General features: G+C 37.0%; 3 protein-coding genes and 1 long non-coding RNA gene across 6 annotated transcripts; 1 reads left to right on the forward strand and 3 right to left on the reverse strand.

Moving 5' to 3' along the window:
- Positions 1–9,345: 9,345 nt before the first annotated feature.
- Positions 9,346–12,732, reverse strand: LOC113357556 (DNA topoisomerase 3-alpha-like). The gene is made up of 2 exons (XM_026600996.1): positions 11,526–12,732; positions 9,346–11,436 (listed from the first exon to the last, which is right to left on the reverse strand). The coding sequence occupies exon 2, from the start codon at positions 10,973–10,975 to the stop codon at positions 10,109–10,111; it is 867 nt and encodes a 288-aa protein (XP_026456781.1). The 5' UTR covers positions 10,976–11,436; positions 11,526–12,732; the 3' UTR covers positions 9,346–10,108.
- A 6,080-nt stretch (positions 12,733–18,812) lies between these two features.
- Positions 18,813–29,224, reverse strand: LOC113357557. 2 transcript variants are annotated; one of them, XM_026600998.1, is made up of 27 exons: positions 28,833–29,224; positions 28,511–28,685; positions 28,281–28,405; positions 27,636–27,752; positions 27,342–27,488; positions 26,526–27,193; positions 25,789–25,910; positions 25,574–25,665; positions 25,129–25,348; positions 24,919–24,985; positions 24,392–24,540; positions 24,220–24,290; positions 23,954–24,127; positions 23,776–23,847; positions 22,898–22,999; positions 22,716–22,805; positions 22,558–22,633; positions 22,359–22,455; positions 22,182–22,251; positions 21,887–22,066; positions 21,640–21,762; positions 21,473–21,556; positions 21,124–21,308; positions 20,899–21,037; positions 20,747–20,806; positions 20,503–20,607; positions 18,813–19,343 (listed from the first exon to the last, which is right to left on the reverse strand). In XM_026600998.1, exons 1-27 carry the CDS (start codon positions 28,941–28,943, stop codon positions 19,230–19,232), a joined length of 3,735 nt encoding a protein of 1,244 aa, XP_026456783.1. In that variant the 5' UTR covers positions 28,944–29,224; the 3' UTR covers positions 18,813–19,229. The 2 variants fall into 2 exon arrangements, with proteins under 2 accessions (XP_026456783.1, XP_026456782.1); XM_026600997.1 differs by having other exon boundaries at positions 28,511–28,709.
- Positions 29,225–35,952: 6,728 nt separating this feature from the next.
- Positions 35,953–38,769, reverse strand: LOC113357559. 2 transcript variants are annotated; one of them, XR_003363690.1, is made up of 3 exons: positions 37,416–38,769; positions 36,633–36,715; positions 35,953–36,136 (listed from the first exon to the last, which is right to left on the reverse strand). It is a non-coding gene; the product is annotated as an uncharacterized LOC113357559 (long non-coding RNA). The 2 variants fall into 2 exon arrangements; XR_003363689.1 differs by having other exon boundaries at positions 35,953–36,715; positions 37,416–38,768.
- Positions 38,770–46,490: 7,721 nt separating this feature from the next.
- LOC113357560 (isoleucine--tRNA ligase, chloroplastic/mitochondrial-like) lies at positions 46,491–55,411 on the forward strand. The gene is made up of 22 exons (XM_026600999.1): positions 46,491–46,698; positions 47,160–47,358; positions 47,519–47,673; positions 47,752–47,853; positions 47,934–48,003; positions 48,523–48,635; positions 48,883–48,951; positions 49,495–49,602; positions 50,107–50,242; positions 50,417–50,651; positions 50,867–51,153; positions 51,250–51,386; positions 51,772–51,919; positions 52,294–52,425; positions 52,633–52,761; positions 52,952–53,079; positions 53,157–53,321; positions 53,414–53,539; positions 53,637–53,710; positions 54,027–54,276; positions 54,469–54,648; positions 54,898–55,411. The coding sequence occupies exons 1-22, from the start codon at positions 46,672–46,674 to the stop codon at positions 55,141–55,143; spliced, it is 3,216 nt and encodes a 1,071-aa protein (XP_026456784.1). The 5' UTR covers positions 46,491–46,671; the 3' UTR covers positions 55,144–55,411.
- The last annotated feature ends 7,766 nt before the right edge of the window (positions 55,412–63,177 follow it).

Consider the following 63,177-nt stretch of genomic DNA (forward strand, 5'->3'; position numbering starts at 1 on the left):
CTTGCTTGTGCCTTCGGGGAATTTATTTTGTTCTCGCCGTTTTGCACATCCATCTTATAACAGTATTTTGCCTCGCCAGAGTCTCCAACGATTTCTGCCACTCCGTCAGGTGTTAGAAATCTTAGCCTTTGATGATATGTGGAGGCCACTCCTTTGATTCCGCGTATCCAGGACCGTCCGATAATGGCTGTGTAGGGTGACAGTACGTCTACCACACAGAAAGTGGTTAGGGTAAGGATTCTTCCCACCCGGATTTCTAATGTTATTTCCCCTCTTGGGCGAGTTGATGACCCGTTAAATCCAAATATGTTGTATGTAGATGGTATGAGGCACTCGTCTTTGAGGCCCATTTGCTTGAATGTTTCATAAAACAATATCTCCGCAGAGCTGCCACCGTCAATTATAATTTTGGGAATTGCCCAGGGTAGTGCTTTGTTTTTTGTTTCCTCGCCCTCATGTTCCGGGAGTGCGATGGCCATCGTGACCACAAGAGGATCGTTGTGACTGTGCCCTCCTTCTGGTGCCTCCGAGGCTGAAAAGCTTATGGGGAGTCTCATCCACTCCTCCATTGGTGGCTCTCTAGCCACACTGAAAACTTCATATCCTTTGAAGTTGTGCTTGTGAATCCGCCCTGTGACGTTTCCCTCTCTTACAGGGGTAGTAATCGCCGAGTGCGATATTGTGTTACAGCCTAGGTAATGTGCTTCACGAGGAATTTCCACACGATGTATGGGTGCCCCAGTTGTTGGTGGAGCTGTTGGTTGTGCAACATACTGTTGCAGTTTGCCTTCATTGATCATGTCTTGCAATATCTTCTTTAGGTCCCTACACGAGTCTGTCGTGTGACTGTGGAATTGATGGAATTCACAGAAGTCAGTCCGGTTTTTAGTTCGTTCTGGCTGCTGACCTCTATTCCATGAGTAGGGGATTGTATGATTCCGTCAATCTTCTTCAGGATCTCGGAAATTGGGGTGTTCATCTTTGTATAGACAAGGTCTACAAACTTCCCCTTATTCTGCTGGGATTGATCTCTCCCTTTCCATCCTCCAGTCTGATGCTTATCGAACTAGGTTGACCCAACATTGGATCGCCCGGCTCCTTGGGATGGGAGGTTCTGTGGTTCTACCACATTGTCTCCTCTGCTGGTTCCTTTTATCATTTTGTCATAAGTTCCATCTTAGAGTTCTTCCAAGGCAACATAGTCTTCTTGGACTTCCCTTATATTACCCAGGCTCTTTGGCATGGCTTCATACATACGGAAAAAGAGAGGGTCCGTCTTTCTAAGACTATTTTTAAAGCTTAAGATTGCATAGTCCTAAAGGACCGTCCCAATCTCGGCATACAGATTTCTCCACCGTGTTACTAGGGAACGGAGTGACTCGTTTGGCCCTCTTGAAATTTGGAATAACGCGTCAACTTCAGGTCGGATTCGACTGTTGTGAATGTACGTCTCTAAAAATAGCTCGGATAGATGATCAAATGATGTAACCGAGCCCTTAGGTAAATTATTATACCATAACAAGGCTTCATCCCTTAAACTGGCAGGGAAGAACTTGCACAACACCACGTCATAGTGATCCCACTGGGTAAGCGTCATGCGACAGATCCTTAAATGCTCGATTGCGTCTCCCATTCCGGTGAACGGGGTCGTAAACGTCGGCATTGAGCATTTTTTCAGGAATGGCAATCTCAGTAGATTTTCAGACAGAGGAGATTGTCCTGCTTCCTGCAAGACTATTACCAGTTTCTTATTCTCCTATTTTCCTGTCGTTTATCTGTACATCGCTTCGAGCAGGTTGACTCGTGCTTGAAGCTCGTCGTCATTTCGTCTCATCTCAGCCTTCTTTCTTCTGCCCGACGCTCTCTCGGGCGAGAAGGATGGTTCATGGTGGCGATACTTTTTTCGCCCTGAATCATCGTCTGATTGCTCTACATATGACACAATTTTAGAGCGAGTTGACCTCGAGCTTTCCCCTCGCCTAGGGTTTGTAGCTGTGAGGCTCTCGGGATCGTAATTGATTTGATTTTTTTCTCACATGTGTTTAGGGTCGACATATGATGATCCCTCGGATGGTTCATCCTCGTGGTCAAGTATACCTCTGCTTCCATTGAGAAAACGATCCTCTGTTTCCTCGTTTGAGGTATCAGGGATGTCAATTCGTTCATCAACTTGTAATTGTTCAAAGGGGTTTTCCTCCTCTGGTATTTCGTCAATAGTAGCAAGTGGCGCCTTCTTCTTTGATTTACGTTTCAGTCTGCAGTTCCTTCGTTCTAGATTTTTGTTTCGCCTTTCAAGTTTCACCATTCTTTCGTCCCGAGCCTCTTGGGCTTTCAGGATGGCTGTTATTGCAACATTAGCTTCGGCGAGGTCAGAAGGATTACTCTTCTTGGCCTCAGAGCTAGATACTCGTCTTGGCAAGTGGCTCAACCCTCCTGGTTGAGTAAGATGGATATCATCGCTCTTCTCGAAGGGGTTTCCCTCGCTTTCTGAACTAGAATTATCAGTTAGTCCTTCCCGATACTGGTCATCGGGTTGTCCCTCGCCTGGGACCAGAGCTTCTCCTGGCTCTAGATCGTCGAGTCCTTTTGCTCGGGCTCCATCATTTTCACCTTGGCTCGTACGAGCAGATCGTCTCGTAACCATTACCTTCCCTGCAACATATGCAATAATACTTAATTTATCTTTTCTATGGAAAAGTGGGACCCTAAGTTTGCAGGTCACGTGCAATTACTAAGCCATAGTTCAGACTAGACAATTTAGTACAAGAAGACTTTGCAGTAAATTTTGGAGACATATGAAAATGTCAAAACATTCCTTTCATGCGTGAGGTATTGATGACGGAGGGAAAGATGTTTTTCCAGTTCTCTCTTTTCGAGAAAATAACTCCTTCAACGCATCACGCCTTTTTTAGAAAAAGAATCTAATAATGACGATTGAGTACGTATTCCTATTCTAGGAAACATATCTTATCATCTTTTGACTCTTGATTTCAAACAAACTTGAAGTTTGATGAATGATTATGTACTCGTTAACTCCTCCCCTTGACTTAAACTTGGACTGTTAAGAAGGAGATTGAAGATTATGTCGAGATTGATGATGAACATCATAAAGAGTTTGCCTTTTCAACTCTCATAAGGTGATTTCTTCCTTATGTAGTTTACTGACTAGGCGCAGCTTCCCAACTCTTTCACGGAGGAGATCGTTTGAGTACCGAAGCGTCTGTGAAACTTCATATTTACTCCGATATACTACTCTCCTGAGTTACTTGAGGAAGACTTGAAAAATCTTGAAAATAACAAGAAATCTTAAAGAAAAATAACGAAAAATTGTAGATCATGCTGGCACCTAGCTTAACCCCCATTTTGAAATTCAAGCCGGCATAGTATTCAACCCAAAAACTATACTGGTACAAAAGTTGTTTTTCACTACCGCTATCCAGGGGGTCCGAGGGGTGTAGCCCCTCCCTGCTGTGTTCGATTATTTCTGGTTTTGATTTTCAAAACCTATTCCGCTTTGGTTTTTTTTTCTTCTGTTTTTTAGTCCACTACCGGTACAGTCAGTTAATTCTCGAGCATGTCGGTACTGCTACCGGCATGGCATGTTGCTCAAATTTCTTTGCCGGCAAATGATGTAAAGTATCCAGAAAATTGAATTTTTTTCCACTTGACTACCGGCATTGATAGATTTCTATCGAGCATGCCGCACTTAGTTACGGCATTGAATGTTAGTTACCAAGCATGCCTTCACAATTTTCCGGCATGGTCTTAATCAATTCCTGCATGGTCTTCATCACTTCCGGCGATGTAAAAAATTATTTCTGACATGGTCTCCATCACTACCGGCATGGTCTTCATCACGTCCTGCATGGTCTTCATCATTTTCGGCATGATCTTCATCACTTCTGAATGTAAAAAAAAATCGTTTTCAAAGTGAGGAGCCGGCAGAGAAGGAGAAGAGAATTTGAAAGCGAGTGGGAAAAATTTAGAATTTGAAAGGGAGTGGGGAATATTTAGGTTTCAAATCCCTAACCCTAAAAGAGATTTATAAGAGGTGAAGATGAAAATGGGGGATATGATTTTGTTTTTTGATTTTAAGTTTTTTGATTTTTATTTTGAGGGAAGGGTATTTTAGTATTTTCATACCCAAAAATCACCCCTTAACAGACACTATTGGTTGGCGGAAGTAATTTATATCCCCCAATTAGTTTCAATGCCCCCCAATCGTGGGCTCTAAAATAAATAGTGTTCCATGAGAGGCTACTGGTAGTGCTCCAATTGAGTGTACGAAAACACCATTCACATTCTCAAAATTAATATCTCAACTCTTGGGGATGATGATGAGATCATAACGCCCGTGGGCGCTGGTACCGGTAAATTTTGAATTTTGAATTTTTCAAAATCTACATATACTTGAGAATTGTGTGGGATGTAAACAATAATGATTGTCGAATATTCATTTAAAATAGCTACCAAAATAAATGATGGTAGTCTTGAACCCCTCTGCAGAGGAATATCGACATATGTGATTGGTTGGCAATAATCCAAATTATGTTTGATCAATTTCTTGATTGATGCAATTTTGGATCCAAACTTAACACCTTAAAAATGCCAAGTCTATTAGTTACAGGTTGTGTAGTCATATTGCGTCGTTATACGAAAAATGTATTCGTTGTAAGAACGATTTGAGAGTTTATTTTATTAGACCTCGGGATTGATTCAATAATTGCTCTCCTAATATATTGGCATGGTAGTCCTTGAAGGACTTGTATATGGTCGGAGAACATTTTCAAATTTGTGATCCCTAGAGGATTCAAATTACATTCACGCAACCACTTGACTCGACTATGTTAGGTTTAACGATCTTTATGTATTTTTTGAAATTTAGTACAAAACCAAAAATCCGGATTAATTTGTTGAATATACGAACTTTATTGGTCTCTGAAAGAGTCCTTAAAACACACAAAAATCCACGCTTTAGCAGCGTATATTCTATTTTTCGTCTTTCTTTCTTAAATCTGCAATTAGAATTATGCTAGTTTAAACTCGTCTTTGAGATAAACTAGAATTATTATTTTGATCCTTATTTTTTATAATACTCATATAGTTAAGTTAGCATCCATATTTATGTCAAAAATTGTACTTATTTTTTTCATCGTAAATCCATTATTATATCAAGAATTCAAGGTCAAAAATCAAACCCATCAAGCCATCAATGATTTCAAGCTACTGGGGTAGATTATAGAGGATTAAAGAATCAAAACTTTGAATACATTAACAACGACGATTTCACAAGTCCACACATGACCCAAATTCCCACGAGCTTTTAGCCCACCATCGATAGTCCTGATGTTTGGCTTCTCACCATCTCCAAGCATTTCTCTAAAACAATTCAACCCTTTCTCAAATTCATCATTTTGAACATACCCATTAATAAGAACAGTCTAAGAAACAACGTCCCTCACAGTTATTGAACGATTTTTTGGGACCATGGTATTTTTGGGGACCATGATTTTATTTTTGGTAAAGACATTAGAAGTAAATCTAGGTCACCCCTTATCTAAATATTTATATTAATACCTAAATTACCCTCCTGATTAATTTTGGGTGATGATTAGTTAGTGTTAATAATAGTTAGTGTAATGATTAGTGAGATGATTAAGTTAAAAATAATTAGTGAGATTAAAAAATCAGATGGTTTTTTTTTTTAAAGAAGTAGAATTATTGAGAGAGTAAAGTTAGAGAAGATGAAGAAGGAAAACATGAAAAACGATGGATTTTACCAACCACAACTGGAGGAAGGGTATTTGGGTACCCAGGTAGGCTTCAAACTTAGATAATGTTGGTTGAATTGCTCCAAACTTTCAAAAAAATGAAACTTTTTATGTAGATTTTGGCCAGTTCGGTTACCATATGTCAAGAACATGTAACCGAACACACCTGAAAGTGTAGTTCAGATACGTTTTCCAAACATGCAGGTTACCGAACTCGCTCGTTAATGGAGGTTTTGGTCGTACAGTGTAATGTTCGGTTACCTAGGATAAAATGGTAGGTAACCGAACTTTGAACTTAACAATTTATTTGGGTACATCTTGTGTGTTCGGTTAGTTCGCAAACTTCAATGCAACCAAGTTCCCAACTGAACTGCAGGTTAAAAGTAACCTAGTGTTAGAAGTTCGGTTGGTTCGCAAACTTCAACATATTTTGCGAATCAACCGAACTGGGCTTATATATGCATATATGCAATTAGGCGAACGTTCGGTTACTACGAAATTTATTTCTTGGCGAATTAGGTAGAGTTCGGTTACAAAGTTTCAAAGGTAGAGTTCGGTTACAAAGAAAACTTAACATTTTTGCGAACGAACCGAACTTGTGGACTTCTCATTATTTTCGTAAACTAAAGTTCGGTGATATCCTTATTTTGCGAAGGAACCGATCTTCAACTTCCATTTTCAACTCATTTTAATGATTACTTCTCATTTATTCAACCAAAAACGAATGACAAGTAATGGGTTTGTGAGAATATCTTTGTTAATGTTTTAAATTAAGCTATATATGTATATAGTGGTGGTGGTGGTTGGTGGTGGTGGTAATCGGATGTGGTGGTGGTAATCGGTGGTTGGTGGTGGTGATAATCGTAGGTGGTGGTGGTGGTGGTGGTGATCGGCGGTGGTGGGATGTGGTGGTGGTGGTAATCGGTGGTTGGTGGTGGTGATAATCGGAGATGGTGGTGGTGGTGGTAATCAGCGATGGTGGGAGGAGGTGGTGGTGGTGGTGGTAATCGGTGATGGTGGGAGGAGGTGGTGGTTATATATATAGGTGGTTATTGGGTTGGTTTTAAATTAAATTAGGTTAAGGATAGGTTAGTCATTTCAATGTTTTAGGACACCCCTTATAACTATTGGGAAGGTGGCCTAATAAAACCATGGTCCCTGAAAAATCGTTCCAGTTATTTCATCAAACATGCATCCCCAACTCAGTACACTTGCAATATACATATAAACAAAGGAAGATCCAGTTGCAACATAACCTCTTAAAAGCCCAAATTTCAAACCAAACAACGAATAATTCGGCCATACTCAATATCTGAAGGAAAATTTGTTGATTGGTCCAAAACCCATATAGTTGTTTATAGTAAGGTCCAACCAGAATTTTCTTTCATCCGGAGGTCCAAAATTAATTAAAATATAGAAATGACCATAATACCCTCTACTACCAAACGTGTGTGTCTACACTGCTTATAAATTTGAGTAAATATCTGGTACACTGCTCACAAATTCGAGTACATATCTGCTAACAAATTTGAGTATATATATGCCACACTGCTTACAAATATGAGTACATATCTGTCGCACTGCTTACAAATTCGAGTATATATCCGCTGCTTACAATTCGAGTACATATATGCTGCACCGCTTCCGGGTAAAGTACATATCTGTTAGAATCAATTATAAATAAATTAGAAAACGTATTACATCACATACATTGTAGGATCATACAAATTAATCTATAATATTTCTTCAATACAGTATTAAATCATAGAAGAAAAATAGAAAAACCTACAAATCCACAATAAACACAGAAAAAGCTATACAAAACTAGCACATATTTCAGTATTGCGCATACGTACTCATGGATCGAACCCAAAAAAAGTGGTAAAACTCCAAATAAAACAGAATCAGAAGAAGTTTATATCAGTACGCCATATACGTACTGCATATTCGTGAACTAAAAAGTCAACTGTATGTCAAGAAGAAGTGATGAATCCATGAATATAACCGAATCAAATCACATACTTCAGTATTACACATGTGTACTAATGGATCAAACCAAAAAATAAAAATGGCAAAACTCTGAACAAACAGAATCAAAAGAATTTTATATTAGTACACCAAATATGTACTGTCAATTCATACACAAAAACAAACTCTAAACAAACAAAATCAAAAGAATTTTACACAAAAACAAACTCAGTACACCATATATGTACTGTCAATTCATAAACATATTTCAGTATTACCCATATGTACTAATGGATCAAACCAAAAAAAAGTGGCAAAACACTGAACAGAATCAAAAGAATTTTATATCAGTACACCAGATATGTACTGTCAATTCATATACAAAAACAAACTGTAACAAACCTAAAAACATAAAAACGTCATAAAAATCAATTTCATCTTCAGAAAACAATCAAAAGAAGAAAAACGAAAAAAAACAATCAAAGAAGATGATTAGAAAACATACCTGGAAACACAACCAATCTTCTTGTCGTAAGTCATAACGATGCATCTTCTTCTTCTTCTTCATTCAAAATAAGGTAGGTTTCTGTCAGTACAGGATATACGTACTGTTGTTTCATACAAAAAAACAAATCTAAAAACAACAAAATGGAACTAGTATGATCAAATCTAATAACGAAATGAACCAAAAACGTGATTGTTCATCTAGATCTAGTAAATAATCAAGAAATCAAACATGGAGATCAAAATCTTAATCAAACACAACAACGATTAGACCGTGAAAACCCTAAAATAAACATTACAAAAGAACACTCTTCATTTTAATCGGTAGAAACCAAAAAAATTGAAGAAAAATTTCCATCTGAATCTGCAGCAGCGGTGAGAGGAAAGAGAAGAAAAAACAGATCTGAAATATAAATAAAATTTCTCGTGCTTATAACCTGTTAAATAGGAAAGGTTATTTTTGGTATTTTCAAATTACGTATACCTGATTTCGCACATGTACATGACCTGCGCTTAAAAACTTTGGTCCATTTTCATGTTTTCTTTTAATTATGGACCTCTGATTAGTGGGCTTTAATGGATGGACCTGCTACTAACTAAGAACACTATAATGGTACCTATTGGTAATTCCTACATATCTGAAAGCTCGGCAGAAGCTGTAACTATCATTGGTATTGTAAAAGGGTCAGAAGGATTGATGAAAAATGCTCCAGTGTTTTTCTTTATGTAATCTCCATTGGAGAAATGAGATTTAACAATTGAGTTCCATAAGAATGTGTTTTTGTATCCACTAAAAGAATTGAAAACTTGACTTGATACATTTGGTTTGCTTAAAGATGAGTGAAGAGAGATTAGTTTTGATGTTATGAAAATATTATTGCGATGACCACTTGTGATTATAATTGAAAATGATACTTGACAAGTGTTTTAATATCTTAATTGGGTTTGATGAGGAGGTGATGAATGGAAATGTAGTGGTGGAATTGAGAATGAGAGTCTTTTATAAAGGGCGGTTCACGGTAGTGAGACCCATTCCTGGTGATGGACAACATTCTAAAGAAAAGTAGCTTTCAAAATACTACATATTTTAAGCGACATAATGTCAGAGAAATTAACTTTCCTTATAACAAGAAAACTGTTTTCCGTAGATGAGTACTATAAGTATAAATCCATATTACAAAATGCAACTAAATCGAATTGAGCAAATCCAAAAAACAATGCAAAAAAATTTTCCACACGGATCATAGACAAAACAAACAGAGGATGAAAGCCTTCTAGTTGAGCTTGAACCAGTCGCCAGATCTCATATTCCATACAACACTTATTGCCAGATCACTTAGTTTACCATTTACCAATATGATAAACCAGTAGCCCTTTGAAATACTGAAAATTAGCTGCGACTGTGAACATCATAACGTCTTGCTGAACAAGTAACACTCCTGTGCGAGGACGTCTCCAGATGACCACAATTCACACATCTTCCATTAGGAGATGACCTAGTAAATTGGCTGTATGCCCCTTCTCCACAAACTACTGTCAAACTTCTGAATGTAGTACTGCAACGAACACATCCCAGATGGTTGTCCCGGTAAATGCGTGGTATCTTTTCCTCATCAAACTTGGCGCTAACCAAATTAACCACCAGTCCTTCTCGACCTTCTCGACTCTGAAAACAGTCGGTACACGTCGTATCTGAAACGGTTGCTTCAATTGTGCAATTCGGAAGCCACTCATGCCCGTCACAGTATTTATCATTTAAGCATTTAACTATGAAGTTACCGTGTCTATGAGTCTGCCTTAGTACCCTAAACGTTTCTCTGCATAAATGACAACGGTAAACGCATTTCGATGTACCATAATATCTTTCAAAAGCACCCAAAAGTAACTTGAAAACAAGTTGTCAGAATACCCTTATGGCGCTGCAAAACTTCATCTTTATTCTCCGTCCCTTCCTCTATAAGTTTAAGATCATTTTCTAAGTTTTGTCTATACTGGGGTTTCCACAAAGGCTCGACCTCGGCTCCCATTTCTATATATCCAGTAATTAAGGCTTTGCCTAGGTACGTGGGAGTGAAATTCATGTTTCGATCCCTAAGAACGTAACCAAGAGTCAGTAACTTACCGAGTAGCTCGTGCCTAGTTGCATTAGTACCAATGTTTTCCTTCTCCATGACATCTAGCAAATCACCCTCGCTTAATGGCGGTGGTTTTGAGGCAACAATTCTCAAGTCAAGCTTAACCGGTTGCTGCATAAAAAATCCTGGGTGATCTTTTTCATAGATCCTTAAAAAAACCAAAAAATTAGGCGTAATCACCTTCATTGTAGTTCCATTGAATATATCATTTCCAAGTCTAATTCTGGTGTAAGCTTGTTGTACCTCGGCTGGCTTAGATACTGAAGCGAGGAAGTGGCGGACTATTAGCTCATACACTAATCTTTGGTCAGCAGTCCAATAAGCTTCTTCTCTAGCAGTGGGAACCTTCATAGTAGGATAAATAGGTGAATGTGCCGGATCAGTATGTCCACCATTATTCATATTCAAACCTGTCTCAAGACTCAGATGTGTTAATACATCAGCGCCCCACTTACGGTGATTCCGTTGCTGCTGAACAATCTCATGCAAATAAGTTCGCATACAAGGAGCAATAGTATCAGATGAGGTACGAGGGTACGTGATGAAACCGGATTGATGCAGAAACTGCACAGCCTCCATAGTCCGATTGCAGTCCATCAGGAGGTACTTAGATGCTAGCTTTTGAAGTTCAATTGTGTTCAAGAACGGTGGAGGACTCTTAATTCTGTTCGAAGAATATCTTACAAAGTCTACCTTTGCAGTCCGATCATAACACCGTCTATAGACGTTTTCAGCAATGGTATAATCAAACCCGTTATCTGCACCAGGACTCAGACACTCCCAGTAAAAAGTACAAGAACTACCATGGGTGGTAATATAAGTTCCTTCCACCTTGCATAATCCACTGTCATTCAATCTAATCGAATTATCATGCTGAACTACAAATCCTAGGGCAGGAAACAGACATGGACCATAAATAATCTGCTGGCCCTTCAAACAAGGGAATGCTTCTGGTAACAGTAGTGTCTGAGCCCTAGAAAGCGCAGCTCCAATTCGAAATCAAGTTCCTTCCTAACATCCACCGCAAAGGAAACCGACTCCTCAGGTACAACCATGTGCTGCCATGCATTCATGATTTCTTTCCGGGTGAGATCAGAACCAGGGGTGAGATCAGAACCAGAAATCATTATACGTTTTATATCCTTACCAGTTATAAGGGGATTTGAATCTTTACACACCTTAATCGCATCAAAAGTTATATTCTCACCTTGCGGATCGCGGTCCAGCCACAATACAAGCTCATCAGTATTTGATGCTTCTTCTTCCAACGTACTTACAACAGCGACCGAGCCAAACAAAATTTTGAGAGGGGTCATAGGAAAATCCCTATCAAAACTTTATGTATTTGATGACGAACAAAAATTTCATAATTCCATCAAATTTCCCCCCATAATAGAGCAAAATTTCTAAAAATCTACTCCCTCTGTCCCACTATTAAGTGATCTAGTTTAAATTTGCACAATTTTTAAGACAAGCAAGGAAAAGAGTACTTTTAAGCATTTTTTACAATTATACCCTTATGGATAATAACCAGTGAAATTTAGAAATGATTTATCTCTCAAACTACTCCACGGATGGTCGCAAACTTCGTATCATTGAAAATCATTTTATAACACCTATCAAATTATGCATATTTCATATATTTTTTATAATTAACTAAAAGGATAATTTTAGAAATACCTCCTTGTTTAGTGATATAGCTCACTTATTAGTGGGACAAAATATAAAATCAAATAGGTCACTTAATAGTGGGTCGGAGGGAGTAACCGATTCTGCACCGAAGTTGAGAAACAAGTGGGGGCTTGAGACCCCATTTGTCTCTGTGCCTCCGTCACAGCATCGTGTTTGCCTGCAGCAGTAACCTTGTGAACTGGAGCTTCAGTCAGAAGAGCAATAGATTTACACTGCTTCCAATCATGGTTGGTATACTGATCCCCCAAAAATTCATACTCCTTAAAAGTGGCCTGAAACTGAAACAACAGACATATGCCACGGCCCCATTGGAAATTTGTATACACCTCCTTCTGTTGGTATGCTAGGGATTTGAGAAAAGGTTTCTACAATAGCTCTGGCTATCAAGGGTTTCTCAGCAATATTGAGAACCCGCAGAGCCATTGAAGAAGAATGGGGTTTCTGATCTTTCAAGGAGAAAAAATTAAGAGGTTGCTTGTGACGAAGAATGGGGTTTCTGATCTTTCAAGGAGAAAAAATTAAGAGTTGCTTGTGGTCTTTGAAGCAAAGTTAGACGGTGGATGTGATAGTAGTGATGGAGGTCACATATGTTTCATGAACGGCGGCGCATCTCAGAGGTAAAAGCAGATAAGGTAAAGACTCGGTGCAAGGAGGCAGAATTTAAAGAGTTAGGTTTTCTTCTTGTAGGAATTACAGATCGGTACTATATGTATGGGCCTGCTTAGTGGCAGGTCCATCCACTGAAGCTAGTTTAGTGGATGGATTTTGAACCTATTGTAGGGTGAGTATTTTATTTGTAATCCGCGGATTTAACAGGGACCAACCGTATTCGTGTGGATGGATGAACCGACCATTCGTTTATGGGTTGGATGTGGACGGAATTTTTGAAATCTAACAAACTATCCTGGATGCAACCTTAAAAATCCGTTGGACATCTATACCCGTTAGATTAAGGACATTTATATAGTTTCTAAAAAAATATATGGAAAGTTTTAGAATTTTTAGGTGTTCGATAGGAGTGTTGTCCATGACACTTCTATATTCATATACATATATAAAATCATGGCTAAATTGAGGCCTATCCCAATTAATTTGGGCCTACACTACAGGACAAAAAAAGATTATTAAGAGATGGAACTACCAACTTACCCTTCATCAAATACTAATATTACAAATATGTCCCCATTAAATTCTAATAATAAAACTAAAAACTAAAATCATAAAATTAAAAACTAAAATCAAAATCAAAATCATAAAAATTAAAAATTAAAATCAAAATGAAATTCATTTTCATTTCCACTTCAACTAATTCTTCTTCTTTTCTTCTCAACCCAATCCTCTAAACTAGGTTTTACTAACAAGCAATCGCTCAAAAATTAAAAAAATTGAAATCAAATTTTTCCGGGTTTGCCATAATCGGTTAACGTTAATGTATATGTGATTCGATTGCAAATAGAAACGATTTATGTTCATGCCCACAAAGACCGATTGTCCTTGGTATGTTTTCTGGTTCGATCATAATCGGATTACGTTAGCACTTATAAAAACCGATTGTTGATGTATAATGCTAGAGTCGGATTTTATATGTGTATCGAGTAAACCGATTGTTGTTCACAATTTTTCTATATTTTTTTTTGTTAGAATCGGATTACATGAGCACTTTTATAAACAGATTCATGTTGTGCAATGTCAATAATCGGTTTTTATGTGTGTACGAGTAAACCGATTCTGGTTATACCCAAATTGAAAATAAGTATGAGAATGATTTTAAACAATTTCAAAACGAGTATGATTTCATACTCGATCTCAAAATGAGTATATAAATTTATACGCGAACAGATTTCGAGTATGAAATCATACTCATTTCCAGATCGAGTATGATTTAAATTATGTTTGATTTTTTTCTTTCCCATAATCGGTTTTTTCTGTACATTTGTAAAAACCGATTCTGTTTTTTTTCTGTGAATTGAAAAAATCAACCCAGAATCGGTTTATGAGAGCACGAACATATACCGATTCTGGTTTGATTTTTTTCAAAAAAAAAAAAAAAAAATCGGTTTTTGATGAAGAATCAAGATTAATTATTTTTAGTTTAATTTGATTGAACCTAAATTAATCACCCGATTAACGCTAGTTAATCAAGGGGTAAATTAGCCATTTTTAAAAATAATTGGATAAGGGGTGGGTTTTTTTTACTATTCAATGACCTTTTTTGTCATCTAGTAGCAGGCCCAAATTAATGGGTATAGGCCCCAATTTAGCCAGGATACAAAATGTGTAGGTTCTATAAGAAGTCATCCATATATATGATTTATTTTTTTATTATAAATTTTAGCTAACACAAATCCATTGGATTATCCGCACCCAATCCGTTCATCCGTGCATCCATTGGATGCAAATTCGTTGGATGTTGGATTGGATACGGATACCAAATTTGAAATCAGTTGTGTATTGGATTGGATGAGGATGAGGAGAAAACCAGTGCATATCGGCCCATGCTCACCCCTGGCTACGTATTTAGTGTGGTAATTGAATATATATCCCGCTCTATCTATAAGCCCATCAGGGGTCCATTAACAAATCAGGGACTTCCTAATATACTCCTAATATATATGTGAGTATCTAAATCGAATTTCAATTACTAAACGGAAATAAAAATTGAAAGAGAGAAAGAGATTCCAGCTGCAGAGAGCTGAGATCGAGAAAAAAAAATGAATTTGTTTTTTCTGTTAATTTACGGTTTCTGATCGTGAATTCTTCTTCACCTCCTTCTTATTCATCATCTTAATCAACAAAATCGCCGAATTTAACAGCATTTTTTCAATTATTCTTAATCAATAGAATTGGCTAGATCTGTTTTTCTGAAACAAATTGCTAATGTTGATGCTTTTTTGAAGATTCATAGAGTTGTTTTTGATGATTGCATGTTCGATTCATCTATTTTATGTTCAACATTTGTTTTCAGTTTTTGTTTTCTTATTTTTTGTTGTTGCAGAGATCGTGATTTTTGTGGGAAGCTTGATTTCGTGATTATTATGTTACATTGATCGGTTGATCTTGATATAATTTTATCTCAAGATCGTGATTCATTAATTAAATTTTTTGATTTGTTATATATGTTTTTTTAGGTATGCTCATCAATAAAAAAAAACAGGTTTATGTTTTTCTTTCGATGAATATAGAACATATGGTAATGGTGAATTCTGAAATTGACGAACTACAGATATGAATTATGTTTTTGTTTGCGATGAAATGTAGACATTCTTTTGGATCAATTTTGATTGTTGATACAAAAAACTGGGATAATTTTTAGTCAGTTTGTGTCAACTGTTGTTAATGATTATTTTTAGATTGCAGGTAATCATTATGCATTCATTTTTTTTTTATGATGTAGCTTTTATTTTAGGTTTCTCACATTCTACATTGAATTTAAATTTCACGAGGGGCGTAGCCCCCGAGTGATGTGCCACGTAATACTATATGTAGCTTAGGGTAGTTTAGGCTTCTTTGTTTTTGGTTTGCAGTGAAATTCATGCTTTAACTATCTCTTATTGGATCAACTGTGATTGTTTACACAGATTTATTGGATCAACTGTAATTGTTGACTTAAAAAACTGTGATTATTTTCAGAACATTTGTGTCAACTTTGGTTGTTGATCCAAATTTCTAAACACCACTATATGTTATGGTTGTTGCAGAGTTCAGATTTTGTAATCATATCGTCTCGCATCCTGTTTAGGGATCAACTATTATTAGGGAGATGATAAGTTTGGTGAAACAAAATTTGTCTTACGTTCCTGAAGACCTCATACTTTTTGGTTACACTGTAGATGGGATTTCAAATGTCATCAATCAAGATTTGGATTTGAGGTTTTTCGTTCACTACTACAGCTCAGAAGGGATTGACTTGTTGAAGTTTAACATCCAGTTAAGGACTTGTGTTGATTTTATTTCTTTTATTTCTTCTTCTTCTTCTTCATCATCATCTTCAAGTTGTATTTCAAACGATGAGGTAGTTGTTGTAGAAGACGTCATTGATGATGTGTGTTTGATCAAAAAGGTCCCGAAAAAGTCTGATGCTTGGGTCAACGTCTTAACGGGAGTAGGGCAGTTGTTTGAAGGAGGTATTAAAGAAGTCTGTGATGCTGATACAAAGTATGAAATAGTAGTTGTTACAAATATAAATTAGTTAAGAGTGACTTCGAACCATACACTGTGGTGTGCAAGTTCAAGAATAAGCAAAATTGTCGCTAGAGGTTTCATGCCTCTCTCCTTGCCAAATCAAATGGTGTATTTCAATGTAAGAGATGTTGAGCATTCATGTGATTTAGCTTGTTCAGATCCATAAAAAGTTAGAATGAGGAAATCGTTTATGAATAATATCTTGTTAGATGATTTACGAGCATCGAAGAAGAAGAAGAAGAAGAAGAAGACTGCTTCAAATGTTATAGATTTACTCCGAATGGAATATGGAGTTGACCTCACATATAGTCAGGCATACCATGGTTTACAATTCACTAAGAAATTTCTTTGGGGTGATGACGTCAAGTCTTCATCAAAGACTTCTTCATACGTCGAAAGGGATGTTATTAAAACAAACTTTATAATGGGGATCTATTAAGTATGTAATGAGTTTTATTGTGGTCTAATTAATGAAAGTATTACTAATTTTCAATCGTAGTATGTATTCATGATGAAACTCAAAATTTCTCAACTTACATATTCATTTACGGACGATGAAAACTGCCTTTTAAACATGTTAACCCAGCTGTAACACACACTCATGTGATTCTGGGAAAAATAACGGCCAGAAGTTCTTCGCTTCCCATCCTTTTTTTGTTTTCACGGCCGGGAGTTCCTCAGTTACCAACCGTAATTACGCATTTACGGCTGGTATTTTCCCAGACGTAATAAGTAAAATATTCAGATTTTGCTCTGATTTTTAAAGGATTTGATTCGATAAAATTGTTATTCGGAGTTGATTATAAGGTCATCCCGAGTTTTGTGACAAAGGGTTTCATCATTTTTCTTTAAACTTTTCAAATAAAATTCACCAATATTCACCAAAACAAGGAAAATCAGTTGATTATCCGTTCACTAATATCGATTAGTTAATCATTTTAATTACCACTAATCAAATTACGGGTCGATTAGGTATTACATAAATTATCAGGATACGGGTCCTATGGAACTATTTCATGACCCTAAAAAGCCCCAAAAAACCCAGTCGTTTAAACCCAAAACCCAATAATAGAATTCTTAAAGGTTTTCCCTATTTCCCATCCTCTCACAATTTTTATAACAATTCTACTTTTCAATTTGGATTTCTCCTATTTACCACCTATAAAAGTCAAATATCTATAAAAGTCAAATATGCATGACCATGACTATTAAGGCTTTCATTTTCTTTTTTGTTTGCTTCTTCTTCGTTGGTGTCCCATTTTCATTAAACAAAACAACTAAAAATTCATCAAGTTAAAAACCCAAGACTATATTGGATTTCTAATCAATTTAGTATATATCTCTTCCTTTTCGCTTTCTCATTTTTGTTCTGATTCTCTTGACAACATTTTGATTTTGATTTTCCAGTAGTCGGACACAAATTCAGCTTCCGTAGTCAACATTGAAGTAACTCATTTTGTTTAATCAGAAACAATACTGTGTATGTTATAGAGTTAAATCCAAATGATCTAACATGCGCAGTTAAATTCAACCAATCTACACTCAAATACAAACAACACTCTTTACACCACACCACTTTTTGTAGGCTCTGATCTATCAACCATACATATACACAAGTTCGATATGTATTTTGGAAACCATTTGTACTAGTTCAATTTTTTTTTTTTGCTGTTCTCACGTGTAAAATTGAGATTAACATTATTTGATGTTTTTAGACACCATGATGTGAATCAGACATGAATATTATGCCGTAGACGACGAACAGGAAATCTTCTTCCTGGACAGTTAGACATTTCTATGTTTTCCGCACCATTTGCGAAAAGTGTAATATTAGCGAGATTATCATTCGTTCCCAAAGAACTCTATCATGTATACCACTGATCTCTTCCACTGTTGTTGATTATTTATCATCGTTTGGGTATAAATACGAAGGTTGCAAGGAGATGATAAATAAAATTCATTGTCTGAATTACAGTGTATATTGCGATAACACATGGTGTACTCCGATGTGAATGCATGCTCTGGAAATTTAGAGAGGGAATGACAAATCCCAAGGCGGTGGTGGATTGCGGAGGTGGGGAGGAAGATGTATTGGTCGGTGGTGGAGATGGAGAACAAGTTGTCCATAAATTAGGTTTTCATCGTTTGATTGTTGGGTGATTTTATTGGTGGATAAAAATAAAAAGTCAAAGGTATGGTATTTAGAATAAATGATATTTTAAATGGGTGGTACATACGAGAATTTGGGGATAGCAATTTATGTGGATAGGAAATAGGAAAAATAGGGATAGGAAATAGGGAAAACCTTCTTAAATTTATAACCTCTGAGCTTTAAGCCTTCTTTTTATATAAATGTTTTAGATCATAACTAGCATGGAGTGTCCACCAGCACAACCTTCTGACATTTTCACAAAACCACCTTAAACTATATTTAGACAGCAGCATAGTACAAGGTAAAACGCCCATTCATGCTATCATTAGGCACCAGCATAGTACAAGGTAAAACGTCCATTCCTGATATCCTTATGAAAACCATGTAAAATATATTTACACTGACATCTAAACAAAGAAGATCCAGTTAAACACATGAAAACCACATAGCCAGAATTGCCGCATAAGATCTCACACATGGAAGGCAAGCAGGCATGTATCCAAATAATTTTTTGCTGGTCTGGTTCGGTATCTGTATTTACAGGCAGCAAAATAGCTTCTATTTGACAGAAGCTACATTATGTATAGATCTAACCAATAAATTAACTTAATAACAAGTATAAATATGAGATTCACTGATCAACCATCCTATACTATGATACACTAGAACCTGAAGCGGTTCACCCATCCAATAACTAATCTTAGCAAGGGGGAAAGTTGGAGAGGGCTTTCAACCGAACCAAAGAGAAACTCACGCCATTGGGCTTTACAAATTTATATTCCTCTCTCTCTCACTCTCACTCTCACTCTAACTTCCCAACCTCCTCTACATGAAGTAGCTGAGTGATGTTTTCTTCCTTGATCCACCTTCTCCATACAAGTCATTCCATTGCACAAGCTCATTCATATTTGAAGACTCCGACGAAACACTTGCGCAAACCTACATTTAAAAAAATATAAGAACAAATTCACATTTAACACTACTGATTAACGTTTAAAATTAAAATGTATGATCTATTTCAATGACAGAATAGTTAAGTTAATCCAATGCCATCCTGCAATCTCTTAGTATAATCTCAAGTCTTCAAAACCTTCTAGCTTGCCATAGTTTGTTCAAATTCTCCAGTGTGTTCACCTTCCTCTACACGTTTTTAAGACAGTATAATTCAAACCGTAAAAAAAGGAGAGTTGTCATCCCCATCCTGGTGTGTAGGATTGCAGTCACAAGCTCCCAACCACAAACGCCGGGTATGGTGTCAGCCAAAGTTTTATTGGAACTTTCAAAAACTAAACATAATCAACACACTATTTCCTAGTTGGTATTTACTATGCTGTAACTCACTTTTGTTCAACTACGGTGAAATTTTGATTTTTTGCATAGCCATAGAAAAGCCTAAAAACCTAAAAACCAGCATTTTAACCAATGACCTATCTCAATGACACAGCAATATTGTAACGAATACAAGCCCTGCTATCTTCTTAAATAACCTTTTCGGGTCCCTTTTGTATAACTAGAAAAGCCTAATAAAAACGTAAAAACCAGTGTTATAACCAATGACCTATGTCGACAACACAGCAAATTTTCAACAGCTTAACTCTCAATATCCCCTACTATCTTCCTAGAAACCATTTCAGATCTCAATCCAAGTGAATTCAACATTCCTACAAATGAAAATCCAAATACGCAGAGGAAACCAGCTTATGGAAAACCACGAGGTAAAAGCAGATGATTGATCAGTGATGGAAATCATCATCGCCAATGGCCGGCGTGTATATGGTGAAATGGAGATACAGAACATTTTAGAGTGACCAAACACCAGTATGCTAACTCCAGCTTTTCCACAGCAGATTTCAGAAGAGACAGAATTATAAAAACATCTCCATCAAAGAGCTGGTCATTTCACCATGTTGATTGTGGCTAGGCAATGATCTTTATACTATCAGGTGTTGTTTGCAAGCTACTAAGATGTTGTTTAGGTTAATAAAGATAATATGTTTTTCTGTATCATGTGTTTTAACACTTTCTTAGGCTAATCATATAGGTGGAGCTGGGCTTACACAATCTAAGTAAAATGCTTGAAGACAGCTGAAAAACATACCTGCTCATGTGCGAATTTGAAATCCTCCATATTTAGGGAACGGATGTCTTCATTGCCATGCAATTCAGGCAACGGCTTGTTCTCTGCCATAGCTAATTTTTTCTCCTGCAAAGAAGTAAAAGCAGCCAAAGTTTAAGACACATGAAACGAAACAGACATACCTAACAACAGAAACACATAAGAAAAATGGTGATAACAACGGTTTAGCCCATGTCTTGTTGTACTCTAAGAACTTGGTTCTAACCTTCTTTTCCTTTTCCAAAAGTTCTCGTATGGGACAATGAGCCGCAGTCACACAAAGATTCTGAAAATAGAAGTAACATATTAGACTCTTTATGTGCTCCGTAGATGGATACGATTAATACTTGCGACTGCAACAAAGTGAAAAAGAGCAACCTTTAAGTCACTTCCAGAATAACCATCAGTCATATTGGCCACTGCTTCTAAATCAACATCAGGAGACAACTCTTCTTTGGCCATTATGACTTTTAGAATTTTTGCTCTGTTAGCTGCATCTGGCAAATTCACCATCAATCTGTGTACAATATTTTCACATCAGAACAGTCCAATGAAAGATTATTAAACAGCACTTAAATCTGTACGTGTCCAGGGTGAGTTTACCTCCGAGGAAGCCTCCTTATAACAGCTTCGTCAAGGTCAAATGGCCTATTGGTAGCAGCGAGAACAAGCACACGTTCTTTGTCCTTCGTACGCAAACCGTCCCAGTTTACCATAAACTCATTTTTCATTTTGCGCATAGCCTCATGCTCCCCTGGATTTTCACGTCTACCCAACATGCTGTCAACCTATATGAGAAGAATCCAAACAAGACCAACTTAGAGCAATTTTTGAGAAAAGAAACTGTAGGATCACTGTTTCATATAAAAAAAAAGTTAGCTTATAATATCTTTTCGAAAAAAGGATGCTGCAGGAACATCTAACGAGAAAAATCAGAAACTAATCAACATACCTCATCAACAAAGATAACACTTGGAGCTATTTTACTAGCTAGTGAGAACACTGCTTTGACATATTTCTCCCCTTCGCCGAACCACTGTGAACAAACCACAAATTGAGAGTTCAAAAGAAATCTATAAAAGTAAGGTTGGTTGTGGAGACTTGAAGTAGTATCAGCACCTTTGAAGTAATGCTTGACATTGAAATATTGATAAAATTCGCCCCAGCCTCAGTTGCAACAGCTTTCGCAAGCATTGTTTTCCCAGTACCAGGAGGACCAAATAGCAGTATTCCCTTGCATGGCTGGAAAGCATTGATTACGTGTATGAATATGCTACTCAAATTGACGAGCTAAAAATGATCTGGCAGTTTACATACCAACAAGTGAGACATTTGAATATGAAAGATAGTTCAAAAGTAATCAAACCTTTGTCAGTTGTCCTTTGCAGAACAGTTCTGGCCTTTGTAGAGGAAGCATAACTAGTTCCTTCAGTGTGTCCTTAACATGTTCCAAGGCTCCAATGTCATCAAAAGTGACTCCAATATCAGTTGGTGGAATAACATCAGCCAAAAGTTTCTTCTCGAATTCGTTCTCAGTAACTACATCCTGAATATCCTCAAGACAAAATAACCAAAATATATCAAAACGAAGACTCGCACATCATTGTTAATGGAATAGATAAAGCATTGGCAAAGAACCATTAAGAGCATATTAACTTCACCTTTAGTGATTTCTTTGTACTCTTGGTTTCATTTTGGAGTCCCTGAAGAAGGTCAAGTCCATACTTAATGCTGCAATATTCGTAGCCAGAAAAACAAGGTAAGAGTGACACTTCACAGACTGCTGGGCTCAAATTTCAACACAAGGAAATATAGAAGGTGAGATGAACATATTAAACCTTTCGCCAGATATAACAAGTTTCGAATCTTTGACATTAGTATCAGTACTGTGCATCAGATGATAACTTAATGCCCAACCAACAATTTTGTCCACGCCTGCAACATCAAACAAGTAGCATTCAGAAAAAAGACGTGCACATGAGTACAATTTCCTGGGTGTTTCAAATTAAGTGGGTATCGCTTTAAGAAGATACTGACTCTCAGTAGTTAGGGTTTGATCTTTAATAGATAATGTTTCAAGGTCAGGGCACTCCAACTTATTGCGGGTAAGAACCTGAAAACATGAATTAGAAAGGTTACAATTATGAGCAAGCTCGCGGCATTAATATTTTCTGATACAGTTGGTTAAAACATACAGCACGAATGCTAGCAGCATTTGACTTTATCTTCAGAGTTTCAATATCGTGATCCAGCTGCTGTTTCCAATCTAGAAGCATGGTCTCATCCTGTCATAGGACAAACCAGATGCATAAAGGCCTTGAAACAAAGATATAATATAACATTCAGCTTCTGTATGAGTTGGGTTTAGGACATATACCTGTGGTAATTGTATGGTGACTCTGTTTGGGAAAAGCCGAACCAGTTGCTTCGTGGTCTTTGAGATTTCTTTGCCTCTCTCGTGTAACCTGCCAAAGTTATCCTACATAGGCCAGGATGTCCAAATATGAGTCCCCAAGGTTGCAAAAAACGAAAGCGTAAAGAGACACTTCCTAGTAGATCGTAATGCAGCTTCTAAACGTCATTGAACGTAGCTTCACAATGTATATATAAATATATACTTACAAATATCTATGCGAAACTTCCCAACACAAAACCAAAAACCAGCATGATAATCCATGATTAAGGGAACAAATAAACTAACTAGACAACTAAACTTATGATTAAGGGAACAACTAATATACTTCCTTATTCTACTACCCTACAGGTATCTAAAAACACTAGCCAAGAATGTATATGTTTGAATCATCAAAGAAGAGGAAGAAGAAGCTGTAGAATACAAGAAGAACCCTTTGGCTAGACAGGTTGCTGTCTCTTTTTTTTTTAATTAGTTTCTAGATTTGTTCTTTTTTGGGGGTGGGGGGTGCGTATATTAGTAAGTTTTAAAACAAAAAAAGGAGACGCCGCAACTTATTTTTGGGTTTAAAGCCCATTTTTTTTCTCTGATATATATGACCTAATATTGAAGCGCACGTTTTAAAGCGTTTTTATATCGATGCGCCCAAATACGCGCTTAAAAACGTTTTTTGAAACTATGTGAGTGCCCCATTAATTCAGAAGCATAGGACTCTTTAGCTTTAAAGCCAAGAAATATTAATTAACACCATCACTAGGAAAAAAGATTGTCAACGTGTGTTATACAGGCAATCATAAAGATTATCATAAAATATAAGCAACATAGTAAAGGTTAAAATGTACCGGAAAAGCGAAATCGAGTAGAGCTGTTTGGTTGCTTGCAAACTTTGTAAACAGAAGACCACCAGGATGTGACTGCAAATTCAGTAAATTGCAAAAGTTGAGAGAGAGAGAGAGGGCAAACGTAATTAACCCATAAGGTAGCTCCTTGAGCACAATAAAATCAAAACAATGTTATTACCTTCTCCTTACGGTTGTCAAGTTGTGAATGTGAACCAATTATAACGACATTTGTAGGAAGATTCTCAAGTTTAGTCTTGATGGATTGATACGCTTCAGGAATGCCTACCATAGACTTTTCTACGTCTTTCAGTAACAATATTAAAGGACCATTTTTACTCTCAGCTGAAGCAACCTGTCATGGCAGGAACAGTCCGACAACCATGTAAAAACAAAGAAGAAAAAACATTTGCCTAACTTTTATTCAGAAGATAGATAAGAATTCACCTCAAAGAGTTCACTGATGGCAAGCTTGTCAACATCATCATTTGCTGAACTGTCTAACCGAAGCGCATCAGCTACAAAATAATAGTGCATTGAAAGACCTCAATTCAGAACTAACGGGAAAAAAACATTAAATAAAATTGTGAGTAAAAAGCTGATTAGTTTTAGAGATTACCAGCACAAAAGAATCCATGATCTTCTTCGCAAAGGCCACCCAAATCGTTACCATCAGGAATTGACTTATCAAATCTAACTCCAATCTTTGAAGATCCGTTTTCTTCAAACGCAAGAACCACTTTGCCTCGGTAACCAGAAGATGGACCCCTGTCGATGCACATACACACGAAGTATATGAACTCTTGCATCTGACTACATAATTGAGAAAGTTGAATAGCTACACAAAAAGACATGTCCCAGCTGTAACCTTAAAAAGGCCCAACGAAGAATATTAATTATCTATAACATATCCAATTACGAATTAAGTTGCTTGCGTCTAAAGAGTTATAGAGGTGTTACAGGGACCCACCATGTGAAAGTGAACAACCATAATGAAATAAAAAACTGAAATCCTATGGAGGAATGAAAGAGCAGAGACAAAAAAAATTGTGCTGAAGATTAATTTTACAGAAAACTGACAATCTGGAAGAGCATTTATATTTAACACACCTATAAAAGTGAACATTCCTAGAAACGTACATATACCTCGAAGGAGGCTGAAGAGGAGGATAGCCGGGAGAATGTGGAGTACCCATATATCTTACTCTATCGCCTGAAATTTCCAAATGTTGATGCAGCTAAGATAAGAGCCTCATAGATGAAAGAACACATATAAATGAAACAAAAACTACAACATGATCGTCGTTCACATGTCAAGCTAACAATAATGATGAGGTAAAGAGAAAAATGGCATGCCTGTTTTAAATGTATAGCTCTTAGATGATGCAGTTGATGTCTCCTGCTTTGGCAGAGTTTGAGAACTAAATGCACCAGTAATTTCAGCCTCAACACTTGAAGCTGGTCTCTTTAGCGGTATGGGTAATTCCACAAGTGAGGTTCTTTGCTTACTAACTGCGACCAATTTCTCTGATCTTGAACTCTCTTTGCTGGATTCTGTATCCTTCGGAGATTGTCCCTAAGATAAATACAAGCAATTAGGATGAACATGCAGAGAATGTTTAGTGCTGGTTTCATATAAAACATATGCTGTGTTTTGAACTCTCTTATTCCAGAAGGCTGGTGAAGAGAGTTATGAACTAGAGCTTCCTTAACTACATGATGTAGAACAAAGACAGTAAACTTCTCAATGTAAACATAAAAACTGGAAAGAGCCAGAGTAAATCTATTTAGTAAAGCTTACACCAGGCAACAAGAGAGAATCAACCACAAGCAATCTAGCACCAAAATGTTTAGCCAGAGCCTTTGCCAAGGTCTCTTGATATATGTCACAACCTACACAAGAAAAATACCATAGAACGAAATTCAAATTTAAAAACAAGCCCAGGCGTGAAACACAAAAGGAAAACCATATAATGAGCACTAATTCTTGAAATACAAGGAATACAGGCAGTTTACCTGGAGGACCAGATAACAATATTCGTGGGCTTATGGTAGGAAGATCTGAAGTGTATTTCGTGAATTCGTTACACTTAAGATTTATGAATGTGGATGCAACTAAGACGTTCTTCGTTGTCTCACTGCAACAATTGAGATGTCAGAGGTATACAAAAATCAGATATACTAAGCCCAAAAAGTCGATAAACGGAGAGGCAAGCAAATATTTCTTAATGTATCTTTAGACCCCACTAAGGATGCAAAGGAAAGTAATCAAAAGAGTAATGCATAAATTTCATGATATAAAGGCGCCAAATCAATGGTGTATTGCAACGTCGGATTTTGTTACTGGAGAACACTACTATTACTGGGTGTGTTTTGAAATAAACCCTCCAAACCAAGTCCCACCCTACCTCCTCAAAGACATGTCGGTTAACAAATTCATGTCATGAGAAAGCTAGGTAAGGTGATTTATGAACCCAGGATTCCTCACATGGGGAGACAGATGAGCACACCACGATATCAAACTTCCCAGTATTCTTGTTTCCTGGGATCCACGGATACCCAAGTAAAACTGGGAAATACATCCAAACACGGCATTAAAAATTATAAGATTAGCAACAGGCAATGAACTACAAGTGCCCAATCTTTAACACGGGACAATAAGGTGCACTGTCTTAATGTTTACTAGGCGTTAACATCCAAAGCAGCAATCAAGAGACGGTCACCAAGTAGGCTAACAATAAAAAGTAGTTTACCTCAGATAGTAGGGGAAGTTATCAAAAGAGACTTCAATATCCCTAGCACTGAGAATTCCCTGCTGTAAACTATCTTTAAATGCTTGGGATCTAGTTGCGGACAACGTGGTTGAGTCGGGATCCTTAAAGAGATCTCTAAGTCCCCTGTGCTCATCAAGACTTTTGAAAATTCCCCCATTTAAATCAAATTCAGAAGCCGCCAGCATACGCAGTAGAGACCTTAGATCATAATTTGAACCAGGAACCTTTCCGATTTCGATATCAATACGAGCACCCATGGGAAGGTTATCCAAATTCAGGCTTTCATTAGCAGGAAGATCGGCAGCTAGAAGAGCATCCTTCTCACTTACAGAGACACCATCTGTGTCATTGTTTTCAGAACCGCTCTTATGAACGGGAGAATTGGTTTCAACGTCATCTGGCACTTCACAGCCAGATGGTAGTATAGGCCTTTCTAAACCATGCTGTGCATCCTCGCCGGTTTGGGTAGGAGGAGGAAGAAGCGATAAATCTTTTCTAAGATTTGAAAGAGAAGCTAATATTGACGCTCCGGCAACAGCTGGGTCTCTGGACCTTGCTTCAAACTGCAGACCATGTGCTTCTGCTAAGCCCAGTGAAGAAGGCAGGGCTGCACTAGTTATGCTCTCAGTCTTGAGCTGCTGGAAAATCTGATAAAGAGGTTAAGGAAATGTATCGCATACAAGGGATGGATTCTTTTGGTTCTTTAACTGCGGGAAGGCGAATCTATACAATAACGGGGGGAAATGCATCACCTACCTCGTGAATTGCACCAAGAAATTATGGATAAAAGGATACATAAGCATGTTTACCAGATGAATTGAACACCACCTCATCTCCAGCATTAAGGATCACATTGGAATTTTTGTCAATTATCTTCCCATTTACTTGGACAACACCCTCCCCCCCTACTACTTCTAGCTGGGCAACAGATGAACCTCCTCTCTGCGCACCATTAAAATAAACATTCAGATAAACCAGCCATGACAACTACAGGGCCACAAAAAATACTGTCTTCTGTTGCTTCCATCTCCAAGCCAACTGACAAAGCTGTTAGATGAATTACAAACAGACATTCGATATCCAACATACCTCTACATGTTTCAGCCTACACAAAACTGGACTGACAGCTGGGTCTCTCAACCATAAGTTGCAGGTCCGACTTTGACCAATCGAGAATTGAGTACCAGAAATATGCTGGTGTGGATTCTGCAAAATTTTAACGAACTTGTCAGCTTAGCACCAACTCAAGATGATGAAAAAGAACACTCAACAATCAAATAAGAGCAGTTCTTTGTTTAGTTTGGAACTTCTGAACTACATACAGCATATTGATTGTATAAGTAATCTTGGTTTAAGAAATTCCTTCCGTTACTATACGTCTATACCCTTTTCCTTACCCTTCTATGTACTAACAAATGCATTCAAAGTTTGTGTTGGTGGGCTGAATTGTTATGACTGGTTGCTATTGGATATTTCTGTTTTGTTCAAGGAAGACAAAAAAACTAGCTATTCAGACTCCAGATTAAATACTCTGTACTTAGCCAAAATTTCACTACAGTGTTACACAATAGCTAAAAATCATAAAGGAGCCTAATTTGCCGCAACACATTCTCTGGTGAAACACATTAGTAACACTAAAGTGGAGGATACAGACATGCAAAACTTGATTCACGCTTCAGAAGAACAAAAGACACGAAAAGATGAAACATTTTTCATAAAGCCACCACCACTTACCTGAGAACATTGAGATATAAGTCTTCCCCATGGAATCTTAGAAGCTGATTTCTGCAAACGCTGAGGAATTCTCTTTGTTGCCACGGCGGACTTAGTTGATTTCTCCACCTCCATATCAGTTGGTCCTTAAATCACAATCATAATAATTAGAAAAATTGACATGCAAAGTTGGAACCTTTTATCATAAAAACAAGATCTAATACTCCAAATTAAAGGCGAAACCTCCTCACCTCCACCATTTTCACCGTTAACATCTGATTTCTCCACCGAAGCTGGTTCTGGAGCTACAGTTGTTGATTCCTTTGTAGCAGCATCTTGATCAACAATGGGATCAGATTGACGAAGTTCTTCATCATGAGACTCAGAACCACCTTGGGTTGCAAGTTGTTGTGAAGTTGCCGGTACCTGCGATGATGATCCTTCAGAAGCCTTGAAAACAAAAAACAAAACAAAAATCACAAACAGAAAGAAACCCTTTAATCCACTTGATAAAAAGATAAAAACTTTGTAGAATTACAAAATTCGAAAAACCAATTAGAAAAAATATGAAACCTTTGAGCGTTTGTTGGGAGGGTTAGGAGAAGGAGAAGATGAAGAAGTAGTTGATGCAGTAGCAGGTAAAGATCTCTTAGAGGAAGCAGAACTTCGTCTAGTTTCAACCATGGTTTTGGATTGGATTAGGGATCCCTCTCTTCTTCTCCTTCGATCCGATTTTTGTTGCAGAAGAGAGAGAGAGAAGAGAAAACGATAAAGAAAAGGAAGAATTGGGGCAAGAAATATCAGAGAATTAAAAAACAATAATACTGTAAGTTCTTAATTATTCTAATGTATCAAAAATCTCTCTTTTATACTGCTGGAATTGTTTAAGAGAGAGACAGAAAGTGAAAAAAATCTGAGGGTTTTGGATTGAAAAGAGGTGAAAGTCAAAATATATCTTGGAGCTCTGGATTCTCTCTCTCATTCAATTCTTCAATCTTTTCACTCTCCTAACCTCCTTTCAAATCCTGAATCGGCGGGTGAAAATGCAGGAACGGATAAACTCGGTCACTAGTCAAATTATCACCGGGACCGGTTTTGGGTCCTGAGCAATGTAGTTAATATCGGATATCAGTTTATCTCGGCCAGGACCGATACACTGGTACGACTTTCTATCGGGGATATTATCGTTCAAATATCGGTATAATATCGGTTCCAAATTTAGAGACTATAACTTTGTAACTACCATCAATTTTATCAAAAAACACAAGAGTAACTTCAATAACTTTAAAGTTCACTACCTAAAATAATCAATAAACAAGTTCTAACTAGAAACACGAGAGTAACTTCAACAATTTAAAAGTTTACTGCTTAAAATGGTAATTAAACAAGTTAAAAGTTCAAATCAAAAACAGGAGAGTAACTTCAACAACTTTAAAGTTTACTACCTAAAATGGTAATTAAACAAGGATATTACAGTCTTATTCAAAATCATACGAGCCACTATTGATATCATCATCTTCAGTAACTCCATTAGCTCCATCAAGTAGTCCATAATCTGTGTCTGGCATCAATTGATCAGTATCATATCCATCATACTCAGAGTCGGTTGGGGAAGTAGACTTACTTCGAGAGCTACATGCACCTCTACTACCAACTGGCCGACTTTCTTCACCAAGAATATCTTGCAAATCATCCAAAGTTACACTATCACCCTCAACCGTCAAGTCTTCCAAGTTCTGTTGATCCAACCATTCATCATTTTCATCATGCTCATCAAGAAAAATAGGATCACGAAATATCCCCGATATATCGGCCGATACGGATAATATCGGACGATATCGTATCGCCGATACAATGCTTATCCTACCACTCCAAGGCCGATATCCGAAATATCCCCGATATATCGGCCGATACGGCCGATATTGACTACACTGGTCCTGAGGCCACCAGCCCTTTGTACGAATTATAATTCCATATGTTTATCAGGGAAATTCAATTTGTACGAATTATAATTCCATATGTTTATTAGGCAATTCTTATGGGAATGAACAAACCCATTTTTTTGTTGAGCCAGGTGGATGGCCAAACAGGTTTCTCCATTATGGAACAACAATGAACGGTTGAACATCAAGCGCCCGGGCTTGGGGCACACGCCAGCGTGTGAAAGTTAAACGTCGGCGTTGGAAGCACAAACGCTGAAGTTTGAAGCATAAACGCGGCGCTCGAACATAGACCGCTGGCCTTTGTAGCAAAAACGCCAACCTGTAGGTTTTTTAAATTCAAAATTCACTTTTTACCTCTATAAATTACCATCATCTTCAAACAATACACTCACACCAAAATTCACTTCTCTTAAATTTACTCTTCTAAAATCTGTTTCAATTTTTTAGTTTATTGTTGATGAAATGGCTGAAAAGGCGATCACACTTTTTTGCGATACAAAACTTGAAGTTGTTGTTTCTCAGATATGTGGGAGTTTTAAAAAGATTGAAAATTGGAAGAGGGAAGTGCAAGTTTTTGAAGTTGCTCCAGGAAAATGTTCTGCTAAAAGGCAAAGAAGAGCTCCAGTTTTGAAAGTTAACAGCAAAAAGTTCAAAAACAAAGGCGAAACTGTCAAAGAGCGCGTTGAATGGAAGATACGTCAAATGAAGATAAACATGAGGCCAAAACTTGTACTTAATTTTTATTGAAGTTGTTTAGTACTTTTTATTATTGTTCCAAGTTTATATCTTGTAAAAGAATTGGCAGTAATATCAATGAATGAAAAGATTTAGATTTCAAAATAGTTTTTCCACTTCAAATTAAGCGAAATTATTACAATTTAAACTTGCAAATAACATCAAACTACATCAAATCCAGCAAAATTCTCTTTATAGAGTTCATATCATTCAAAATGCTTTAACTATATTTCGCTTTCTTCAGTAAATTTGGTCTGAGTGATGGTTTTATGTAAAACAGATAAACAACAAGTTCAAATATTTATGATACATTTGAGTCCATGAGGACAATGGTAAGATACTCACCAGTTCTTCGTTGGATAATCCAGAATTGCTATGGTAAACCATCCACAAAACTTCCGTATAATGTTTGACTTCTTAGTGATGAATGCAATTCTTAGTTATAGGGTCTTACCGTTTCTTATGGTTTTGTCCCGCGATGCTACAAAATGTCTGAATACTCTTTCCCAGAAATAGTCACTGTCCATTGGTCTCATCATACGATGTAACCAAGATCGAAAAAGAGTAACATCTTCTTCCATTGTAAAGACCGGGAGAGGCATTCGAGTGCAGTATAGATGTGCTTGAGATGGACCATCTTTTAGAATTCTAAAACACACTTTGTAACGAAAAGGTTTACCGTGAGCTTCCTCCCAATTATCAATAGTTGTTTGGATCACTTCTTCTTTAGTTACACCAATGAACTTTTCTTGATCAATTTCCATTACCAGGGCAAGAAATGGCTGGACTGCAAGCCTAGTAGATTCAAAACGAGCACGCAATCGATGAGCATCTCGGTTCCTGGGTTTCCCGCCAGTGAGATGAACATTGAAAAACGTTCTTCCAAAAAGAACCGTCTTGAGAGCCCATACTAGTGATTACCCTATAAAAAATATGCTTTGCATATATTTATATTCTCTTCTACAGTAAACTTGGGACCACGATTTCTAACAGACATTTCTGCAGAGTGAGAGATATTAAAAGTTTTAGAAAAGAAGAAGAAGACGAAGAAGATGTGATCTGGAGATGGGGAGAATGAAATTTATAGGTCGAGAAAGAAAATCGAGTCGTTCGCGTTTGTAGTAAAATCGCGCGACTTTACTAAAACAACCCGTTTGAATTACCAAACGCCTATTTTTTTGTTATAAATACAACACTAGGTTTTATTCTCAACCAAACCAAAAGATTTATTTCTCAACGTCCACCGCTTTTTCTAAAGGAAAATCGATGCAAATATTATGTGTCGAAGAAAAGAGGTTTGTCTATTATGTTTCATGGATAACCACAGTCTTATGCAATACCCTTGGATGTATTCAAAGTGTCAGCGGGAAGGTTTTTCACGCATCAGAATGGTGATTGAATCACAAACGGAAAAGCTCGGGTATTTGCAATGTCAAGATCTCAACTGTCCAGAGGAACCACATATGATAGATGATGCTATGAAGATTAAAAAAAAAAAGATTGCAACAACTCTGCAAAAACTTCAAACTTAAAGCCAAATTGAAGAAGGAGTTATTACACTGCAAGCATTGTGGATATGGAGATCACGAATACCAACATTGTCCACAGAGAATCAGTGGATGCTCAAAGCACGGCTTCAAGACTTTTATGCATTTGCAGACTTCTTCTGAAGAAGACACACATGGAAGGCATTTATGGGAATGTCCTAGGTGTTTTTTGGTAATGGGAAAATTGAAAGCTTAGTTAGATTAAAATCAATGTTTGTTGTGTTCAGGCATGGAAATGACAGCTCAAAGGTATGCCTCGTATCCATGCTTTTGCAGTTCTAGGCCGTTGTAGGTTGCAGATGGAGTAAGTATACATACAAATATAACGTCGGTGCTATGTTGGTGAGACAATCTGCTGCAAATACTTGAGATGGTACAGTTACATATAATGTTCTAGACCAAGGTTTGATCGCCGAATGAGTCAAAGGTTTGTACAATATGCTACTTCCTTTGCATTGTTTTATTGTCAAAGAGAAGCATCTTTGTAGGTTGTTAAGATTATTCCGTTAATTTGTTTTCAGCAAATTATATAAGAAGTTTGGATATCCCTAGAAAAAGATTACAAGGAAGTTCTTGGACATGCTTTCAATGTCATGCTAACAAAATATTGCTTGCTTTGCATCTCCAGGTGCTTAAGGCAATCGAAGAGCATCTATGGCCACACGTACTTGGCCATTTCTTAAACGTGAGTTTCTTGTCATTGGTTGCTGAAATACAGTCAATTTAGCATGTTAATGTCTGCTCATGTTAATTATGAACAACTAAGCTTATAAAATTTAAAATTATTGATTCTTAATTAATTTGTATTACGGCACCAATATTGTATGTTATAATGCCAGTATGCTAGTATGTTTGTTGTTGTACTGTGAATCGTTCTTCCAGTGCGTTTGAATGTTTTTGGCTTGGAGGGTTTTATCGTTACCATTTATTTGTGTATTGATGGTTTCCTTACTTCGTGTTATGCATTTGGAAGCACGACATCTTTTGCCTTAGGTCTTACTTTAAATGATGTTTATTATTTATTTGTTTGATTGGTCAGAATTTATGTTACTTGCGTAGCCTCAATTTGACTAGGTTCTCTTTTTTCTATTTCTTTTCCCTTGATATGTATATTGAATTTGTTAGTTGCCCAGGTTAAATCTTAGACTCTCTGCTTCTTTTGATATAAAACTGTTATTTTCAATATAAAGAGTCTATTTAAGTAACCACAAGGTCCACAACCATAATGAAATGCAGGTGTAGGGCTGAGCTAAAACCTTCCAAATTGTAAAAGTGTGTAAGCTAATTATAAGATTTAATCTCTCATCCATGGGCGAAATATTGCCGCACATATGTAGGCTTGGGGAAGTGTATTTCAATATATTGAATCTATTAGAAAACCAGAACTGGAAATTAGATAGAATTTGTTATAAGATGCAATGTATTGCACAGAGAAGAGGGGACGCCTACTCATGCGCTCATACCCATCCTAGCCGGATTGTCATTTGACGGTTATTAGAAACCCCGTCCAAATTCTTTCTCCATATAATATTAACATTCTAATGCCTGAGCTAGATAACATTGGTTCGCATCTGCCTTACCATAACATGTACCTTATCAAACCGCAAATTCTTTCTACGTATAACACGAGCATTCTTTATCCGCGTAGTATATTATTATCATTCTTTCTGAATTGGGGAAAAAGCTCAAATATTTTTTTTTCTTCATTTGCCTTAAAAATTCTTTTGTAATTTATTACCAATCCACTCCCCTGAACTGACATATCTTGTGTTCTTTTTTCTTTCCTACATGCATTTCAGCACATGTTTAAGATGGAGAAGGAAGATAATATAAGGACAAAATTAACCGGAGCAATATTGAGTTCATTGACAAACAAAATGTCTTGGATTTGACTGAAAAGGTACTTCCCCTTTATATTAACAATTACTAGGCGGTTGTATCAGAAATCAAAATTCATTTTAACTTTTATGACCGTGCTTCTTTTTCCTATCGTTTTGTGGGAACTCTCCATGTTGTGAATCACTGTGTTCACCTAATACACTACCCGCACCAGTTACTTCAACCTTTATTGTAATGTTCTTCTACTTGCTGCCTAAATGATTATATGCTAGTTAACTTCTTACCTTATACTAGTATACTTATATTTGCAGAAACCACACAGAATCAATTGTTGTATTTGCTGGACATCAATGATTATGTACCAGTACCTTGTTGTGAAGTAGGCATCATATATATATATATATATATATATATATATATATATATATTTGCATCCAGGTTGGATAGTTTTTCGCGTATTTTGTTCAACAAATAATCTTAAGAATTTATGTTTTTTCCTAGGTTGTTCGAGCGGATGCCACACGAATAATTCACCGTTACTTATGTTTTGTTGCATTCTCACATCGTGCAGTTCATTTTACATTCCGTGCTTGTAATTTTGCTTTGATAGTATATTACTGTAAATTTCAGGTGGCAGGAGCGAACAATTTACTTCTTGGATGTCTTCTGAATCTCCAAGCATCATCCTACTGTAAGATTCTGGTTGAGAAAGAAGGCTTCAAAAACGTAGTCGTTTATGAAGCTTAGTAATGTTAAGGATGGATCATTGCAACCTTCATGTCCATTGTGCAAGTGTAGAAAAAGAACTATGTTTGCTATTAATGAATCCTAATACCTTGTTCATAATGGAACTTCACCGTGCAAGTTCAAACCGAGTTCATAATGCTGTAAAAGTTGTAAGGATGACTGATTATCTTATAGATAAGGGTGTTATAATATTTGTAATAATAGAATTTCGTAAATACCAATACATATTTTTTAATTTTTTTTTGTTCTGATAATATATTTTGAAACGCATATACATGTTGCTTAAACTATTTTATACGTTGCATTAAGTCGAATTAAAGCAACGGATACATTGCTTTATTAATTTAACAACGTTTATAAACGTTACCAAAAATTTGTAACGTCGTTCGGGCAACGTACATAAGCGTTGATTAAATTGTTAGTAACGTTTATAAACGTGATAAATTCGTGTTTTTGGTGTAGTGATTGAAGTCGAAGGAAAAATCGATTCACTATGATATTATGTTATTCAGTTTGTTGTTTATTTTGTGTTATTACGATTATCTAAAACCAAACATGTGGATGTTCACATTTGCACCATCAATATTATAAGTAATTTAAATTTTTCCTGGATCAAACATTGCACCATCAATCTCATAAATAAAAACATACTGCATTGAACAACCACATCATACATAAGAATAAAAGAAATACATTAGATTAAAACAACTACTACATAGGCGTCAGTTCTCGGTGGGTGGTAGAATTCTTAGGGAGATGTAGGGATTATATGTAGCGCCCCCTAAGCTAGGGACTGACTAATCCAAAAGATTAACTAACTAAAGAGCACAAAAAAACCAACTCATTTACTTAAGCATTCAATTAAGAAATTCGCTATAAATCTCAACCCAAAACTAGCTCCGCTCTGAAATATATATATATACAAACGCTTCTCTCAAATGATACATAAATAATAGTCATATGGTTACAAATATAATTTATAACATAACAAACATAGCAGTAGTTAACCAACCAATAAAATCAACACTTAAAGCTTTCGCTGCGCAACTCGGATCTGTCTCTGAAACTGAAAGTGGGCATAATTAACATTTAACTTCTAAGTAATCATAGGCAAGATTTGAAAAACAACATTAAATAGTGACCAAGTCACTCAAATACAAACATGTATATGGACAAACTCATTCGTCAAACAATGTACTAGTATGGTTGTGCAATCCCGAACTCGTTGATCCACACCTAATCGTACATATGGATATCGACAATTCCGAACTCGCGCAAACTGCCGACCAATATATCATATAAAAGCTCTAGGTATAAATGTGAAGGAGTGTATCCTATATACCACAGGTGGAAATTCTTATTTCCCATAACAATTCACGACGACAACAAAACATTACCAGTCATTTCCAATCTATGGAAAGATTAGCAGAATCAACACAATTATCGTAATGTAATTTAAACAAAGCATGGAATGCACGACTAGACAAAGCATGAGTTTGTAAAACATCAACTTTTGTAAAAGAAACGACAATGATTACCATAAAGTCAAAATGTATTCCCACCTCTTTTGATGACAAGCCCCGCCTACCTCGAGATCCACGATCCACTGGTTCATCCTTTGAATCGGTCGTTGTTAATAGACTAACTGTTAATCACACAAGAAGTCTAAGAAACTAGCCAAGATGGCTCACACAAGAATTATACAAATCTAACTAATAATTCTAAGCCCATTTATAGTTCTACACATCTTCAATATATATCTCTTGCATATGTAAGGTTTGCTAATTCACTTAGGTTGGTTCTATAGTCTATTAGCTCTTATGAATATCGCAGGAAGGAACCAAAAGCTAATTCGGACCATAAGGTGTACAAAACATCTAATTAAAAAAACTGCCCCTAAGCCCATGACCCCTGGGCTTACTCCGGCCCAGCCCATCAAACCGGCATGTTAACAAAAGGTCTGGTCCATCTAAGTCAGCTAACGGTCGAACTAACAGTCAACGTCCAAAATCGGGTCAAAGTCCAGGGTCGACGGTCAAATAGTCAAACTCCACCGAGTCAAGTCGGGTCAACTGAGTTAAACTCATTCAACTCAGTCAGAAAACCGAGTCAGCTAAACTAACTCAAGGCCAAAGCCTTTGCAAAGGCCAAAAGATGGACTGCACCATAATGATGCATCACCAGACTCAACACACTAAGCTAAGCTCAACTGAGCAACATTCTTCCCTGCCAAAGCTTCATTTCTAACTCTACTTCATTAACACTTCAAATCTACTAAACTGATATTATACATTCATTCATAAAACAAACTTTGAAGTTCAAATACAAATTCAAGCAAAACCTACCTGCAATTGCATTAGCTGCGCATCCTTTCTACAGCAATTACTAACTACAACTCCAACTCTAAGAAACACCAACAACCACATTCATCCACCACCATACACAACACCCTTAGCTGTAAAACCATTCTACTACTGAAGTACACTTGCAACTCCAATTCAACATCACTGCCAGCGCTAATTCTTCCACTATATCAATATCAGTTCATCTCATTCACCACCTGCAACACCAACACCAGTTCATCACAATTACACAAGCAGACCACCACCATTGCATAAAGTCTTAGAGTTCTGTCTAAACTTCTAGATTAGAATTCAATCCATTCTATTCTCAGCCAAGTACTACAACACCACCTGACATTTAACAGCAACACTCAACCAATCATCTCACTAATACCATTCCCTTGTTCAGTCCATTACAAACCAACACAGTTTCCTGTAACTGACATTTATACCAATTGTAAAACCCAAATTCTGCTTTATATCATATCAACTTCATATCATAACTTCATAAATCCACACATGAACCAAAAATGAATAATTCCAGGAAGTTAACTAAGAAAGCAATTACCTTTGGTTTAGCTTGTTCAAGCACTGAGATCAGTTCTTCTTTATCACCTAATTAGAAGACTTATCTCGACAATCCTCATTACCTGCATCATTACTCAGTGAACCCTATCTTAATTCCCAACTTAAGACTTCTCTAATTCATACCAAGAGCCGTACACCAATTTACCTTTTCTTCTTCTTTTGAGTTTGCATAATCCACTGAACCTACACCATCTCCATCAATTGTTCCTGGTTTAGTCCTTCTTCATCGTCACTGATTATCAGAACCCTAAAATAATTGTTCCCGATCTTAAATTTCATCACCAATACAAATTCATCAATTGAAACTCAATTCCACATATTACCCCACTTTAATCACTTAACTGCTAAACACCCAAGTCTAATCATCTTCCAAGAATATCAATTTCATCTTTGAATCTTCTCTGGTTTATCTTTATGAAACCCTAACTTCGATCTTCTCAACTTCTTTATAATTGTATCTTCAAATCAACATCACTAACCTATTCTTAAACTCATAATCTTTGAAACCCATCCTCCAATTCTTCTTAATCATAACATAACTCGAATTCTAACTTCTATCAGCAGAAACCCCAACTCTGATTTATGTTTTCTTCTTCATAATTCACAACAACTACACCTCATACATCTACACAGCTTCACCAACTAATTCTCTCAACTAAAACTCAATTCCATCTCTCGGAAATCGACGGAGAAGAAAATAGAGGAGGAGCAGAAGAAGGAAGAAAGACCGAGAAGAAAGAAAGAGAATGAAAGAAGAATGAAAGAATAGAAGTGAATCTTATCTGCTTGGGTCGGTTAGATAAGACCAAGAATGATACGTTCAGCTGGAAAACGGAGCCACGCGGTTAACTGAGAAAAGACTAATTGCCCTTCAACAAAGCTGATGATATCTACGTCGTCTTGATATCCGAATGACACGTTCGAGTAGTCCATTCCGCATAATTTCTCGAGTTCTACCCAACGGTACTAGTTTCATATCTAGATCGTTGTTAGATTAATTTCAATTAATTAATCTTCGTGTTAAACTAATCAAGCAATTATCGGCTAAGACGTCTCTTGACTAGTCTAATAGCGTTGACGAGCTTGAGGATCCTTACATTATATTTGTTGAGCACCCTAAAAATGTTTAAACAATCATGGAAGTCTAAAGGACGACCGCCGTGAGATACTTCCCACATCGCTAGAGTTCTGGGTTCCACTTCATGTTCGGCTTCACTGTTGAGCTTATTTTTGTGATTCTCCATTAGCAAAGCGATGAACTCTGATACATGACTACTAATTGAACTAAAACGATGCGACAATAAGTGAGAACCATGCCCATTAATGTTCCCTGTTTAAGCGGTGAACATTCTATAAACTTTCTCCCAGAAAGTCAACGTCAATTCAGTTACATTACTTAAGACATCATCTTGTGTGTGAAAAACGATGCGACAATAAGTGAGAACCATGCCCATTAATGTTCCCTGTTTAAGCGGTGAACATTCTATAAACTTTCTCCCAGAAAGTCAACGTCAATTCAGTTACATTACTTAAGACATCATCTTGTGTGTGAAAAACAAAGGCAGTGAATCTAACACCACGAACTTTGGGAGGCATTTTTTTAGATGATTTGAGAGTGAAGAATGTGTAAAATGTGTGAATTTAGAGTTGAAATGAGGAGTATTTATAGAACTCAAAAGTTATAGTCGTTAGATCACAAGAGTTTTCAGCCGTCCGGATTCAGCCATTTGCGCTTTTATGAAAAACGCGGGCGTTTGAAGAAACAACGGGCGATGGAAAAACAAGCGCCAACGTTTTTGGCTCACGCGCCAGCGTTGGTTCCAAGCTCGCCCGATCTTACATCTCTCGCGCGCTACATGTTCCATCTCACTCAACAAACCAACAAATTTGTTGGTTTGTACATCCATTTTTCATGTTTGTTGAGTCCATAATGGAATCAAAATCAACAAACTTCAAGTTTGTTGAATCCATAGGAACTGCTCATAGAAAATAAATAAATTTTACTAGGAAGTTTTTTTTCTTGATGAAAAGGTTATGATATATAAATTAAACAATATAATACAATAAACTTACAACATTATTTTTGTCAAAAACATCTGAAATAATGCTCGCTTTTTTGGACTCGTTGGTATAAGTGCATTATAACTCGCTAAATTAGTGACATAATTTTCTCAGTTCAAAAAAAGGTGAAGTACATTGATCAGTGTCACGTCTAGTGAAAATAATAAGTCTAGCAGTAGATTGCATTTCTAAGGCTAAAACATTCATCTCTAATGATGCCATGAATATCTGAGCAAGATAACAATTGGTGATGAGATGAATAACCAATGGTGGTGTTATGAGCAATCTGAGTGAAATTCCTTACTTTGTTATTTCATGAAATATTCGTGGCATAGAGTGAGAGATGGCTCATACGCAAAGTACTTACGAGTGTAGTGAAAGAAGTAACATTGCACAAAATATAAGAGGAACTAGTCAAGGTTGTACTAAAGAGTATAGCTGGCATTAAGCAAATGTTGTAAAGACAGTGGGCGCTAGCATAATGCCGTAGGGATTGCTTGTCGTTGGCAATAATCCAACACCATGTTAGCGTTATCATTAGGCTAACGCCGTAAAAAGTGTTTCCGCTGGCATTAGTTCAACGTCTTAGTATTATTTGGTGGTAACACCAGGCTAACGACATGGGACATGTTGGCGATGGTTTATAATATAATCCAGCACTAAACTAGGTTAACGCCAGGGAATGTGTCGCAGCTAGAAATAGGCCAATGCTTTATTCAATTTAGGTTTGCGCTGACTTTTTCCAATTTGACAATTTTTTCCATTCCTAGTTCTTTTAGTTGTTCGTTTTTCTGTTCCTTCTACCAAGTAACAAAGTTTTACCTATTTCTTACCTCCACTTCCCTTAACTCCCATCCATATCACACATATAAGTTGTTGTATAACTCTGTCTAAGTTAGGTGAACAAAACTTTATTATAATTTATATTGTATGAGCAACCTTCATTGCTTTTCATCAAAAACCATCTCCTTATTCATGTAATCCTAAATCTAGTAATTTACTTCTACTAACATGTGCAACTCATGTAGCACCACCGCACCACCTATATATTATCATCACTATCACTATACCTAGTACTATTTAGACATTACCAAAGTAATGGTTTTCGGAGAAGAACGAGAAGTATAATTGATCTACTTATTTTTTTCATTCTTTATTAGACTTTCAGTTTTGTATCGATACATGGAACTAAGGGTGCACACGGTACGGTTCGGCTCGGTTCTTGCCGAGGACGAGTACCTGTACCCCCAGAGGTCGGTACTGAACTTTTGGGACCGGTACCGGTACCGTGTACCTCGGTTCCGGTACCGGTACGGGACCGGTACCAGTCGGTACCTTTTCAGCAAAAAACTATCTGCCACTCTGCCTTTTCTTTTACCTGTTTTTTCTATATAACAAATTCTCATTCAAAGCAACAACTAATAAGTAACAATATTACTAACAAACCAAACAAACAATGTCTTGAAAATATGGAAAAAACAGTAGCAGTAGCCACACTAAGTCTTGAAAATGAGAAAATATGGAAAAAAAAAACAACTAGCAGTGCAGCTAGTGCTGCAGTAGTCTTGAATCATGATCTTCTAATCCATGTCAGCAGCACTTGTGGTGTCATCAGTGTTGATAGGACCAAGTAACGCTGTAGAAACAAATAATAGCAGTTAGTAACTATTAGACTATATCTATTACTGCCAAACACAAGTAATAATGTAATATGTTACCTTCTTCAACTTCAACATCATCATCTGGTATGTAATCAGATAGAAGATCAAGTTGTATTGGCTTCCTTAGCCAGCTTTGTGTGCAAAGCAATGCCTCAACTGTCCTTGTAGATAAAGAGCTTCTACAAGGACTTAATACTCACTTTCCTGTGCTAAAAGCAGACTCAGAGGCAACAGAAGACACATGAATGACTAATATGTCCTTAGCCATATGTCCAAGTATCTTATACTTTGTACTGTTGGTCTTCCACCAACCCAATAAGTCAAACTCCTCATCATCATCTTCTCGTACACCTTCTTCATACTCGTCAATGAAATATTTATCCAACTCTGTTTTTCCCTCATCATCATTTGGGCTTTTCTTGAACCTCTTACTCCTTGACATCAACTCTTTCATACGACTTGGCCCTGCCACTAGTTTACTTACCACTGCTTTGGCTTGTCCCTGGATAGAACTGCTTGACTCCTCCTCATGAACTGAATAGTCATCCTTATATTCTTCAAATAGAATCTTAAAATCCAACTTAACAAGCTTCATAACAGAATCAACCTTAGAAGAATTCTTCCCATACAAGAGCTCAAGAGAAAATTGTAGTCCTTTTTCTTTCTCTCTAGGATCCAACAACATGGCAAAAAAGGTTGTAGGGTTCATCTTTGCATAGTCACCCCAATATTTGTTATACTTCTTAAACATTTTTCCAGCCATAGTAGCAATAAAAGGATCTTCATCTACATTATCTCTAAACTCAACTAGTTGCTCATATATGATAACTAATTGCCATAAGAAAGTGTTTGTTGTTACCTTAGTTGAGGCTGAAAATGCAACAGTGGCATCAAAGAATACTTTCAAACATTTGACAAGGCCTCTGGAAAAGATCCAGTCCTCTTCACATGGAGCAGGTCCTCACTACTACCTTCTTATTCTTCTTTTGTGCCTTATTCTTCTTCCCTGTCACCTCAACTTCTTATTGTTCTTCTTCACTAAATTCTTCTTCTTCTTAACCAACATTAACATAAATATCAAAATCATTAGCATCAGGTAGATCTTTCTCACTCTGTTTTGGGTAATAAAACAACTGCCGATATTCCTTGTCATACCTTTCTAACCTAATAAATGTTTTTTCTAACACTTCTACAGCCTGTAGCATCAAGAATGTGCTGTTCCACCTAGTCTTAACATCTAATATCAATGTTACCTTAGACTCTATTCCAACTAATTTTGCACAACGCTTAAGATTAGCCAACCTAGATGGAGAACCCTTTATATACTTGACAACTGACCTGATTCTTGCAATTGATTTGTTGTAGACCCTCACAACATCTTTTACCACAAGTGCAAGTACATGAGCTGCACACCTTACCTGAAAAGGTGAATTCAAACAAGTATTAGATATTTTAACAAAACTAATAAACATAATCCTAAGTTAGAAAGTAAAAAAAATAATAAGTCATATTCATATACATATACATACATGCAAGTACTTAGCTCTCTCTTCTGCCCTTGTCTTTGAAACAATACTAGTCTTCAAATAATCCACTGCTACCTTGTTGGCACTCACACTATCCAAAGTGACAGTAAACACATCTTTAAGCTCCCAATCTGACAAATACTTCTCTAACATCTCACCAATGTCAATTCCTTTGTGACCACTAACCTCACAAAACATAATAATTCTCTTTTGATACTTCCACTGCTGATCAATAAAGTGAACTGTTACACAGATATAGTTGAAATTGTTTGGTGAAGTCCATGTGTCTGTTGTCAAACTAACCCTCTGCTTGGTTGACTTGAAGTAATTTTTCAACTTTTCTTTCTCTAATACATACATGTCTAATAAACATCTATAAATAGTTATTCTACTTGGCACAACAAATTTAGGCTCTAAGACATGCATCATTCTCCTAAAACCTTCACCCTCAACTGCTCTAAATGACATCTCATCAATTATAATAAATTCAACAACTGCCCTTTTACATTTCTCTTGACTGAAAATAGTAGAGACTAACTGACCTTCATTCTCACCCAGTTCTGCAGGATTTAATGTCAGAGTTTGTTGTCCTTTTGGCTTTGGCTTGTTAGGATTCTGCTTGCATCTGTTGAAGTGCTTCCACATTCCACTTGTACCATTATTTCCAGTATGAGCCTTTATCACCTTCTTGCAGTAATTACATCCAGCATCTTGAACATTCAACCTCTTGAAATGATTCCAAATGTCAGAAGTTATCTTACCACCCATAGATGTAGAAGTAGCTTCTACATCTACTGTTGCTGTCTCTGGCTGTGCTGCTTCATTTGTTGGTTGGATTGAGGATCCAAAAATTGCATCTGTGGCAGTGGTAGGTGTAGCAGTTGTAGGTGTAGGGGTATCTGTTCCATGAGCTTGACTTGATTCATCCATGCCAGCTTATCACTGAGAAAACAAATTTAAGTGCTGAAAAATTAAATAAGAACTGAAATGAAACTGAAATGAAATAAGAAATGAAATAAGAACTGAAATGAAACTGAAATGAAATAAGAAATGAAATAAGAACTGAAATGAAAAATGAAATAAGAACTGAAATGAAACTGAAATGAAATAAGAAATGAAATAAGAACTCAACTGAAAAATTAAATAAGAAACTTGATCCATTCCATACTTATAAAATGAAGAAGAAATAAGAACTTCATAACTGGACATTGTTCAAGGAGCATTGAGCTCTGTTATAAAAAATAAGAACTGGACATTGTTCTAAGCATAACTGCATAAGTTCTAAGCATAATTTCATTAAGCATAACTGCATAAGTTACAAATTCTAAGCATTATTTATGTGAGCTCTGTTATGATTAGGATTGCTGGGGCATCTTTTAAAGTGCTTCCACAAGGCAGAAGTTCCATTTCTGAACATGTTATCCCTATAAGTCCTTCCACAATAATTGCAAGTGGCTTCTTCAACATTTCTCCGAGTGAAATGGCGCCATATTTCCATCACTAACAAGAGAAAAGACTTTTAATGATAACAAAAATTATTAAAAGATGTACTATGTTGTAATGGATGGTAAAGATAAATGTTAAAAGGGTTCTTTTCTCAAAATTCATATAAAACTTAATTTCACATGTAAGTATAAAGAGTCATTTGAAGTGACAGCTAACATTGGTCGATTGAGGTATAGACCAGGTAGTTGAAACCTTAAAAATATAATCAATATAATGGGGTTTTAAAGTATAGCCAAGGCAGGAGAAAAGCATGACTCAGATTTCATGGAAGGCAAATATTTATCACAAGCCAAATTATAAGTATGACTTAAGTCAGGAGATCTAATAGCATTTGAGCGAACATCATAATTCCCAACAACATGGGAGTTTGCATAATGACAACAAAAATTACTCAAAACTGAGTATGCAACATAGAAATTCAAGGAGCATTGAGATAAAATTTAGACAAAACATCATAAAAATTAAAACTGAAAACAACAAAATTAATTAAAAAAATTATAAAAAGCCTAAAGAAATACAAAGTACCTTAATGGGTTTCCTTCAGCTTCTTCCTTGAATCCTTTCCCTTCGTCTTCTTCCTGACGTGATTGATAACTTACCCTGTGAAACTGAAACCCTAAATTAAATTAATCAAAAGTCCTAGGATCATCCAGAACTCGACTTCATATAGAAATCCATAGTCCTAGGATTAAAATTGGAGAAGAAAAAAAGCAACAAAAGTAAAAAACTTACACAAATCAAATCATTGAAATCACTGACTTTTTCTCCTTCTTCTTCTGGATCGAGAGGTGTTGTTCTTGTTCGGTGTTCCGTGTTCACTGATTAATGGAGTTAACTTTTAGACTTCAGAGAATCAGAGACTCAAGAACTCAGTTCTCTCTCTATATGACTATATCAGTCTCTCAGAGGGAAGACCGGAAGAGTCGAAGACGAAGAAGGAAAAGAAAAACGAAAATGAGAAACCCTATCGTTAAGGTAGTATATATACCCCCCCTTAATCTAACGGCTGTATTTGTTCAGTACCCCTAAATCTAATGGCTACGAATGGTCGGTTCTTTCGGTCCGGACGGTACGGGACATATACAGGACCGTGTACCTGTACCTCATCAGCCTCGGTTCCTATTTTATGGACCGGTACCTGTACCCCGTTCCTCGGTTCGGGACAAATATCGGCTCGGTTCCGCCGGTTTCGGGACGGTTCCTCGGTCCAGGTCAGTTCCTGTGCACCCTTACATGGAACAAAGTGCGAATGAACTAAGATTATGTACCACGAAAATACAGAGTTTTCATTAATATTCATAGATTCAATGGGTGATTGTTTATTTTTGCTGTACATACTATCATATCATATATAAGAAGAAAAAACAAATTTTGCGATCTGATCTCAAACCTGATTAAAATGATGATTTTGGAACTAATTTTCAAATCTAATCAATTTGGCGACGTTGGTGATGAGGATTAAGATTAACTATAGAATAAGTTTTTCTCACCCATTTTCAAAAAAGTTACACAATCAATTTGGGCATTTGGGATGGGATGTAGGGAAAATGGCAATGGGAAATAGGTAAAACCAATACTAGAAAAAGTAAAAGAAAAAATTGCCTACCGAATGGGCTGAAGCAAAATGTGGAATCATTTTAGGGGCTAGAGACTAAATGAGAGGAAAAAGGGGCCCTGAACATATTCATGAGTTTATTTAACAGATTATTATAGGTTGAAGAAAACGGAGAGAAACGTTATCCATCAAAGAGGGAGAGAGAGAGAGATAGGGGTTTCAGATTTGATTGATTTCCCTCCTAAAAACTGGAACTAAAAATGGAGGACTTCTTTAACAAGTAAATAAATTCCCCTTTCCTGACTTGTTTCTTTTCATTCTCAGTCATCATCATCATCATCAGCTCATAAGAAAATACAAAAATGGCGATGCAAACCTCTTCTTGTCGGGTAACTCTCTCTTCACTGTATAACTAGTTTCTCATTCAATTTCAAGTTGTTGGGATATAATACTCGTTTCTAATGCACTATAAATTTCCATAAAGAGTTTGACTTAATAGTGAAACTGGGTGCAAAGTGGGTGAAATTCTCTAGTTGAAAATCTTTAGCGGATGCAAAATTATTAATCTCAATCGTTGAATTATTACGAGTTAAACCTAAAATAAAATTAGATACTGAATTTATTGAAAGCGGTAACTAATAGGGTTTGGTCGATGCTTAGGAGCTATCTTCATAACCTCTGAAGATTGTATAATTCTTCTGCATATATTTATATTTTTGTACGGCTAATTCAATTGAACTATAGTTAGATCTGATTGATGGATTTATATGGTTAATTCATTTTGCCTATCTGTAAGTACATGTTTGTCCAATAAACTCTTTGATATATATGGGTTTGCTTGCATGTTCAGGTTTGGTCACAGAGGACACCTTCAGCTATCAAGAAAACTAGTGCGGGTGTCCTTTTTAACTTGGGTAGCCACTCTTCGAGTAACATCTTTCCATTCTTGACTTTAAATCGTCATTCTTCCAATTCATCGGTGGAGTTTGATTCTGTTTCAAAGAGGAGGTCTCGAGGTCCTGTCATGGCAGCAAAGAAAGCTGCACAAGGTATTCCATTTTTCTTTACATTTTTGTTTGTTTGTTTGCTTGTTTTTGTTTTGTATTATCTACATTCTTCCAATATGTAACCTGTTGCATGGATCAGCGATTTGTCTTTGCCTTTGATTTTGGCACGTGAGATTATAGGGTTTAGATTTTACTTGTTTAGGTTTAAAGCAAGAAGATGGAAAGTACAAGCATACAGTTGATCTGCCAAAGACAACATTTGGGATGAGAGCAAACTCTGTAGTAAGAGAGCCTGAGATTCAGAAACTATGGGATGAGAATCAGGTGTTCAAAAAAGTAGCTGAAAGGAATAACGGGGTGTGTGTCTTAGCTGAATTCTTGTCATGCTAGTAGAGTTAAAATAAATCTACAAATTGACATTGAATACTCTTGCAGGAAACCTTCATTCTTCATGATGGTCCCCCGTATGCGAATGGTGACCTACATGTGGGGCACGCTTTAAATAAAATCCTGAAGGATATTATTAATCGTTACAAGGTATTTACCTATTCTTGTTTGTATGTTCATCTTGTACGAGTATGTGCATGGATTTTGATGCGTATTGCTCGTTTTTGCAGCTGCTTCAAAATCATAAAGTTCAATATGTGCCTGGTTGGGATTGTCATGGCTTACCAATCGAGTTGAAAGGCAAGTATTTCTAGGTTTGTCAATTCTGTGCTTCAATGGTTCTAGACACTAATAAATTATCTCTTACATTGGAATGGAGATAGGGTGTATATGTGTTTGAATAACATTCTTCAGGCTATTGATCCAGTTCCAACTGCAAACATCTTTTGTGACCTCAATTTTTATCAGGGACCGGACTTACTGCTATTAGTAAATGATCAAACATACTGTTATTTAATTGTTAGTTTGTTACAATGAAAGACTGTTTAGTTGTTATAGTAGCAAGGACTAGGGTTGGGAAAATCATATCACTTTCATTCTCCTTTATAGGATATCTGTTCCCTTTCATCATCAGAAGTTTTATGCAACTGGATGAGACTGACAAATAGTCTTAACATGACCAGAAGGTTGCAGAAGCTTACTGTGTAACATTATCAACTCTGGAAAAGGAAGGATGGCGGGATTGAAGTTGTCTAATTAAGCTGGTTTTGTAACTCATATTAACATTTTGAATAATCTGACAATCACTCAACTTACCAGTTCTGCAGTCTATGGATCAAGATGCCAGAAAGGATCTGACACCAATAAAACTGAGAGCTAAAGCAGCTAAATTTGCAAAGGCAACTGTTAATACTCAGATGAAATCATTTAAGGTTGCATACTCTTATCATTTGCTTCTTTATGATAAAATTGTTTTTTATTTCTCTTAGTCATCTTTCAGATAATTTTGTCATACTTCACTCCTATGATCAAAAACTTAGTAATCAATAGCACTCTTTTCCTATCAACGTCACTGGTATCTTTATTAAGTTTTTAGAATTTTTAGTAAATCTTTTTACAAGCTAATTTCAATTTTGGAAATATTTGATTTGAATTGTTTTATTTTTTCAATAACTGTAGCGCTATGGGGTATGGGCCGATTGGGAGCATCCATATTTGACGCTCCATCCAGAATATGAAGCAGCACAGGTTGGTTATAGGCGTCCTTTATTATCTCTATTTGGAGGCTTGGTTTCTAAATGCACTTGGGAATAAGCCATATGTAAATAGTTTATTAATTCGGAAGTGCTTACATATGCTAGAAAAAGCTGAAAACCAAGAACGAGCTGAAATATTCATTTTTTATTGACTTATGACCCATCGTCATCTAAAAACTGTTTTTTTTATCCCTAGAACTTCAAATGAAAGAAGGGAAAGATTTCCCAGGATCTGTGTAGAGGAAAAAAAAACTGAGAAACTTCCTAGTTACAGAAAGTTCTTCTAATTGCAAAAACAAGAAGAGTCTACCAAGACCGGAAATATGACTAAGTTTATGTCATAGGAGTCGTAACACTATGTTGATGTGATATCTACAAGGAAGAAGGCCACGCTGTTTTATTTGAATTCCAGTTGCCATTCTTTGACTTAGTAATCTGCAAAAGGAACTATTTGGTTACTTAGTATAGCTTTTTCTGTTTGAAGTGGCATCAGTCTCTAATAAGCGGTCTTTTGTTTTGTGGCTTGATCTGCTAGGTTGAAGTGTTTGGTCAAATGTACATGAAAAAACATATATATAGAGGCAGAAAGCCGGTCCATTGGAGTCCATCATCTCGTACTGCTCTTGCAGAGGCTGAGTTGGAGGTAAGTTGACATTTTCAAGGGATTATATCTTTCTCCAAAACCTGAAAGTACTGAAGTATAATGCCTGTTTATTAGGTTATGGGATATTGATTCATGTGTTATCTTGAATTTATTTGTATGCTCATCATTTTTTCAATGGAACAAACAATAAGTTATGGATTTGCTGAGTAAAATAGGTCGTAATGAATAACGTAAGGCAAGTGCAAAATGGGTTTTCTTACCTATCTAAGTGAGGATGTTAGATCTGTTCTTTATCCAAGGGATACCCTGCTTGCTGTCTGTGCAGACCCTGGTTTTCCTTTTCCTGAACCTTGTGAAAGCAACTGGCATTCTATTGTCTTATGATTCTACTGTACCACTTTATCTTTTTTTCTCAGTATCATACATATGACTTGCAGCCATTTTTTCTTTCTTATCCGGAACATTAGAAGAAGCTGAGCTTCACTTTATTTTCCAGATCCTGCTTTCCTCTTCTGTTTTATTTAACCATAATTATCCTTGCAGTATCCCGAGGGGCACGTTTCCAAGAGCATATATGCCATTTTTAAATTAGTTACTTCGAATGGCTTATTAGATGACTTTTCAGATCTGTGCCTAGCCATATGGACCACAACTCCTTGGACAGTCCCGGCAAATGCTGGTAATTCCATATTAACTCATTAGGGATTATCTCGAACTTTGATGGATTATTTAGTCGTGACTTCGCAAAAACATTCATACACGTAGAGAGCCTTGGATTTTGTTAAATCCTTTCTTTCTGTGCATATGGGGAATCTAGAATTGGTCATGATATCATACTACTTCCTCCGTGCAGCTGTTGCAGTGAATGCTAAGCTTCAATATTCGGTGGTCGAAGTACACCCTATCTTAGAAAGTGGAGATGCATCCACTGGTAAAGGGAAAAAATATTTGGGCAATGTTTTTATAAGCAAGCAGAGGAATCCTTCCCTTGTGGTGGCTACTGATCTTGTGCCAGCTCTAGAAGCAAAATGGGGTGTGAAGCTCACATTAAAGAGAACACTTTTGGGTTTGGATCTTGAAAATTGCAGGTTAGATATCATAATGCAATTTGTATTCTTAAAATTTCCATTAGGGCTTCATTCAGAGATTTATCCTATACGTGTGCTATTTTTCTCTAAGTTATTATGAATAAATGAAAATGATCTGGTCATGAATAGAGAGTTAAAATAAATCAGGGCGTAAGACAGGTTTGTAGTTCTGTATTATTATGTGTTAATAAACGTTGTTTTAACATTGGCATCAGGTATATCCATCCAATAGATAACAGGGAATGCCCTGTTGTTATAGGGGGAGATTATATTACGACTGAGTCAGGAACTGGACTAGTTCATACGGCCCCTGGTCATGGTCAAGAGGATTACGTGACTGGCCTTAAGTACAAATTGCCTGTAATTGCCCCTGTAGATGATGAGGGAAAGTTCACTGAAGAGGCTGGAAGTTTTAGTGGTTTAAGTGTACTTGGTGATGGTAATGTTGCTGTTGTGAAATACTTGGACGAACAATTATCACTTATAATGGAAGAACCATATAGTAAGTCGAAATCTTTCCTGGAATTGTTCAGAGATATCTTTCTCTCTCGTTTAAATGTGTGTTTGTATGTTGTTCATAAGAAACTCTGTTATGCAGAACATAAATATCCATATGACTGGAGAACAAAGAAGCCGACCATTTTTAGGGCAACTGAGCAGTGGTTTGCTTCAGTTGAAGGGTTCCGCGAAGCTGCAATGGATGCGATTAGTAAGGTTAAGTGGATTCCTGAAAAGGTAATGTTCTTACTCCATAACAATTACTTATATCACATTAAGGCTTCCTGCTCTCTCTCATGATAGTCTTCTGCGTTCATTGTTAACCTGTTTAGCTCTTTCCAGTATTGCCACCTGAGGCTGATGTTTGTCATAGATTTTGGTTTTGCAATCTCTTCATGTAGTTAGTTTTGTATTACTTAGGATGCAAACACAGTTGAGTAAGTAAAAAAGGATTCCTAAAAAAGTGATCAAATACAGACACTGGTTTAGTCATTTAACAATCACTCAAAAAATGACTATTGTACTAATTAATGTTTGGTTTTCCCTACTAGTGTTATTGGAGTTGAATATTTCACTATAAGCAGTTTTCTTAGTTGTTCAGATAACATGAAATATGGTGCAGGCAGAAAACAGAATTTCTACCATGACTTCGAACCGCTCAGATTGGTGCATATCCAGACAAAGAACTTGGGGTGTCCCAATTCCAGTTTTCTATCATGGAGTGTCAAAGGAGCCATTGATGAATGAAGAGACTATTGATCACATCAAGTGTAAGATACTTATGATTTTTTTTTTTTAAATTTTGCCGAGTTTGAGTTCTTCAGGTGTGATTTACATACTTTGTTGACCGAGATGGCCAGATCAAGTTTTAATAGAGTTGGCCTTCATATTACATAATCAGTTTTGTTCAATAAGTTTTTGTTTTGTTTTATTAATTCTTCAATCTAGGGCATCTAGCCAAATGTTTCTACGCAGAACAGTTAAAAGGTTACGGTGACACAGTTAAATGTCCTTTACTACACAGTTTTCTTTCATAGCATCATCCCTCATTGCAGTGCTTTGCTTTTTCAACTTCCAAGCTTATCTGGATGATTTTACTAGCTTTTTTTGCAGTAATTTATGCGACATTGGTTATCTTCTGCAGCTATTATATCTCAGAAGGGAAGTGATGCATGGTGGTATATGACGGTTGAGGAACTACTTCCTGAGAAATATCGCAATAAAGCCTCAGAGTATCAAAAGGGAACTGATACCATGGATGTTTGGTTTGACTCAGGTACTTTTGAAAAATGAGGATGTATTGCTCTTAATTTTCCATATGTAAGATATAAGTTCTATTGACATGGTTACATCTCTCAGTAAAAGTATCTAATTTACTATAGCTTCTTTTGTCCTTCCAAGGGTTAAACTTGCATGATTATACTTCATACATTAAATTGCTTAGTTGTGATACAGTTCTTCTACATCTTTCATGTTCGTTTAGGCTCTTCTTGGGCTGCTGTTTTGGGAAAAAGAGAAGAACTTAGTTACCCAGCAGATCTGTATCTCGAGGGTTCAGATCAGCATCGTGGATGGTTTCAGAGTTCTTTGTTGACGAGTATTGCCACTAAAGGTAGCAAGCACCTGAACATACTTGACATATTCCATGCAAGACTTAAGTTTGGCATTTCTTTTCTTGCAGTTCGTATATTAATAATACAGCATCACTTGTATTTTTATATTTGATGAAGTTAATAGCTTCAGCATTTACTCGTAAAGAGGAAGAACAGAAGTAATATTTAGTGCTATAACACTTGTTACAGGAAAGGCCCCGTATAGGCGTGTTGTAACACATGGATTTGTACTAGATGAGAAGGGTCTGAAAATGAGCAAGTCATTGGGTAATGTTGTAGATCCTAATATTGTGATTGAAGGAGGGAAAAACACTAAGGTTGGCACTCTGACTGATTTTTGTAACTGCATTACATTCCTCTTATGGTTTGCTGAGATTTTACTATTACCTCACAGGATCAACCAAGTTATGGAGCTGATGTTTTGCGGCTTTGGGTGTCTAGTGTCGATTATACAACCGATGTTCTGATTGGGCCTCAAATACTCCGTCAGATGTCTGACATATACCGAAAGCTGAGAGGAACTTTGCGATATCTTTTGGCAAATTTGCATGACTGGAAGGTGTGTGCAAGTGTTTCTTCTTCATTTTTTGGTTTTGAATGAGTAATATTCATTGCTTTTGATGCTCTTTTTTCAATTCCCTTTTATTGTAGCCTGAGAATGCCACTCCATACAGTGATCTTCCCAAGATCGACCAATACGCACTTTTCCAACTTGAAGATACTGTGAGAAACATCAAAGATAGCTATGACAATTACCAGTTCTCTAAGATATACCAGGTATGATGAATATCTTGGGTGTTTTACCACATGCATGTGAATGGATTCTGACTTCAATGGTTTGATTTGTTCTAACCTCGCTCTTATTCTCTTTCAGACTATTCAAAACTTCGCCATTATAGATCTATCAAGCTTCTATTTTGATGTTGCTAAAGATCGGCTTTACGTGGGGTACTTCTCTTTTACATCATCACCATTTTAAGGGTTGTCCTAACAACGTGTAGCCACATGCACGTTTCATATCCTTTCTCATGCATTAGGGTTCATAAGTGAACAGCAGAAAATATATATGCTGGTTGCCGACTTTATGTAGACTTTTGTGCCGGAGTCTGAAAGGGCAATGCTTTATTACATTGCCCAGAATTCCACTTTTTGTTTAAATTGCTTCACTTTTTGTTCTCATCACCTAGCAAATGCTTTACTTTTAAACTCAGATCCGAGTCTCTTCTCTTGTTCAATGCTTTAACTGATGTGCAATATGATTCAGGGGCAAGGAAAGTTTTACAAGGAGAAGTTGTCAAACAGTTCTTGCAGCACATCTTATCTCGATCAGTAAAGTAATTGCTCCAATCTTGCCTCATTTAGCTGAGGATGCATGGCAGAACCTTCCTTTTGAGCATTCAAATGAAGATGGTTCTGTCAGCAAATTTGTTTTTGAATCGAAGTGGCCCAAGTTGAATGAGCGATGGCTTGCAATGCCGGCTGAAGATGTTGAATTTTGGAGTAAAATGCTTAAGGTAAGGTTTTCGTGTTTTGTACCCTGTTAGCTGAAATTCTATGCCCTTGATTGCTCAGTCAAAGAACTGCTGCACTATTACCATTGCAGTCGCCATTACTATTTCCGTTTTTTGTGTTATGTCATTGCTGTTTATTTTTCTGATAGCTATTATCATCATTTAATTTTGATTATGTTGCATCACCATGTCCAGCTGAGAACTGAGGTGAATAAAGTTCTAGAGACTGCTCGTACTGGGAAGTTAATCGGTTCCAGCTTGGATGCGAAGATCTATCTCTATGTTGCTGATGCTGGCTTCAACTCCAGATTGCACAGAATGAGTGAGGCCCTAAACGAGGCTGATACACTGCATCGCATATTCATAACATCTCAGGTATTTTTGATTTTTTCGCATATGCCGAGGTTGAACGAAGCCCTTTTCCATCTGTACTTTACCTACTTGTGAATAGTCTAACCCCAAGTTAATAAGGTTGGTGACCGTTACATTTTTGTAGCGAAAGCTGAAACCTCTAACTTTATGTGATTGTCCAAAACCATGTTTTAACGAATGCGCCAATTTCTCAAAATGGAGGTGAAACAAACATTATAGGTTAGCTTGATTTATTCTTTATCCGCATGGCAGGTTGAGATTGTTTCTTCCTTGGACAATGAAAGACAAACTGATGAAATACCTTGTACCGGAGAATATCTCATAGAAGGAGGCAAAGTTTGGATCGGCGCAACTCGAGCAGAGGGTTCAAAGTGTGAGAGATGCTGGAACTACTCCCCTAAAGTTGGATCTTTTGTTGAACATCCAACTTTATGCCCTCGCTGCTATGATGTTGTTGGCGCCCAACCTCTCCCTGCCGTTGCTGCAGCTGTAAGCTGATGGTACAAGTAGTAAGCCCTAAACCGTGTTTTTTTTTTCGTTCTTTTTTTGTTGTTCAATTAGTTACGGTGTTATCATTGCTGCTCATGAATGGCTAGAGTTCATTCCATACCTCCCAGTAAATATCTCGATAAAGTTTATTGATTGTACGTCCTATTTGTCTGATCACTTCAAAGGAAAAATGTATTCCATTGATAAAGATGAACATTACCCATTGAAGTTGCAGGTCTACATTTATTACGAGCGTTATATTATTTCTCCTGTCAAATTTCTATTAGTGAATGTATCTTTTTTTTATTATATTAAACATCAAAGGAAAGATACATCATTAGCCAAGTTTACATTTAGAGTAGCTGGTGGAACCTGCCACCACTCTCCAGTACTACAAGACTTGCGGACAGATTTGGCTAGACAATCTGCCGTCTTATTACAAACTCTTGAAACGTATCTACATGACCAATTGTTATACTTATATTACATAACTGCACACACTTATATAGCAAAGGAGAGGATTGCCAAGGAGGATGCACACCCATATTGACAGCTCACCAAGTTTTTACAGTCAGATTCAAAGATTACATTTTTCCATTGTTGTTGCTCAGCCCATTTCATGGCCTCTAACAGAGACCAACTTTCCGCCTGATGAACCGTAGCTACTCTTCGAAGGACTCCCTTTCCTGCAACATAGGATCCTGTAGAGTCTCTTGTTAACATAGCAATACCAGCTAAGTAATAATCTTTATAAAAAGAGGCATCCACATTGATTTTTAACATATCTGGTGGTGGTGGTGTCCAATGGGAATGATCTACAGAATGTCTAGTATGAGATGTATGAGAATTATGAGCAATACCAGCTAAGTAATTAAACAGGGGATGTAAAATAAAGTTAGGAGTGACTGTTTCATGTTGAAAGACTACTTTACATCTATATTTCTAGAGATACCATATAGTTGCAATGATTGCATGTAGAGAAGGAGATTCTGAATTGAAGTTAATATCTGCATCAGTTGTCCAAGAAGCTATCCAGTCATGCAGTTTAGCAAATTGTTGCAGATAATTAAAGTGCCGAGGTAGACAAGCTTTCCAAATGGCACTAGGAAAGGGACAAGAGAAAAACAAGTGATTTATGTCTTCTGCATGATGTGTAGTGCAGAGAGCACAAGAAACATCAGCTATATTATGCATATTAGATAACTGGTAATGCATTATGTACAAGTTTCCACATGAAAATTTACAACTTATATGGGATTTTTAACTGCCAAAACTTTAGCCAAAAAGTTGTAGCAAAGATATCAGGTACTGGAGGGGAGTTAATCTTACATAGATGTTGATATGTTGAAGATGTTGAGAATTTCCCAGTTGAAGTGAGAGGCCATTGTAAGGAATCTTCAGATTGTAAATGCAAAGGTATAGTTAAGATAGAAAGCACCTGGATGGGTGTAAATAGCCGATGTGAGAGGCTGACATTTCATTGTTCTGTGTCTGAGTCAATGAGCTGAGATACCCATTGAAGATCATGAGTATTAAGTGCATCCCAAGAGTATAAAGCGGTGGACTCACTGGGTATCTAGTTGTGCTTCCAAATGTTGATGGTTTTACCATCACCAACTTGCCATTTTCCAAACTGATGAACAATCTGTAAACCATGAACTACACTCTGCCAAATCCAGCTAGAATTTGTAATGTTAGGTGGTGGCTCATGCTTAATATCATGATAAAGAAAGTACTTTGACTTCAATAATTGCACATAGTGATCATCCGGACTATGAATGACTTGCTAGTTTAGATAACATAGCAGAATTATAATGATGAAGTTGTTTGAGTCCTAAACCTCCTAATCTCTTAGGTTGTGTTTGATAACAGAGAAAGGAAACAATTCCATGGAAAGTGATTCCATGGAATTAGTTTCCTTGGGGAGGCAAGAAAAGACTTTCCATGGAATTCCATGGAATTAAGTATAAAATATACTTCAGGCCACGCTTTTTCTAAAATTCCATGGAAACAAATTCTTGACCAAACGACAGAAAACATACTATTTCCAAGGAAAGATAGTTAGTTCCATGGAATTAACTCCTATCAAACACAACCTTAAGGAAACTCATTTCCCCCAAGATATGAAGTGTTTTTTCCTATGACTTGATGAACTGTTCCACCAATAGTTTCTCTGAAGGTGTTCCATTTGATGCATAGTTGTATCAGGAAGTTTTAAAACTTGCATATGGTACAAACTCATTGTACTAAGAACAAAATTCATCTGAGTAGTCTTACCAGCTTGGTTGATAATTTTACTAATCCATCCTTGTAGTCGCGCAGACATATGCTCCAAAATCGGCTGACAGTTTTTTGTTCTTGATCTCTGCGGCAGTAGAGGTATTCCCAAATATTTTTCGCCTAGACCCATAATTTTCATGTGAAGAATATTAGTAAACTGATTTCTGAGAGAAGGGGAGACGTTTTTGCTGAAGAAAATAGTAAGATTTACTAAACTGATCAAGGATATGTTGAAGATTGCGAAGATAGTCTGGAGAAGCTTCAAGAAATAAAAGGCAGTCATCGGCGAAAAATAAGTGACTCATCTGAGGGCCATGTTTCCCAACAATAATTCCTTTCAAGTTACCTTGTAAGATTTGAGATTGAATTACTCTTGAGAAACCTTCCATGATTATGAGAAATAAATAAGGTGACAACGGATCACCTTGACAGATCCCACGCGAAGGAGTAAAGGAAGCAAATGGGATACCATTGATGAGGAGAGCAATGCTTGTTCTAGTAACACATTGTTGTACAAGCTGGATCCACTCTTGATGAAAACCAAGCTGCGGAAGAATATCAAAAAGAAATGGCCATTCTAGCCTATCGAAAGCCCGACATATCCAGTTTAAGGCCAATATAAGAAACTTTTCCTTTTCGTTTTTTCCTCATTGTGTGAATCAGTTCATGTGCAATAATGATATTGTTTTGAATGTGTCTGCCGGGTACATAAGCACATTGAGTAGGTGATATAATTTTTGAAAGAAGAGGTTTCAATCGATTAGAAATGATTTTGGAGATTATCTTATAGCTTACATTACATAAACTAATTGGTATGTAATGATTAGGTGTTTGAGGATGTAATGTTTTAGGTATAAGAACTTGAAAGGAACGATTGATATCACGAAGTATGAATTTATGAATAAAGAAATGCTGGATCATTGAAGTTACCTTATTACTGACCGTCGACCAATATTCTTGGTAAAAAGCTGTTATAAATCCATCTGCTCCCGGTGAAGCCCAAGGTTTAATTTGGAAAACTGCTTCTTTAATTTCTTGTTCAGAAGGAACACAGAGAAGAGCTTCATTATCTTCAGCTGAAACACAAGCCTGAAACTGAGATAAAATGTTTGCATCAGTAACTGGATTTGTAGTTGTTGAGATGCTGGAAAAATGTTGTAAAAGTGCACTTTCAATTTCTTTTTTGGAATCATGTCAGATACCCATTGAATCTTGTATAACATCTATCTGATTTCTTTTTTTTTTATTGTAATTGACAGTAGAATGGAAGAAGGCGGTATTTCTGTCTGCATCATTGTTACTAGTTCTAGCGTTTTGCATGTAAAAAATCTTTTTGAATTGATAAAAAATGTTGAAGGGAGTTGGTTAAATTGGTTAAATTGGAAATGGTGGGGTCAGAAGAAGGCAAATTTAGTCTAGTGAAATGTTATAGTTGATGATGTATTGATTGAATGTTCGATTCTATGTTGCCAAAAGACTGTTTCTTCCAAAGTTGAAGAATATTTCTGGTATATTTAAGTTTAGAAGTCAATTGATAGGATGGAGAACCTAAGAAGTTTTGATTCCAACTATCATTAATAGCATCTGAACATGAAGGTTGAGAAAACTAGCATCTATACATCCGAAAAGGTATCTGTTTAGGACTAGCATCACCACAGGTTGACAAAATGATTGGAGAATGATATGAAGCAACAGGAGGAACATGCTGAAGAAAAGCAGTAGAATAGTTGTTCATTCACAAAGTGTTCACTAAAGCTTTGTGATGAGTGCCAAATATTGTATATATTTTATCCCTTTTTGTTGGCATTTATTCATCTTTTGTGCATTAATTCTACATTTTATCCCATATTCTGTATTTTCATTGTTTTCAAGAATAAATATTTTTCTTACTTAATTTTGCATTTTTAGGTAATAAATAAAGTCTGGATGACTTGCGGAGCGGAAAAGAGCTGAAGAGTGGTGAAAAGCCGGAAGAAATTACGCAAGGAAGCCGCAAAGAATGGTGCGCACAAGTCCAAAAAGCTAGGAATGGGCTCAAGAAGGAAGAATTGTTCTTAAAGAAGATATGGGCTTGGCATACCCAAGGTCCAAAACCCTTACCCAAACCCATTTTCTATATCCATACCCGCCTCCATTCTCAGCCGTTAGATTGGATCCATCTCATCATCCAATGGTCGCTTCTTCATCGTGCATCAAAATCTGAAGTCCCTGCAAAACACCATAGTACCTAAATTCCAAGCCTTCAGATTAGATCACATTTAGATCCTACGGTCGCTTCTTTGCCTTCTCATCAAATCTCGATACTTCCGCTTAACACTACAGCACCTAACCTCGATCTTCGCCGTTAACTTTGTTGTATTTCACAATCCAACGGTTGAAGTGATTCATCTCTCATACCACCGTTAGATCTACCAACCATCTTCACATCCAACGCGTCTCCTAGCTAGACATCAAAGTTTGATGAACCCGCTCAACACCTTAGCCATCGAACCCATCGACCTCAAGCCAAACACCCTCTTCTTCCCAAATCATTTTCTTTCTTTCTTCTTCTCCTCCACCCGACAGTTGCAGAGCTGCAAATGCAACACCATGTACGCCACCACCATCTCTTCCATCACCACCTCGAGCCTCACCATCATCCAGCTCCCTAGTATTTCCCTTTCTTGTTCTTAGCATCAACCCTAGGTGCTACAGATAAGAAAGAGAAAAGCTAGGGCATCAGTAGACGCAATTGGGAGCTGTGGAGCTGAGGAGGTGCAGAGGGAACATCAACAGGGCATGGGTCGAGCTTAATTCAGAAAATTGGTGAGAGAATTTGATTTTCCCCAAAATTTTAGGGTTTCGAATTAGGGTTTGTATTTTTTGTTGTAAACTATAAATAGGAACTGATGTGTAGAGAGAAAACTGTTCTTGGACTAGCCAAGTTTCCACCCAATTTGGGTTAGGTTAATCTCAATTGTTCCTGCACTTTTAATTGCTCCTGTTAGTTGCACTTTTACTTTTAATTGCACTTGTTCTTGTTCTTGGTTTTAATTCTCTGTTTATATGAATGTTCACTGTTAGTTCACCATATTGTTCACTGTTGTTGTCATGTTAGTTCACCATGTTGTTCACTGTCATGCTCACTGCCATGTAATGTTAGTGTAATGTTTGTCATGTTCTAAACCATCATGCTAGGGACTTGATGAATCCCTAAATTCTTATTGTGTAGTACATTGATCATATTGCTTTAGAAGGTTAAACAAGTTTAGGAAAGACTTGAAATTAGTTCATCATCACCTCACTTTCACAATGTATGCCAAGTATACTTTGTAGTTAGGTTCATGAGCTGTTGATAAGCTGCAACTCAAGCTGAATTCATAATCCTTTGACTAGTTGTGCTGTAGAAAGACAATTAGTGCTTTGGAAATAATAGAACATAGTTGAGTTTAACTTTCTATAGGAGAATACATAGTAGAAGTTAGAGTGAATTCAAACCCTAGTTCCCCTCCATAATCTACTTCATTCTCATCCACAACTCCATCTTCAACTGTTTAGTCTTGTTTTCTTTCACCTGTTTGTTTTACCTGCACTGCTGTATTACTACTTTCTTTACTACTTGCTTCCCCTGCTGCCACTTCTGCTGCACTTCTTCTGTTGCTGCTGCTGGTGCCTGCTGCTCTGCCAAGTTGCTGCTGCTGGTGCCTGCTGCACTGCTGCTGTAGCTGCTGTTGCTTGTTCTGCTGCAGTTGCTGTTGGCCTTGCTGTGCAGCTCTTGCTCCTGCTGCTGCCCTGCCACTTCTTCTCCTGCTGCCAAGCAAGGCCAAGCCAAAGACTGCTGCTTCAACTGAGTCCAAGGTCCTAAGCCCAATTCACAGTTGAACTGTTGAGCCCAAAGCTCAAATCAGTTCACTGAAACAAAGCCCAACTTTCAAAGCTCAAGCCCAGTTTCTAAAACCAAAAGCCCAGAGCACAAATTGGGCTCATCAGAAGACCATAACCAAAGCCCAATTACTGTGAAAGACCATTTCACTGTTAAGGTGAAATTGAGCCCAAAGCTCAATCAAAGGCCCAAAGCCCATTTGCACTTCAAAGATAACTGAGCCCAAGCTCAGTTCATTTTATCTTTAACAAACCCACTAAGCCCAATTCATTCAAAGGGCATTCAAGCCCATTAGTACTCAAAGCCCAATCTAAGCCAAAAGGCTTCTAAGCCCAAAGCAAATCTAGGAACCCAATTAGCTAAAACACTTCCGAAACACACCCGATCTCTGTGGATCGACCCGTACTTGCACGAGCTACAACTGACGACCGTGCACTTGCGGTATTACTGTAGGCCCGCGTTTTTATTGCGCTCATTTTTATACACCCCTCCGGACCTGCCAAGTAAAGGTATATATTTTATCCCTTTTTGTTGGCATTTAACTCATCTTTTGTGCATTAATTCTACATATTATCCCATATTCTGTATTTTCATTGTTTTCAAGAATAAATATTTTTATTAATTAATTTTGCATTTTTAGGTAATAAATAAAGTTCGGATGAGTCGTGGAGCGAAAAGAGCAGAAAAGTAGTGAAAAGCCGGGAGAAATCACGCAAGGAAGCCGCGAAGAATGGTGCGCACAACCTCATTTTCTACACACAAAAGCGCCTCCGTTCTCAGCCATCAGATCAGTTCTCAGAAACATCCGACGGTCGCTCCTTCATAGAGCATCAAAATCGGAAGTCTCTGCCAAGCACCACAGCGCTGAAATTCCAAGCCTTCAGATTAGATGGTAGTTGAATCCAGCGGTCACCTCATCACTGTGCATCAAATCCCGATGATTCCGCCCAACACTACAGCACCTAACCTAATCTAGCACCGTTGACTTCGTTGTGTTCCACATCCAACGGTCGCTACAAACTGCTTCTCTCTTAGACGTCCGATCTACCTACCATCTCCATATCCAGCGTCTCAGCTCGCCAAACATCGAACCAGATGCTCCCGCTTCACACCCTAGCACCGAATCCTATTATCCACCCAAACAACCCATCGCCCCAAAACTTCATCTCCTTCACCCGACAGTTGCAGAGCTCTGCAACTCCACCACCTCCCCTCTCTGCCGCTGTCACTTCCTTCACCACCACCAGTTCCATCACTGCCACTACTATCTCCATACCGACAACACCCCCATATCCCTAGCCTAGTTATTTTCTTCATCTCACAACCTCTGAAACCCTAGGTTTTGGGGTGAGTAAAATAACTCGAAATTAGGGGACAATAGGAGCAGAGGAAGAGCATCAAGGACTAGAGGAGGCATGGGTCGAGCAGATTTTGGGAGTTTGTAAGTTAAATTTTGTTTAATTTAAGAAAACCCTAATTTGTAATTTGGGGGAAACCCTAATGTTATTGTCTGGGTATAAATTGAGGGTTGGGTATCACTGTTAAAACTGGTTCTTGGACTAGCCAAGTTTCCACCCAATTTGGGTTAGGTTAATCTCAATTGTTCCTGCACTTTTAATTGCTCCTGTTAGTTGCACTTTTACTTTTAATTGCACTTGTTCTTGTTCTTGGTTTTAATTCTCTGTTTATATGAATGTTCACTGTTAGTTCACCATATTGTTCACTGTTGTTGTCATGTTAGTTCACCATGTTGTTCACTGTCATGCTCACTGCCATGTAATGTTAGTGTAATGTTTGTCATGTTCTAAACCATCATGCTAGGGACTTGATGAATCCCTAAATTCTTATTGTGTAGTACATTGATCATATTGCTTTAGAAGGTTAAACAAGTTTAGGAAAGA

The sequence above is a fragment of the Papaver somniferum genome, chromosome 3, assembly GCF_003573695.1.
Source record: "Papaver somniferum cultivar HN1 chromosome 3, ASM357369v1, whole genome shotgun sequence".
In the NCBI taxonomy this organism is placed as follows: domain Eukaryota; kingdom Viridiplantae; phylum Streptophyta; class Magnoliopsida; order Ranunculales; family Papaveraceae; genus Papaver; species Papaver somniferum.

Excerpts from the sequence above, each read along its gene's own strand:
- LOC113357560 (XM_026600999.1), top strand. The coding sequence starts at position 46,672 with ATGGCGATGCAAACCTCTTCTTGTCGG. Across the intron at positions 49,603-50,106 it reads TTGCAGAGGCTGAGTTGGAG|TATCCCGAGGGGCACGTTTC; the intron begins GTAAGTTGACAT and ends TTATCCTTGCAG. Across the intron at positions 52,426-52,632 it reads GGATGTTTGGTTTGACTCAG|GCTCTTCTTGGGCTGCTGTT; the intron begins GTACTTTTGAAA and ends ATGTTCGTTTAG.
- LOC113357557 (XM_026600997.1), bottom strand. The coding sequence starts at position 28,943 with ATGGTTGAAACTAGACGAAGTTCTGCTTCCTCTAAGAGATCTTTACCT. Across the intron at positions 25,911-26,525 it reads AACTTCCCCTACTATCTGAG|TGAGACAACGAAGAACGTCT; the intron begins GTAAACTACTTT and ends CAATTGTTGCAG. Across the intron at positions 25,349-25,573 it reads ATTCTCTCTTGTTGCCTGGT|GGACAATCTCCGAAGGATAC; the intron begins GTAAGCTTTACT and ends TATTTATCTTAG.
- LOC113357556 (XM_026600996.1), bottom strand. The coding sequence starts at position 10,975 with ATGGACTGCAATCGGACTATGGAGGCTGTGCAGTTTCTGCATCAATCC.